The 72,089-nt window shown below is 42.0% G+C and overlaps 1 protein-coding gene across 1 annotated transcript; it reads left to right on the top strand.

Moving 5' to 3' along the window:
* The first annotated feature begins 16,438 nt into the window (after window positions 1-16,438).
* On the top strand, window positions 16,439-38,516 carry aamp (angio-associated, migratory cell protein). The gene is made up of 11 exons (XM_080720232.1): window positions 16,439-16,706; window positions 19,102-19,245; window positions 24,258-24,377; window positions 26,878-27,017; window positions 28,169-28,313; window positions 29,437-29,520; window positions 31,084-31,199; window positions 32,049-32,143; window positions 32,585-32,675; window positions 33,844-33,998; window positions 36,018-38,516. The coding sequence occupies exons 1-11, from the start codon at window positions 16,625-16,627 to the stop codon at window positions 36,091-36,093; spliced, it is 1,248 nt and encodes a 415-aa protein (XP_080576358.1). The 5' UTR covers window positions 16,439-16,624; the 3' UTR covers window positions 36,094-38,516.
* The last annotated feature ends 33,573 nt before the right edge of the window (window positions 38,517-72,089 follow it).

Raw genomic sequence — 72,089 nt, forward strand, 5'->3', positions numbered from 1 at the left:
AAAAGCCTATTCATTCTGGACTGATATTCTGGACGTACAGGACAGATAAAACCTGTTCATTCTGGACTGAAATGACCATATATGGACATGAGGTGACAGACATTTTGTTTTTGAAAAAACCTGTTTTTATTTTTGAAGCGGTGAAAGCCGCTTCCAAAATAAAAACTTTTGACCACAACAAATAGTGTAAAAGCGATAGGCTTATAGGCTCCACTCTATGCTATGAGAGCTGCTGGGTTCTGCTGGGGAAACTGGACAACAGGGGTATCTTTGCCTAATAGACCCCATGGACAGTCATTTTGGATCAATATAAGATAGAAAATGAGCCTAGAAGTGATTTAGGGCGGAGTTGTCCTTTAAGGGCGACAAGCATGTCTTGGCCATCTGGCCATTGATGTATATCGGACGAGTTACCCATATAGATACCCCTGGTACCCATATATGGAGATCCATGTACTGTATATGGAGATACCGGTATGCTGTGAGACCCCAAACATGCTTACTCAAGTTATTCGTTAGATCCCTGTCTGTCGAACCAGCCACACAGACATGGGCTGTCTTGGCCATCTGTCGTGGCCATATAATGGATTCTTCTGTTAGTGTGGTATGTGGCCGATGTGGCCTCCATAAACTGTATGGGCAGTCCCATATGGGCTTAATATTGATGACATCCGTAAAAGGCATAAAAGGGATTCTGTTAAGTGTGGTTCCCCTGACATCACAGTATGATGTCAGAGCGTAATGTCAGAGTGGCAAACCCACAGAGTGCCGCGCTGCGAGCTTGTAGATCTGCTATTTTTGAAAAATCGTGAAAATTTGAATTTTGACCCGATTCTATAAATGTCTTTTGAATCCTTCTAAGGTTTTTTGAAAAACCTATGTTACTTTCTATGTCAGCAATCTGGCCAGCCATGCATCGTCAAAGAAAAGGTCCTTTTCACTTAACTGGAGCTCAGTTAGTCTGTTCTTGAGAGACTACGATGTCAGTGGTTCTCAAACCTTTTCATGTGAAGGACCCCCAAAATGATATTTATTTGACCACAGACCCCCATCTCAAAATATTTAGTTCCAGGGACCCCCCCAGAAGCAAAATTTAAGTTACAAACGTTCGCTTTGAAAATACATATATTCAAAGATTTGCACACATTTTTATGACTTTTTCAAAAATAGCAGATCTACAAGCTCGCAGCGCTGCACTCGGTGCCACGCTGTGAGCTTGTATACCTGCTATTTTTCACTGGTTAAAGCATTCAATAATTCTTGGCCTAATGTGACGGTAGTGACATTAGAGCTAGACAATTGTGGTTGCACAAATCATATTTGAGTTTTGGGAAGTGAATTTCCATTATTTTTGGGGCTATGTTTGTTTACCAGTAAGTGCTGCATCTTGTGCATTGTAATGCATTACTGGGCTGATTTGACCTATGTGGGACCAGAGCTTGCTTTTAGTGTGTCAATGAACATAATTCCCCCATATATGAGTACAAGGGGGTAGGCCTACCCTAACAGGGCATCTACAAACCCTAACGGGGCCTAACAGGGCATCATCTGGTACTGCCCATACCGTATATCAGGGGTCAGCAACCTTTTTGAAATGAAGTGCCATGTTTATATTTTCTAGAGTGTCAGTGTGCCATGACAACATAAATCTTAATGACAAATATTTTGACATATTTTAATTGGCAGGACATTGATATAACGACAATTAGATCCACCTATCTCCCCGACTCCCTCCCCAGTCAGAGTTTTAATGAATGTCGAATTTTGTGCAAGATGAAATTTGCTATAAATTAGCTGACTTAATTTAATTGACCACATTTAAAAAATAATAATGACAAATATTTTTTACATATTTTGACTGGCAGGACATTGTTATAACGATCATTAGACTAGGAGTAATAATCCACCTATCTCGACCGACTCAGTCCCTCCCCAGTCAGAGGTCAGAGTTTTAATGAATGTAGAATTTTGTGCAAGATGTAATTTGCTACAAATTAGCTAACTTCATTTAACTGACCAAGTTTAAAAAAAATCGCACCCGTGCGAAGTGAGCGGTGCATACTAATTCCTGCGCAAATCAGTGTTGATATAGGCACGCATGGCAATATTCTTTTTGTTGTGTATGATGTCAGTCTAGAGGTCTGCTCAGACTATATAAGTCTTTATTGTCATTTCTCATCAGTTAGTTGACCAAGCTACGGATTGTAGCTTGTAAGAGTGTCACAGTGTAATGATAAGTGACCTTATTTACCTCCAGAGAGGCCTCCAGAGAGGCGAGAAGAGGCCAGAAGATGAATATTTTAGTTTTTCAAAGTCTGTTCATTTGTATTTTAAACTTGTATTAGCTGCCTATCATTTATAACCTGTAAGATTTTCCACAGTCTGTCTAAAAGTGTGGTTATTTTATCGCTTATAAGTGATATTCATCTAATATAATTTTGAAATTCAAGGTTAGCACCGCTCAATAATTTTTTATGACGTATTTTACGCGGCCTAAACGCGTTATGACGTATTTTACGCGGCCTAAACGCATTCTAAATCAGGGTGAACCAATCGAGTGCCTCTGTGACTATGACATCATGGACAGATCAACAGAATCGAAGTGTTTCATTGGTCTAGCGAACTCATGTCATCATCATTTATGACATCATACCGGTAGTTTTGGTAAAAAAGCGGTCTATAGGCACTGCTCAAAAAAGATTTCTCTCTCACACTTCTGCCAGTGTGCCGGTGATCACGCTCCCCTGTGCCAATGTTGGCACCCGTGCCTAAGGTTGCCTACCCCTGCTGTATATGGACATTTTATTTATTTCATCTGTTTATATATATCCATATACATATATGGACGTAATATTAACGTTTTCGGGGGGAATGCCCATATATGGACAATGGACATATGGGCTCATGTAGTCTTTGGGGCTGTTAAGTATGACATCATTTTGTAGGCAGAGGAGAATTTCTGCCCCCAGTTTCCGTGAATCTTTTTACAATTTTTACATTTTTCTTCTCTTTGTTGTTGAAAGGAAAGTGTTAGAATTATACTTTAGTCGTTATTTTTGTGTCGGATCTGTTGAAATAGCGAGGGACAGAAAATGCTCTGGGGGCAGAGTTCTCCTCTGCCTGCAAAATGATGTCACGGCTTAAAAGCCCCCGTCAGTCATCTCCAGATTTGGGAAAAGTTGATTTTTTAGTTAAAGTCAGTGGGGAAAATGTATTCACTAAAAAAGTAATATCAATTAAACGATACAACTTTTCTCTTAGCAAAATGCAAATTGAAAATTCCAGATGACGCCGGTCGATTTGACATAATTATGGCTCGAGTGTGCGACGCGATAACTGTGGGAGGAGTAGGCGTCAAACATTTAGTTACTCTAAAAACAGAGAATAAAGTTTCCCCAGGACTATAGTCTGTGGGCAACCACACTAATAATTGCCAGAAGATTTTATATTTAGATGTTAATACGTAAAATAAATAGGGTGTAGCCAACATTGATCCAATGGAATCCCCTTATAGCGTATATTTCCAATGCGTAAGGCGGTTAGTGCACACACATCTAGCTGGAGTCAGGGACGTGCTGGCCATTGGGAAAAGCGGGACAACTCCCGAACGGCCGCTTCATTCCTGGCCGGTCCAGGCCGGCCATTAGGAAAAAATTAAACTGTTTGCACAAAAGTAAAAATTAAACTGTTTGCACAAAAGTAGTGAAAACAGCAGATCTACAAGCACACAACGCCTCGCGGTGCGAGTGTGCTTGTAGATCGGCTGTTTTCACTAGTTTAAATCATTTTTAAAATGATAAATACAAAACAAACGGTTTTGGACATACAAGGTTTCCACCCCACAACGACGAAATATAACTCATGTAATTGGCCCACTGGCTTGTCACAGCAGCGCTATAGAGAGAGAGAGAGATCTCTCTATAGCGCGCAATGAGGGCCTCTCCAACTCTTTTTCCCGGGCTGAAACAGGGGCCCAGCACGTCCCTGGCTGGAGTGGTTCTCTGACGCAAGCTCAGTCAGATTTGAAAAAGAAGACGAAAAAGCACCATAAATCTCTGGGTTATTGCAGATTTAAAAACATTTAAATAATGTACACGGTGGAGTTTCCAGTAGTCTCCGCGTCACGAGGAGGCTGTGTTTTTCCAGATCAGGGTCGAAATGGAACACACAGGCAGGGGTGACGCACCAAATTCTGGGCCCTGGGTACAAGGATTCACTGCAGGCCCCCGCACAATTATGTTGTGCTTTAACTATTGAAATATAGCAGATATACAAACTTGTAGGTCTGCTATTTTTGAATATATCTTTGAATATTTCAAATCCTTCTAACGTTTTTTTCACAGTTACTTCCTAAAATCACGCAAACCGGTACACAGTATCTCTACACAGTCATGTCATCAAAATGCATCTGTCCCATTTAGCGCCACCATCTGGCCAATTTTTTAAAAACACATTTTTGGACACTGCTCCTACAGATTTTGCCCTAAAATCATGCAAACCGGTACATAGTATATCTACAGTCATGTCATCAAAATGCATCTGTCCCATCTAGCGCCACCATCAGGCAGATTTTTTCAAACACATTTTTGGACACTGCTTCTACGGATTTTGCCCTAAAATCACGCGAAGCGGTACACAGTATGTCTAGAGTCATGTCATCAACAAGGATCTATACCATTTAGCGCCACCATCAGGCCTATTTTTACATGCTCCCGATTAGGGAGTCTTACTGGTAGAAATGTTTCTACATGTCAGTGCATGGTGCTCAAACAATTTCATGTGAAGGACCCCCAAAATGATATTTGGCCACGGACCCCCCCATCTCAAAATATTTAGTTCCAGGGACCCCACATCAGCAAAACTTGAGTTACAAATGTTCACTTAAAAAATACATATATTCAAAGACTAGCACACATTTTCACGACTTTTCAAAAATAGCAGATCTACAAGCTAATAGCTAAAGTATAAAATAATCAAGGCCTCTCCAACTTGGGCCCTAGTAACTCAGTCCCACTCCCCCCCCTAGTGACGCCCCTGCACACAGGCAGCCAGTGAAACCTATTTGGGCATGCAGGCTGCAGCTGAGTGCCAGCACATGTACGTATAGCAAGGAGTGATGTTAAGTTAAGCCCTTAAACCAAGAACCCTGAACTACACAAATAATGGCAAGTGCTTCCAGGCCAAAGGTGCGCCCCTTGACGGAGTTCCAGGAGTGTGGACCTCTTGGGAACGCCGCCAAGGAGCATTATATGATTGATGGTTCCATTTGTACACTCACTTTTTAATGTAGATTGGGGTCCCAGCGGTGGGAAAAATTAAAGAGGCGGTGCCATAGTTTTGTACTTTTTCTGGTTTGCATCTGGCACTGCATCTTTAAATAACAATAAGAAAAAAGATTAGAATTAGACAACTTTAGAAAGTGAAGAGACTCATATTTAGATAAACGTATCAGGAATAAAACAATAAAAAAATAAAAAAAAAAATAAAAAAACAAGATGCAGATGGAACACAACATAAAAAACAACAAAAGAAAAGATTATGGAATAAAATGTAAGAAATAAGGAATAAGTAAACCAACAGGAGAAAAAAAAAAAAAGAACAGTCACCCTGCTGGCATAATTGGATTGTGTTTGTGATATGAATGAATAAAAACAATTGAACAAAAAGAAGAGAAAATGGAGAGACTGAGAGTTATTCACTCAAAATAGAATTTCTGGATGGATGGAGTTACAGGTATGATAGCCTAATCCCAGACTCCCAGTCACTCTGTGAAACTTCAACTTTTATTTTGTATTTACTTTTACCCATCAACAAAATATAGGCTTCAAGTTCAACCACAAAAGAACCACAATAAGCTTGACAACATACAGTATTGACTGAAGATAGACATTGAGAGATAAAAAAATATTCTCTGAAAACTTGAACTCGAAATTGTTTAAACGAAGCTCAGGTCCAAATGAAGATTGCATGTAACATTTCAGACCAGTGTTTCTTAAAGTGGATTCTGTGGGTTCCTTTAGGGTGTCTAAATTGACCCATACAAGTCCTGTATCTGACAGTGTACACTAGAGTTAAGGGGAAATTAAAGGAGTAGTTCACCCTCTATTGATTATTCACGGCATGGAGACTTGAGTTTGATAATATATTTATGTATTTGTCGGGTACCCAAATGGATTTGGGTCGCCATCTGGAATCAATGGGGGTAAATTTATTGTAATAATAATTTCGTTTTAGGAATGGGACAAAAAACTAAAAGTATTATTGAACTCAAGTCTCCATGGCATGAGTAATCAATAGGGGGGAAAAAAGTCATTTGGGGGGTGAACTACTCCTTTAAATTTGAAAGTTTGAGAAACACTGTTCCAGCTTTCAGAGGAATAAAATGCAAGTTGTTTCTTTCTTTACTATAGTGCCATCTGCTGGACGAAAGCCTAACTGACCCGAGAGCAGGGACGCGTGGACTCCGTTCAGTGACCTCAGACATCTCTATGCGTCCGTGTCACCATCACCATCCTTCCTCACATGTGAACAAAAATGGGAGCACCATTGTATTTATGTCTCTTCTAGTTTCTGTCTGTTAGACTTTATATCGCCATTTAGTTCCACTGACGGTGGATTTGTAATCCCGCTACCTTGGCTGAGGGCAGATAAGGTTACATAGTAATATTGTTATTCCTGTTTACATATCGGTTACTTAACTTACCATAACGTTATTATGGATCCTAATACAATCAATATGCACGGAGACGAAGAGATCATTGAAGTGATCGACCTGGACGAAACGGATCCAGGGCCTGGTATGTTGTTGTTGTTTTTAGTCCACAGTTCAACATGAATTAATTTCTGAGTATAAGTAAAGTTCAATCAACTTATAATCAAGGCTATGATAGCCTTGACTATGAATATGATAGATGTATTGTTATCGAGTCTGACATGACTCGATAAAATACATCTATTATAGTCTTGATCCAAGGCTAATCACTGCCCAATACACTGTAAATTAATGTGTGTTAACTTCCACCGTTCATGCAACTAAGAACGCTCGCTTGTCCAAGGAATATATATATATACACGTATTGAGCTTATGAGCTTCAAACAGTACTACTTACCTCCTACCCAGTTTAGGGAAGCCTCGGGCTCCAACCACTGCAGATGATTCATATTGTAATTGCGACCGTAGATCGCAAGTTTACTATGAAAACAGTCAGCTTGTCTGTGTGTATCTATCTCTGTCTGTCACGCCTGACACTGTGGTTCTATGGGTTTGTCGCTCTGACATCATGCTCTGATGTCACTGTGATGTCAGGGGAACCACTCTTAACAGAATGGGTTTGCCGTTATGACATCACGCTCTGGCTTGATGTCACTTGGGTGTCAGCCATATTGGATTGCGCAATATGGCAGTACCATGGGGCGCCCATTTTGGCACCCATCTTAAAATGATTAAGTATGGTATGGACAACATCTGTGCAGAATTTGGCGAATTTGCGAGAATCTGAACCAAAATATCCCTGGGGCCCCCGACTATAATAACTACTAATAACTTTGCTGAATTTCCCCCTTGGGATAATAAAGGTATCTAACTGACTCAGGGCGCAAATTTCTAAACTGTAGGATTTGTTATTATACAAGTTATTAAAAACATTTCCAACCTAATTGGTTCTCTACATTTGTTTGTCATCTTCCCAAGAAAAGGAGCCTTCAAAAAACAAACGTCCATTGGTCGCTTTGGATTAAAAGCGTCTGCTAAATGCCTAAACTGTAAACTGTCACTTTGCAGGACGTTTGTGCTACAGAACATTTAAGTGGCAGCGGTACTGTAGCAGCACTGCATTATTTTACAGAAGAGCATTTGATGATGAATCCGGTTTGATCTGTTTTGGTTCTGGTGTGTAAATATGTTCTGCTGGACGATCCATCTGAAAGGAATAAAGAGATGCATGCACCCTGGGGTGACAGTTGGACAGAAGGTGTACTCCTTTGTAGGTGAAGAGGACAGTGATCACATTGGTGTGCATGTCTTCAACACAGTGTCTTTGCGCTGGACAACATTGCCCCCAGTGACACCTGGAAGAGGATGTCACCTTGAGGTTCCTTCCAAGCGCATTGGACACACAGCTGTGCTAATAGATTATACGGTCTACATCTTTGGAGGAAATTGTAGAAATTATTATCATCAAGGTACAAAGAGGGACAACATTCTTTATGCATATGATGTTGACAACCACAGATGGTTCACGCCAGAGACTTACGGGACTGTTCCAAAGGGGAGGGGAGAACACTCCGCATGTGTCCTTGGGAAGGTTATGTTTATACATGGAGGATGGGCCATATCTAAATTTGGTGATGATAGTCGCACTGATGACCTCTACAAGTTGGACACCACCACGATGGTCTGGTCTCAAATTAACACCAGAGGTACTTCTGGTGCTGGTGCTACATCACTTCACTATGCCACCATCTTCGGGACAAAGATGTTTGTAGCGGGAGGCAATTGTTGTAGACACATCAGAGTGTTTGACACAGAGACCAACTGCTGGCTGAACAAACATTCTCCACAGTGTCCTCCAGAAGGATGCTATGGTCATTCAGCCTTTGTCTACAATGGAGAGCTGTACATATTTAATGCAGTGAACCCTAGATTGAACTTCAATGCTCTGTGGAAATTCAGTCCAGAGACCTCCTGGAAGAAGGTTGAACCCAAGGGGAAACACCCAGAAGGGATGACTCGTGTGCACAGTTGGTTGGTGGGAGATCGTGCCATCTTCTTTGGAGAGAACTGCCCTGATGACCTGTTTGTCTTAGACTTAAGTCCTAGCCTGAAGATGTTATGCAAGCTAGCAGTTATTCAGTACGATCTGGAGCAGTCAGAGCTCCCACACAACATCAGGTGGGAACTAACGGCCATGAGTGACAAAAGAAGATGAAACTAGACTGCACTCTGTTGAGGTGCCAACTTGCTCCTCGTGCACTCATAGTCACTTTCAAAAGAAAACGACAAGTAATCGAAGCATTGAAGTAATTTTATGAATTTTCAAAGTTAACACATGGCAGGAACCTCCATAGTCAAAATTCAATGGTGGCAGTCAATGAGTGTTAACACACTTGGTGCCAAACACAAGTTTCCAGAGTTTGGGCCGTATATGTCCCTGTGCCAAACACGAGGTTCTCGAGTTGGCCATTTCTTTCTTTCAAACATCTTTCAAACATTTTTACATTTAAAGAAAACACTATAGCCTCTATATTTTGAAAGTCTGAATGGATTTCCATTCACTGAAAACTGAAAACAGTACTTGCGCCTTGCTTCGCTGGCTGGCGCAAGTAGTAATAATATCTCAAATGTATGTGTATCTGTGCTGGGACTCCGACAGGCGAACATATGGGCAATTAGGCGGTAAGAACCACCACATTTATCCCTCAACCGCATCTTTCTGTGAAAGCGCATTATCGCAACAAGCATTCTACTCACCTCTTTTAGGCTTGCATGGGGGAGCGGAGAAACACTGAGAAACGCTGAGGAGCGGGTACCTAAACTCTGGAGACAGCGTACTCACTGGCGACCTGTGGAGAATGGAAAAGGAAAAGGAGTGGGCAGCCTTACCTATCCGGACCCGGGAAGCCAACCTGTAAAAGAAACCCATTTTGTTGAGTATTACTCACCTCCCTTTATAAATTTACTGAACGTCCAGTATCTCACTGGCCATAGGCCCCATATTCCCCTTTTTGTTTTGATTAAAAGATAGTGAGGCTATTGGACTTTATAGATGCGGCGGCCCCTTACCAAACCCCTGTAGAGAGAGAAATACCTTAACCGATTTATACTCACGTATTACCTGTTGGAAAGAAATACCTTACCTGTCACCTGTGGGAGAGAAATACCTTAACTGATTACCTGTGGGAGAGAAATACCTTACCGGTTTCCTGTGGGAGAGAAATACTTTACCTGAACTTTACTCACCTAGTACCTGTGGGAAGAAAAGCCCTAATTAACTCGCACCTACTGTACCTCTGGCCCGGCTACGGCAGCCCCCAGAACCCCAAGGTTCTTCCCCAGGGGAAGAACCTTGGTTGAACTGTTTTGACCTAAGTTGATTTATTACTGTTTTGTTGAAATTCATACTTACGTTACATTTGCCTGCCTTGCCTTGTAAACCTGCAAATTTGTTAATAAATGCCCTGAGTTGGCAACACTGACTTGGTTCTCTTGTGTCCTGGTTTGGTTCAGTCCCCACAGTATACATACAGTATAGTGCTTTTCTGAGTAACCAAAGACACTTCACATGGGGGGCAAAAGAGAACTAAGAATAAAACACCAAGACTAAGGAATAAAAATAAATTAAAATCAAACCTCGGTTCGAAGTGAAGCGGTGAATTTTTATTCTACGTGTTCTAGAGCTATGAAATCTGTGTTCTAGATCCATACATTCTGTGCTCTAGATCTATACTTTCTATGTGCTTTATTTCTATATTTTTAATGAATTCTGAATGAATGAATGATTTTATCTGGAGGGCCAAATTGTCATGTGAAGCTTGACCAATCCTCAATTCTGCATGCACTGGACATGTACGGGACAGACAAAGCCTGTTCATTCTGGACTGGAATGACCATATATGGACATGTCAAAACTATAAAAACAATGGAATGAGTTAGCAGGGGAAGTTTTGGAGGGTGGGGCATCTCTGAGGGTTTTGGGGGGTGCATTCGCATTCCACAGAGTTGGGGCAACAAAAGCAAAAGCTCTGTCGCCCCTACGGTTTGTGGTCTTGGGTGGAGGTGTGCGTCACCAGACCAGGGGGAGCAGGAGGGGACATGAGGTTTGAGGAGATCGAAGAGAAAACAAGGGGACCTATTAACTGACACCCTTGTTTGGCATTATGGGAACATAGCCGGAGTTGGTTGAAGGAATGTAAGTCTGTTGTCTGGTATTAAGGCAACACTGTAAAACCAGATTTGATTTAAAGGGATATTCCACAGCTTACAGTGGAAGGGTTTCTCTCCACATACACACCCATTGTAACTTCAAACTCCATTTTAACCATAATAGATTCATTAAAAACACCCATTAGTGTTTCTGGTGACTCATACTACCCTCCTAATACGTGAGCAGGCCGTGTTTTATCCATAACCTTTTTTCATTAATTTGTAATAATTATTTGGGAAAATGGAAAAAATTAAATACAAAGAATAATTATTAAAAATAAATGAAGAAATCGCACATGTGCGAAGTGAGCGGTGCAAAGATATTTAGGGAGTATGATATACTGTGGACTTCGATTTTCAAGCCTTTTCTTTAAATAACTAGACCAGGTCAACCTGGTTGTGCCAGACCCCCTGTCTGTCATCATCATTTATGACATCATGCCTTTTGTAGGCATGTCATCATCATGTCATCATCATATATACCCTTTATATAGAAAACCCGGACAGACATTTGCTTATGTAGGCCTACCCATTTCATGGGTCTGGCAATCATAAATGTTTTTCCCTTTTAAATTGAAGATATTAAATAATATACAAGGTTTTTCAAGGGCTGTTTATTTGTATTTTAAACTTGTATTAGCTGCCCGTCATCTATAACCTGTGAATTAGGTTATAGATCAATCGGGTGCCTCTGTGCCTATGACATCGACAGATCAACAGAATCGAAGTGTTTCATTGGTCTGCTAACTCATGTCATCATCATTAGTGACATCATAATTTTTGTAATAAAAAGCGGGGCATAGGAGCGGTTTGCACCGCTCAAAAACACATTAAAGCCTTCACAACATTAAATCAGAAGCTATGACATAGGTGTGATGTCACATCATTCACAATATAAATAATAGATACGCTTGACGGAAGTCTCATTTGGAACTGTTAATCCCACAACCCCATTCCACAGACCTTGCAGCGTGAGACTGTAAGAGAGTCCCGGATATAGTCTTTGGAGCTTCAGCACAACCAGCACCAAAGCATAGCGGAGAGGAAGAGGGCAGTGACAAAGAGGAAACATCCAGTAATGTAGACATCTCTTTTGAACCTGTTATGTCACTGCAAAGGGTAGAGACCAAGTGAGACCAAGTCTGGTGAGGAGGATGAGGAGATCCTCTTCAAAGATCGGACCAAGCTGTATCGCTGGGACCGGGACATTAATCAGTGGAAAGAGCGTGAAATTCTCTTTCACCCTGTCAAACACTTCTACCACATCCTGATGAGGCGTGAGCAGGTGCTGAAGGTGTGTGCCAAACAAACTGTACGGGCATTCCCATATGGGCTTAATATTGATGACATCAGTAAAGGGCATAAAGGGATTCTGTTAGTGTGGTTCCCCTGACATCACAGTGATGTCAGAGCGAGCGTAATGTCAGAGCGGCCGGACGGAGACATGATGTGCCGGTTCTCATACTAACAACAATCAATGCATTGCCAGACAAAATATGTGTCCATAAAGGTCAGTGCTAGTCAACCCATTTAGGCCTAGAATTATTGAATGCTTTAACCAGTGAAAAATAGCAGATATACAAGCTCACAGCGCGGCACCGAGTGCCGCACTGCGAGCTTGTAGATCTGCTATTTTTGAAAAAGTCGTGAAAATGTGTGCAAATCTTATGTATTTTTAAAGCAAACGTTTGTAACTCAAATTTTGCTTCTGGTGGTGCCTGGAACAAAATATTTTGAGATGGGGGTCCGTGGCCAAATAAATATCATTTTGGGGGTCCTTCACATGAAAAGGTTTGAGCACCACTGACATAGTAGTCTCTCAAGAACAGACTAACTGAGCTCCAGTTAAGTGAAAATGACCTTTTCTTTGACGATGGCTGGCCAGATTGCTGACATAGAAACATGGGTTTTTTCCAAAAATCTTAGAAGGATTCAAAAGACACTTATAGAATCGGGTCAAAATTCTAATTTTCACGATTTTTCAAAAATAGCAGATCTACAAGCTCGCAGCGCGGCACTCGGTGCTGCGCTGTGAGCTTGTATATCTGCTATTTTTTAATATTTAAAGCATAAAATATTGTGTCATAATGTGTTCAGGCCTAAATGGGTTAATGTGACGGTAGTGACATTGGAGCTGGAAAATTTGCAATTTGTGAAATTGCAAGTGTGGTTGCACTGTGGCTCGAATCATATTTGGTTTTGCGAAGTAAATTTCCATTATTTTGCGGGCTATGTTTGTTTACCAGTAAGTGCTGCATCTTGTGCATTGTAATGCATTACTGGGCTGATTTGACCTATGTGGGACCAGAGCCTGCTTTTAGTGTGTCAATGAACAAAGTTCCCCCATATATGAGTACAAGGGGGTACCCTAACAGGGCATCTATAAACCCTAACGGGGCCTAACAGGGCATCATCTGGTAATGCCCATACCGTATATGGACATTTTATTTATTTTATCCGTTTATATATATCCATATACCTATATGGACTTAATATTAAGGTTTTCGGGGGGAATGCCCATATATGGACATATGGTCTCATGTAGTCTATGATGTCAGTCATCTCCAGATTTGGGAAAAGTTGAATTTTTAATTAAAGTCAGCAGGGAAAATTAATTCAGTAAAAAATGTATATCAATTAAACGATGCAACTTTTCGCTTGAAAATTCCCGATGAAGCCGGTCGTTGTGACATAATTATGGCTCGAGTGTGTGACACGATAACTGGGAGGAGTAGGCGTCAAACATTTAGTTACTCTAGAAACAGGACTATAGTCTGTGGGCAACCACACTAATAATTGCCAGAAGAGTTTATATTTTAGATGTTATACGTAAAATAAATAGGGTGTAGCCAACATTGATCCCATGGAATCCCCTGCTTATAGCGTATATTTCCATTGTGTAAGGCGGTTAGTGCACACACATCTAGCCGGAGTGGTTCTCTGACGCAAGCTCAGTCAGATTTGATAAAGAAGTCGAAAAAGCACCATAAATCTCTGGGTTATTGCAGATTTAAAAACATTTAAATAATGTACACGGTGGAGTTTCCAGTAGTCTCCGCGTCACGAGGAGGCTGTGTTTTTCCAGATCAGGGTCGAAATGGAACACACAGGCAGGGGTGTCGCACCAAATTCTGGGCCCTGCCCTGGGTACAAGGATTCACTGCAGGCCCCCGCACAATTATGTTGTGCTTTAACTATTGAAATATAGCAGATATACAAGCTTGTAGGTCTGCTTTGAATATTTCAAATCCTTCTAAGGTTTTTTTCACAGTTACTTCCTAAAATCACGCAAACCGGTACACAGTATCTCTACACAGTCATGTCATCAAAATGCATCTGTCCCATCTAGCGCCACCATCTGGCCAATTTTTTAAAAACACATTTTTGGACACTGCTCCTACAGATTTTGCCCTAAAATCATGCAAAGTGGTACACAGTATGTCTAGTCATGTCATCAACAAGGATCTATACCATTTAGCGCCACCATCAGGCCTATTTTTTCCCGATTAGGAAGTCTTACTGGTAGAAATGTTTCTACATGTCAGTGCATGGTGCTCAAACTTTTTAATGTGAAGAATCCCCAAAATGATATGTATTTGGCCACGGACCCCCCCATCTCAAAATATTCAGTTCCAGCTCCAGGGACCCCACATCAGCAAAACCTGAGTTACAATTGTTCACTTAAAAAATACATACATTCAAAGACTAGCACACATTTTCACGACTTTTCAAAAATAGCAGATCTACAAGCTAATAGCTAAAGTATAAAATAACCAAGGCCTCTCCAACTTGGGCCCTATAGTAACTCAGTCCCTTTTTGAATGTAGATTGGGGTCTCAGCCAGGGGCGTCAATTGGGTATGGCAGGGGTATGCAGCTGCCATACCTTGGCTGCAGGGGGAAATAATAAAAATGTACTTTTCATCGTGCTTGTTGCTAAGGTATGGCAACATGACTGGTGGCGCGCGTGCAAGACACCAGTCATGTTGCCATACCATAGCTTTTTCTGAACTGACGCCGCTGGTCTCAGCGGTGGGAAAAATTAAAGAGGCGGTGTAGTTATGTACTTTTTCTGGTTTTCATGGCACTGGATCTTTAAACAATAAGAAGAAAAAAGTTTAGAATTAGGCCTCATTTACATAAACGTATCAGGAAGAAAAAAAGAAAAAAAAAACAAGATGCAGATGGAACAGAACATAAAAAACAACAAAAGAAAAGATTATGGAATAAAATGTAAGAAATAAGGAATAAGTATAAACCAACCCTGCTGGCATAATTGGATTGTTTTTGTGATATGAATGAATAAAACAATTGAACAAAAAGAAGAGAAAATGGAGAGAGTTATTCACTCAAAATAGAATTGCTGGATGGATGGAGTTACAGGTATGATAGCCTAGTCCCAGACTCCCAGTCACTCTGTGAAACTTTAACTTTTATTTTTCATTTACTTTTATCCATCAACAAAATATTAGCCTGGATCCAGCCTGTTTGCTCCGTTCCACATTTTGTATTGACAATACAAAATGTGGAACGGAGCAAACAGGCTGGATCCAGGCTAACAAAATATAGGCTTCAAGTTCAACCACAAAAGAACCACAATAAGCTTGACAACATACAGTATTGGCTGAAGATAGACATTGAGAGATAAAATAACTATTCTCTGAAAACTTGAACTCGGAAATTGTTTAAACAAAGCTAAGGTCCAAATGAAGATTGCATGTAACATTTCAGACCAGTGTTTCTTAAAGTGGATTCTGTGGGTTCCTTTAGGAGGTCTAAATTGACCCATACAATTCTTTAACTTGATTATTCATGCTATGGAGACTTGAGTTCGATAATATTTTTTTTGTATTTGTCGGATTCCCAGGGAAAAAAATAAATGTAGGCCTACGCCTACCCCCATTGATTCCGGATGGGTACCCAAATGGATTTGGGTCCCCATCCGGAATCAATGGGGGTATATTTATTGTAATAATTATTTCGTTTTAGGACAAAAAACTAAAAGTATTATTGAACTCAAGTCTCCATGGCATGAGTAATCAATAGGAAAAAAATCAAACCTCGGTTCGAAGTGGAGCGGTGAATCTGTGTGTGTGTGTGTGTGTGTGTGTGTGTGTGTGTGTGTGTTTGTGCCTGCACAACAGCGCCCCTCCTTTAACTTGTGTGGCCACTCAAGGTATTGCCATGCTACGGACATACCCAGCCAGCCAGCCAGCCAGCCAGCCACATAGCCAGCCAGCCACATAGCCAGCCAGCCACAGACATACCTGTCGATTGGGAGCGCTTTCACCGCTCCAAAAAAGTCATTTTGGGGGTGAACTACTCCTTTAAATGTGAAAGTTTGAGAAACACCGTTTCAGCTTTCAGAGGATTAAATGCAAGTCGGTTCTTTCTTTACTATAGTGCCATCTGCTGGATAAACGCCGAACTGACCCAAGAGCAGGGATGCGTGGACTCCGTTCAGTGACCTCATCTCTATGCGTCCGTGTCACCATCACCATCCCTCCTCACATGTGAACAAAAATGGGAGCACCATCGTATTTATGTCTCTACTAGTTTCTATCTGCAGGACTTTAGATCGCCATTTCGTTCCACTGACGGTGTATTTGTAATCCCGCTACCTCGGCTGAGGGCAGATAAGGTTACATAGTAATATTGTTATTCCTGTTTACATATCGGTTACTTAACTTACCATAACGTTATTATGGATCCTAATACAATCAATATACACGGAGACCAAGAGATCATTGAAGTGATCGACCTGGACGAAACTGATCCAGGGCCTGGTATGTTGTCGTTGTTGTTTTTAGTCCACAGTTCAACATCCTGGAAATGCTATTTTTTTCTGTTGTTGAATTCTGAGTGTAAAGTTCAATCAACTTATAATCAAGGCTATCGTAGATGTATTTTTTATCGAGTCTGACATTACTCGATACAACACATCTATTATAGTCTTGATCCAAGGTTAATCACTGCCCATACACTGTAAATTCATGTGTGTATACTGTAGACTAGAGTTACAGACTAAACTTCCACCGTTCATGCAACTATGACTAAGTACTTACCTTTACCTCCCATCCAGTGTAGGGAAGCCTCGGGCTCCAACCACTGGCACTGCAGATGATTAATTGCGACCGTCAGGTCGCAGTTTAGTATCAAAACCTCCACCGGCCGGCCGTCCGTCCGTCGGTCACACGTCACACGTCACACCTTTGCCCTGCTCATATCTCCGCATCAGTATGACATCACACTGCTGACATCAGTATGACATCACACCGTACACAAATGACCCTTATATAAGACCGGCATTATCTACCGACAGCTACTATAAGCCAACCCTGGCGATAAGGTCTGAGTCGAAGAAATGCTTCTTTCCTGGCAAGAATTGCCTCTTTATACTGTAGGGCTCGTTTGTGTATTGTATGACATCACGCCTCATCATCGGCTGAGGACTGTGTGATGTCATCATATCTCCATATATGGAGACATAAGTTGCTCATGCCCAAATATGGGCTGGTGAGGTCAGACTTAGTGTGATGCGTAGGTTATCCCCATATATGGAGATTCAACTTCGACATCAGTATGACATCACACCGTACACAAATGACCCTTATATAAGACCGGCATTATCTACCGACAGCTGCTATAAGCCAACCCTGGCGATAAGGTCTGAGTCGAAGAAATGCTTCTTTCCTGGCAAGAATTGCCCCTTTATACTGTAGGGCTCGTTTGTGTATTGTATGACATCATGCCACATCATCGGCTGAGGACTGTGTGATGTCATCATATCTCCATATATGGAGACATAAGTTGCTCATGCCCAAATATGGGCTGGTGAGGTCAGACTTAGTGTGATGCGTAGGTTATCTCCATATATGGAGATTCAACTTCAATGAGTAACCATGGCAAACTGTCAACTGCCCGTATGTCTTGATAATTGGTAAAACAAACTTTTTGTCCCGATTAGGGAGTCTTACTGGTATTGTAACTATGAAAACGGTCACAGCTTGTCTGAGTATCTCTGTCTGTCACGCCTGACACTGTGGTTCTATGGGTTTGTCGCTCTGACATCATGCTCTGATGTCACAGTGATGTCAGGGGAACCACTCTTAATTTAACAGAATGGGTTTGTCGCTCTGACATCACGCTCTGGCTTGATGTCACTTTTATGCCCATATATGGAGATCGCCGATGTCATCACGAGTCACACGAGTAATTACATCCTTATCGGTTTTATGCCCCAAAAATGGAGATCCCTGTCCCGATGTCATCAATATTAAGCGCATATCTGGGAATGCCCATATTTGGTAATGCCCATATATGGGCATGTTCTGACATCACCTTGTTGACTATCATGCAGGGGTCTGGTGCAACTGGTCGGATATACATCACTGGCCAGATGGCCATGTCGCCCTGAGGTGTCTTACCAGTAAACGTTCTCTAAACAGATTGGTTAAAATAAGCAGAGGGTTGCAGAACTTGCAGCTCAATTTATCCGAGAGAGTACAAAAGAGAACCAAATATATCTGGTAGGCTTGTAGTACCTTCCAGTTCTGACGTTTTGACATAATAAAACGTTTTGACAGAATAAAAGGGGCACAAGGGGGAGTAGGGAAACACTACTCCAGTGATGTTACTAGGTTTTCAATGTAATGGGTCCCGGGACCCACAGATGGTCATTCAAATGGGTCCTAGAAAAGTTTTATGAGTCCTCAATATAAAGTTTACGCGTGCAAAATGGCGTCGGACGTCGGTGGAATCAAAACATTGACGTTTCTATCGCCTGTTTAAGACTTTCTACGTGGATTTTATTTGTGTTAACGTAGGGTAAAGTAGGATGCTTTCACCCATGAACAATGGTGGTGTCTGTGGAATTTCTTTTTTCTTCTTTTACAGCGACGCGGTAAATTATTTTAACATGGACTCCAATGGAGGCGCATCCCCGGGACCCCAGGACCATGACATGAATGAGTCCCTGGGTGACTTGAATGAGTTTTTGATGCGGGATGCGCACGTAATGACATCACTGACTACTCAAACCTGGATGAAATAACATCCAACTGAACATTTTGTCACAAAACGACACTGTAGCGCCTAACTGTGTACTGCCATATGTATGACCGTGTTGTCACTCACTGAAAATCAACCTGTCCTCCTTGTCTCTCCGTGTGTGTCCAACAGATGATTTAGCGGACAACTTGGAGGACGTGGACATTGAAGAGGCCGGGAACGACGACGACAACAACAGCGAATGCTGGGAGACAGAAGATGAGATGGAGGAAGATGGGGAAGACCACAGCGAGTTGACCTTCTCTAAGCACACAGGTAACAGTCTCTCCAAAGCTCCTGCCCGGCCACCACCACCATGGAGACTGGGGTTCCATTCCTCCACAGTGCACACCGACTAACAGAATTTGCCATGTTTGCATGTGGGAAGGGTGTCTCTATCACTGCTGCACTAGCGGTAGGTCTGCCTGTTAAAGGACAACTTTAGTTTTTTACAACAAGGGTTCATATTTTAGATTGTAATTAAAGAATATAAAAGATGAGTGTTAAAATTATTTCATTTACTTCTCTCTATTGTTTTAGAGATCCTTATTTCAGTGGTTGGGGGCATGCGTACAAGTGGCTAAATATGTCATTTTACACAGAATAAGCCCATTCCCAAGATACAACGTAACCTTTCATGGTTGGATGTGACTTATGGGGGCTAGAAGTGTTACTGTAAATAGCAATAAAAAACTGCTGGCTTATTGTGTCTAAAAAGACATATTTAGCCACTTGTATGCATGCCCCCATGCGTACACATGCCCCACATTTTAGCATGGTAAACGTGATAAAACAATAGAACGAAGCAAATGAAAACATTTTAACACTCACTTTTTCTTTTCTCTAATTACAATCTAAAATATGAACCCTTGTTGTAAAAAAACAAAGTTGTCCTCTAACCCATTTAGGCCCATTTAGGCCTAACACATTATGACGCAATATTTTATGCTTTAAATATCAAAAAAAATAGCAGATATACAAGCTCACAGCGCGGCACTGAGTGTAGAGGTCTTCACGGGGGCCCCGATCCCGAAATTACCCGAGGACCCGAGAGACCCGTAACGGGTTCGGTCAGTGTTTTATCATAATCAAATGGACCCGGGTTGGAAACGGACGCATTTCCCTCGGAACACCTCGGAACCGGGACTGTAATCATCATGTGTATTACCCGAGTGGACCCGAGAGGACCCGTAATGATTGTACTGTTTGTATTTTATTTTTTATTTGTTGCAATTTTGCAAACTGTTAATACAGTATTCTATCATTCACTGTGTGTTTTTTTGTGTGCGGCGGCTGTGTGTGTGCGTGCGTGGCTGCGTGCGCTCCTGCAGCCAGCTGCATTCACTTCACTCAAGCCCGCCGGAGATTGGGGGAGGCGGACTGGCGGAGAAAAAGCAATTCGATTCAGGCTGACCTAGGATCAGTTAGTGCTGTAGGCTAGCGACTTTGCCTGGCTCCAGCCAATAGACCCGCCCACCCTCTGAGTGGACTGCGCTGGTCTGAAATCAGGCTAGTAGCGACTTGTCTCTATGTAGCCATGATCATGAAAAAAAAGGTCAGTTTCATTTATTCCTCCAGTCCACATCTATTTACAAAGAAAACCTTTATGCATAGGCCTACGCACGCACGCATATTAGCGCGGCTGTTGCTGCGCTAATTTGTTTATTTAGCCTGGCTGTTCTGTTGTAGTCAGACTTATTTCCTATGCGCTTTTTTGAAGGGATGTGTCTGTGTCGGGTCTCGGAATCATGGAAATAATCGGATTTCGGGACAAATTTCAACGGTACAATTAGGGTACGGGTCCTTAAAAAAAGAATACAACTCGGAACGGGTCGGAATCGGCGGTAATGGTTACGGGGCCACTCGGGTTTGGTTTTGTCAATTGATTATTATTTCGGACCCAGTCGGAATCGGTCAAAATGTGACAGTACTTTTCGATTTCGGTTCGCTTTTTTGGACCCGTGAAGACCTCTAACTGAGTGTCGCGCTGCGAGCTTGTAGATCTGCTATTTTAGAAAAATCATGAAAATTAGAATTTTGACCCGATTCTATAAGTGTCTTTTGAATCCTTCTAAGATTTTTGGAAAATACCTGTGTTTCTATGTCAGCAATCTGGCCAGCCATCGTCAAAGAAAAGGTCCTTTTCACTTAACTGGAGCTCAGTTAGTCTGTTCTTGAGAGACTATTATGTCAGTGGTTCTCAAACCTTTACATGTGAAAGACCCCCAAAATGATATTTATTTGGCCACGGACCCCCATTTCAAAATATCTAGTTCCAGGGACCACCCATGAAGCAAAATTTGAGTTACAAACGTTCGCTTTGAAAATACATAATATTCAAAGATTTGCACACATTTTCATGACTTTTTTTCAAAAATAGCATATCTACAAGCTCGCAGCGCGGCACTTGGTGCCGCGCTGTGAGCTTGTATATCTGCTGTTTTTCACTGGTTAAAGCAGTCAATAATTCTAGGCCTAAATGGGTTAAGCGGGCAGCGGAACAGGGAGTGATGCGACCTGGCGTTTCCCAGGGACCCTGAATGCAACGGTGGGGGCCCGTGGTGGGAAAGGAGGTAGGGAGCGATTCGCTGTGTTCACTTGGACCACGCGACGAAGGTGCCGAAAGTCAGGGGGACGAAGATGTACTATTCTGTCCGTCAGGGACGTGCTGACCGTTGGGAAAAGCGGGACAACTCCCGAACGGCCGGTCCAGGCCGGCCATTAGGAAGAAAATACGATATAAAACGTCGTCCTTCGTTCCATTTTGGGGGCTGGGCGGCCAACAAAGTAAATCGTCACTGTCGGGCAGAAACCTTGTATCTCCAAGTTTCAAATTTGTAAATTCTTTCGCAAAGCAAAGCTCTGCTTCATCATACAAGGCCGTCGCACAAAAGTAGTGAAAACAGCAGATCTACAAGCACACAACGAGGCGTTGTGTGCTTGTCGATACAAAACAAACATTTTTGGACATACAAGGTTTCCACCCAAAAGTGACGAAATATAACTCATGTAATTGGCCCACTGGCTTGTCACTTGTCATGATCTGAAATGGCAAATCTCTCTCTCTCTATAGCGCACAATGAGGGCCTCTACAACTCTTTTTCCCGGGCTGAATCAGGGGCCCAGCATGTCCCTGCTGTCCATAACAGCACACAACTCAGTAACGGCGCTGAGTCGGCTCATGCGACCGTCGCAACGCTCGACAAGGCGACTCGCTCAGTACCGCTCGCTTGGCGGTGTCTCACGTGGCTCATGGTCGCCTGAGACGGCGCGCCTCCGTAGTCATCAACGAAAACAAGCGCTCCTTTCCCTTGCAGCCCCCTGCGCCCCCACGGTTGCGCTTAGGGGTCATTGGGAAAAGCGTGGACGCGGGAGGGATAGCGTGTTCCTCTGCACCCTTGGCTTTGTGCCCTCACTGTCAGGTGATAAGATGCCGCTTGGTGATTCGGAGGAGACATGGTTATCAACATTCTCCCCAAGACCAAACAGTTGTGTGTTTGCAGCAGTGACCACCGATTATATACACTAGCCCTTACCCGTTCAAAGATATGAGCTCCGAAATGATGTGCAGTGTGTGGGTTATGGGATGTGCACTGTGCACACAGTATATGAGGGATGGAAAGTAACTTTAACTGGTGCTTGCATGATAATATGTAGGAGCATCAATGTAAGAAATACCCGTTTCGTTTAATGGCTACAGAGATACTGTCCGTCCGTCCGCCCGCCCGCGCGCGCGCACGCACGCACAAACGCGCACACACACACACACACACACACACACACACACACACACACACACACACACACACACACACACACACACACACACACACACACACACACACACACAGAGCTGGTTAAACATGTTGCCTCATGCTAGATGCAGAATAGATATGCCTCATGCTAGATGCAGAATAGATAGTAGATACACCATAAAAACGCTAATATACAGCATATGATTTGTGAAAGTGACAAACGGGCTTCACAGTTATGTCAGGTGTGTTCATATGCTAATGGTGATGCGATTTCAGATCAATTGCTCCAGCCACTGAGGAGAAACGCTGTTTCAGACAGACAGACAGACAGACAGACAGACAGACAGACAGACAGACAGACAGACAGACAGACAGACAGACAGACAGACAGACAGACAGACAGACAGACAGACAGACAGACAGACAGACAGACAGACAGACAGACAGACAGACACACACACTCACTCACTCACTCACTCACTCACTCACTCACTCACTCACTCACTCACTCACTCACTCAGACAGACATTCGGAAAATTATATGTTTGATGGTGGCTGGTGAAGTTGTCTGAAAAAGGATGATTTAAGACAGTTTTCCACATAGAAATAAGGGAATGTGTTTTAATTCAACACATAAATGAATACAAACTGAACTACTGGACAATCTCCGATTTGCATCTTCGGAGCTGGTTAAACATTTTTAAATAAAAGCATTTCTTACAGCTACTGTGCAGTGCCTGAGTTTGGAGTCTTCTCATCGCTCCATTATGGTTGTTATTAACTTAATGCAGGGGTCTTCAACGTTTTTAGGCCAGGGACCCCCAAACTGATGGGGAGATTGAGCAGGGACCCCCTATCTCGTAGAGTGGGGGTGTTATATCATTGTTATTTGTGCATTCAATACTATGCTATGAAAATAATAGATTCATATATTCATGCTTTTATTTTAAACATGCATGTACAAGTGGCCGTACCACTGCCATTTATAAACATACCTTATTAACTAGGAACCAATGTAAATACTATCAATCTATCACTAACAATCTGCAACAAATTGCACAATAATCATGTCTACAAGCTATTCAAAAGAGACAGAATCAAATATGTTTTTTTCTAATATTTAAAGGAGCTATAGTCAACTTTTTCATTGTAGGGCCGACACTTTGTTTACATCCTAGTCTATAGACTAGAATGTAAACAAAGTGTCGGTCTGACAATGGCCAAAATTATTATTCTATCATTATTTTACGCTTTTTGTGGTCATTTTTGAATAGAAACACATATATGAAGCTTATTCTTTTATAAAATATTTTTGAAACATTATTTTTGTTTTAGCATCCGTTATTCAAGAAAAAGTTGACTATAGCTCCTTTAAAGACATAAACAATATATATATATATATATATATATATATATATATATGTATATATATGTATATGTATTATTATTATTATTTTTCCAACATTTTCGGGGACCCCTCTAGGGGTCACGGACCCCCCTGACTTAATGTATTGGCACACCCTTCCCCTGCAGGCTCTGTGTTCTGTGTGAGCTTGGACCCGGTCACCAACACCATGGCCATCACAGGCGGCGAGGACGACAAGGCCTACGTCTGGAAAGTGAGCAATGGAGAGGTTCTGTTTGAGTGCACAGGTGAGTGTCCAACGTAGACGTAGATGTAATCATATAACATTAGCCTTTCTGCCATGTTGACGCAGCTCACTTCCTTTAGTACCTTGAATGTGTAAATACTCGATGTGAGCTTAGCAACAGAAGGATGAGTACTAGCAGCGATACGATACGCATCACGATACATCTATATATACATTTAAGAACTGCAGCCAGCGGTTTTTGTTTGGTAGGTAGGACCAAATCCAGCACTCCAATTGGCTATAACGTCCGCCCAGTCCAGGGGATCTTAACGTCCGCCCAGCCCATGGATCTGTAACCCTACACCAGCACATATAACAAGCCTGCAAGCAGCTATTGTCACGGTTACAATCCAGCACTCCAATTGGCTATAACGTCCGCCCGCGAGGAAGCTATTCGCAAGCTTGTCTATGAAGGGAGCGCTCGTTTTATGGTTAGATGTCAGTTATTGTCCACGACATTGCAAGCGGCGCGAAGGCCAGCGGACCTTGGTCCTGCTCTTCGCCCCCGAGCGCCGCAGGCTTACGAAGCCGTGGTGAATGCAATCGTTATTACGGCCTGGGCAAGCGCACGATAAACGCAATGATAATTGGGTTTTGGTGCACCTCGCGCGGTCCAAGTGACTACAACCGAGCGCTCCCTACGTCCGGTTCAGCCAATCACAGGGGGCTTGGGGGAGACCGGAACAGGGACAAGCTTGCGTTTCGGCCAGACGCCGTCCGCCCAGTCCAGGGGATACTGTTCTTAACCGGAAGTGCGTCCGGCCGTCAAATATGTCCGACCGGAAACGTGCTGTGGCACAATAGTTCCGCCACAATAGTTCCCCCCCCCCCAAAGCCATATGAGCTTTTCACGTTAACAACGAGGCGAGGGGGCGTAGATGTGAGCGGCGCGTAGTGCCGCGAACCTCTAGAGGTTAACATTACAATACATGGACGATTTTGGTTCATTCATGACGATACAATACGATTCAACGATTTAAAATCGATATAGTAACTATTTAGCAAAGAAATTAAATCTTTCTAAAACGTGTAAAAAATCTATTATTATGGAAGTAAATGCTGTGATTATCTAGCAAATATATGGACATAATATTTCAACATATATGGACAAACCTTGCCTGACTGCAAGCGTCAGACTCTTCACACTACGTTTCACTGCGTTTAGGGAAAGAGTCTGATCCTTCGAGGAGACATTCTACTTCTGGGGGGGCGGGCTAAAGCCTATTGACATCACACACACACACACACACACACACACACGCTTAGAGCCCCCGACGGCGTCGTGGCGTGACAATGCAAAAATACGTTATTTCTCATAACATATTATATGATTGCATGTTTACGTTATTGTAATGAAACTACACTATTGTATAGTACTATAGTTTATTAAAAGAATTCGAGTCGAGCGGGCGTCCGGCTGACTCCGCCATGAAAGTCTTCACGGACCAATCAGAGTCCACTAGCGACTCACGTGGGCAGAAGAGCACCAATCAGAGTCCACTAGGGACTCTCACGTGGGCAGAAGAGTTCTGAAAGGATGGGGCTGGGGGGGGGCTGGGACCGGACCAGCCTTGGGAATCCACCAGATGCCAAACCACGTGCCCCAAGCATACAACCCTGATTGGCCCATTCAATTCGCCCGCTCTTCTGGCGAGACGAAATGAAATATTTAATCTCCGGGGTCAGTCCACACTACACACCACCCACCAACGGGGTGGTAATGTGCGGACTGATTTATCAGGCTAGGACAAACCCACCTTGACATGGACACAGAGATTTACACACATCTATCGATAGACCAAGAGTAGCTATATGGAATGGAAAGGTAATTAGACCCCTCTTTTTAATTTCCCTCTTAAAATTGCCAAATACAAGGCACAAATGCTTAGTTTCCATACAATCACGATACGATACCAAGCCAAAGTGGTATTTTTGCTTTTGCAAACAATATAATAGTAGATCATTGCAAAGTTAAATTGATTTTTAGATTCAGTTACTATATCGTTACACCCCTAATAAGTACCATACAATGTCCAACTGCACTGTTCATCTCGTCTTTGAGGCTAATAATGTCTTAAGTCTAGACTGCGTTATATTAAGGGTTGTCATTGCGGCAGAACAACACGACCACACAGCCAAAATAGGCCAGTCAGAGAATAGTTAGGCCTATATCCAATTGTCTAGTCATGGTTCACTAAAGCTCAACAGTCAATGACCTCATGAAACATCGCCATGAGCTTATACTGTGGCTGGCATTTTTGATGAATTTATACAAAAATATACAGCGCCAGGTGGTGAAAAAAGCAGACTTGTACTTCCTCAACTGTAAATGTGCATAAAGTTTGGTATATTGTATACGCCAATGGCATTATTTTCCCGTAGTAGCTACTGTACTTTAACTTTTCATAAACAACTTCACAGTGTGTTCTATGTGCAACAGGTTGGTATACTTAAAAACTTCATAAGGTATGGATTTACTGTGTTTGTATGTGTATCCACAGGACACAAAGACTCAGTGACGTGTGCCTCGTTCAGCCATGACTCCTCTATGGTGGCGTCAGGTGACATGAGTGGCGAGATCAAAGTGTGGAAGGTGGAGACCAAAGTCGAGATTTGGTCCTTCGAAGTCGGAGACCTGGAGGTAAGAAGTTCTAAGAACTCTATGTGTGTCTATCACCTCTACCCCAACCACCACTGTCTATGTCAATTACATTTCCTCAGACGGGTGGCTGGTATCTCCCTTAGAGATAGGGTGAGAAGTTCAGTCCCCCGAGAGAGACTTGGAGTAGAACCGCTGCTCCTACACTGGGAAAGGAGTCAGCTTAGGTGGTTCAGGCATCTTGTACGGATGCCTCCCGAGTGTCTTCCTAGGAAGGTCTATGCACGTCCCACTGGGAGACCCCGTGGCAGACCAAAGACCAGATGGAAGGATTATATCTCCACACTGGCCTGGGAACGCCTCGGTATACTCCCGGAAGGAGTGGAGGAAGTTGCTCAGGACAGGGAACTCTGGAAATCTCAGCAAATTCTCTCACAAATTCACCAAAATGTGAATGTTAGGATTTTGACTGCTGGGTAAATTATTATTTCATGGCCTCAAGTTATGCATAGATTGTTAATTGAAACAATAATCAACCGATTAATGGATTATGAAGGGGTCTGATGGCTCAACCAGACCAAATACTCTTTGTGAGTTACAGGGATTCAAATTACCCCCACCACCAACGATATAGTAACTGAATAAAAAAAAAAAAGATCTACTATATCGATATGCACAAGCATATATCCTACAGTTTTGGCTTTGTATCATATCGGTATTGTTTAAAATGCAGATAATCGTTTTGCAATGCAAATAATTTTTTTTTTTAATTAAAAATATTTTTTAAATTAAAAAGAGGAATATCCATTCCATATAGCTACTCTTGGTCTATCGATAAATGTGTGTAATCTCTGTGTTCATGTCAAGGTGGGGGTTGGTCCATTTTTGTTGAAGTATAATGTCCATGTATTTGCTAGATAATCACAGTGTTTACTTTTTTATATCCATAATAATAGATTTTCACTTAAAAAAACTGCACTATTGAGATTACATTTCCTTGCTAAATAGTTACTATATCGATTTTAAATCAGTGAATCGAATCGTATCGTATCACCATGAATGAACCAATATCGTCCATGTATCGTATCGTCAACCATGTATCGTGATGCGTATCGTATCGTTGTTAAAAATGTATAGCTACACCCCTAATACTTTGTGTACATAATTGTTGCCCCTCATGTGCCTTGGCCCAGTGGTTGGAGTGGCATCCCTGTGCACCCGTGCTGTTAGCGGGAACCACAGACGGCAACGTGTGGATGTGGAAGATCCCGTCTGGCGACTGCAAAACCTTCCAGGGTCCTGGGTGCCAGGCCTCCAGCGGCAAGATCCTCCCCGACGGTGAGGAACCAAAGAAGACAATCGCTGTCCTGTTTAACCATCTAAACCAGGAGTGGGCAACTTTGATGATGGAGAGGGGCCACTATATTTTCACACCAGAGGGCCACAATGCATAATTATAAAGTCAAACATAGCAAAAATAAACATAGCAAAAATAGCCAATCTACAAGCTCAAAACGCATCGCGTCTGCTATTTTTGGAATCCTGAATAATTGTTTTGCTATATTTCAATTGGAAGCCTGAAAAGTAACGTTTGTATTTAATTGCAAATGCATTTATAAGGATTGACTAAGGTCAAGTACAGGTCATGTTCTACTTGCCCAAAGGTCATGCCCCACCAAAAGTAAATAGTCCATTATAAAATGATGATAGGTAAAAATGTAATTACTGCTCAATTTAACACTTATTTCTTTACTTGAACCCTCGCATCCCTATTCTGAGGAGAACTTAAACCAAAAATAGCAGATCTACAACTGCGAGGCGTTGAGATCGGCTATTTTCGGCAAATAGGTTTGGTGTAGAGGGGAAAAAGAGCAGACCAAGTACAGAGTGAAAGGTCAAGACCCCTGGTTTAAGTGGTTAAGCATTTTAAATGTCACAGTTAACGCTTTCAATGCCACCTTTTCACCACTAGAGGGCGCCCAATGGCCATAGAAAACACCACCCACAACCGTTTTTAAAAGCCGAACTAGTTCGGGATAGGCACCCAAGTTTTTTAAAACCTAAAAAACAAATGCTAACTAGTAGCTTCATGTATGGTCATTGATTTTTCTGTAGTGCTAAGGGTTTAGGTGGAGTCTGAAAAGGTGAGTCTTCAGTCCACGGCGAAAGCTAGCGAGTGAGTCCGTTGTGAGTCCGTTGTTCTAAGTGCGAAGTTTACATCCTAGTCTATTCTTTTATATGGATTGATAGGATGTAAACAAAGTGTCAGCCTGACAATGGCCAAAATTATTATTTTATCATTATTTTACGCTTTTTGTGGAAATTTTTGAACAGAAACATATATATGAAGCATATTTTTTCATAAAATATTTTTGATTAAAAAAAAAAAAAAAATAGCATCCGTTTTACAAGAAAAAGTTGACTATAGCTCCTTTAACATGGCCGTCGTGCTTGTCACCAGGTAAAAGAGCTGTAGTGGGTTATGAAGACGGGTCGATACGACTGTGGGACCTCAAACAGGGCAACGCTATCCACGTCATCAAGGGTGAGTTGAAAACCAATGTATGACACTGCATGGTTATTAACCCATTTAGGCCTAGAATTATTGAATACATTAACTATCGAAAACATAGTAGATATACAAGCTCACCGAGTGCCACGCTGCGAGCTTGTAGATCTACTATTTTTTTTTTTTTAAGTTGTGAAAATCTTTGAATATGTATTTTTAAAGCAAGCGTTTGTAACTCAAATGTTGCTTCTGGGTGGTCCCTCCCTGGAACTAAATATTTTGAGATGGGGGTCCGTGGCCAAATACATATAATTTTGGGGGTCCTTCACTTGAAAAGGTTTGAGAACCACTGACTTAGTAGTCTCTCAAGAACAGACTAACTGAGCTCCATTTAACTGAAAAGGACCTTTTCTTTGACGATGGCTGGCCAGATTGCTGACATAGAAGCATAGGTTTTTCAAAAAAACTTAGAAGGATTCAAGAGACACTTATAGAATTGGGTCAAAAATCGGGTCAGAATTCGAATGTTCACGATTTTTCAAAAATAGCAGATCTACAAGCTTGTAGAGCTGCTATTTTTTTCAATAGTTAAAGCATAACATAATATGTGCCAAAGGGGAGTTCATTGCAGAAAGGAGTGCACAGAGCTGCAACGTCTGCCATATCTTTAGATTGTGTCTTCTCAGGTACAGTGATAATCGTCATTCCAAACACAATGGACTGATCGAGAACAAACTGCTGATAGTAAGCAAGCCGAGCTCACAAGGGATGTGCAATGAAAGAAAATATCCCACAAGCACGCTATATAACAAACTCCTCTGTCACTGTGTTCTGTCCAGACTAAAGAGAGCAGGAGATGTTGAATTTGAAGATAATAAATTGTTCTCCTCTGCTAAGCACTTCTCATTGTTACCTTTATTGCTAAAAATGATTGTAGCGGAAAGATAATTTACTGCTTCACAGTTCACACATGATTTAAAGAAGTAGTTCACCCTCCAAAATATATTTTTTTCCTAATGATTACTCCATGGAGACTTGAGTTCAATAATATTTTTTGGTATTTGTCGCATTCTTAATTAAGACAGAGATTTGATTATAGTAAATTTACCCCCATTGATTCTGAATGGGGACCCAAATACAAGGCTCTGGATGGGGACTGGGTCAGAATCAAGGGGGGTAAATGTATTGAACTCAAGTCTCCACAGCATGACTTAAATAATAGAAAAATTTCATTTGGGGGAGAACTACTCCTTTATTGCCATATTAAAATTCAAGCTTTTGTTGTTTATTCATTATTATTGTTTTAGATTTTTTAGGGTATTTTCTGCCTTTATTGGATAGTACAGTGTCTGTAGAGTGACAGGGAATGGAGAGAGACGGGGAATGATATGCAGCAAAGGTCGCTGGATTCGGGAATCGAACATAGTCACAGTCAGGCTGCATTAGAGCCTATTATGTGGTATGCGCCTCAACCACTAGGCCATTGTCCCCCCAAGATGATTTTCTTTTTTGTTCACCAAAGTATCTCTACCAAATCTCTCATTTGATACACAAACACCCACCCCTAATAGCGTGCCACAAATACATCTCCTGCAACAGGTCAGGATGGCCACAAGGGGGTGCTGACGTGCATGGCATGCAACAAGGACGGCTCTCTGGTGATGACGGGCTCAGTGGATGGCTCAGCGAAGCTCATCAACACCGTCACAGGAAAGGTAAGGCAGCGGCTTGCCTTTACAAACAATGGAGAGGAAATGGGGTTCGCACAGGTGATGGAGATCCTTGAGAGTACGTAGCCGACATCTACAAAATCACTGTTAGGAAGATAAGTGCCTGGTGTTTGGCTGGAAATGCTTTCATGTACTTGTATTTTGAAAACCTTGCACAAACAACTTAAGGGTGTTTTTTTGTTTTGTGGGATATAGGTTAACATGGTTGCTCAATTTTGAACGTATTGACAATAAGGTAAAGTTGCATAGTAAAATATATTCTTCAAATGTTGCAGTGTTTAAAATTGTGTCTGTGTACGCTAGGGCATTCACAAATAGTGATTTTTAGCATTCTAATTATTCAACCTCAAAGTATTCGAATAGTCGAATATTCAACAGGACTGGCCAAACTGTCAAATATTAAGTAAGCAAGAGGCGATGCGAACATTGTGAAAATAGCCGATCTACATGCGTAGATTGGCTATTTTCACAATATTTATCTGCGGAACCGAGTCACATTAAATGTAAAACCTACAATTCCAAGTGCTTGTCAGGGTGGGGGTCCCCAGTTCAAATATGTTTATTTTGGGGGTCACAGCCTAAAAAAGTTTGAGAACAAATTCATCCACCAGTGGCATTGACAACTCATTCTTATGACTTCCTATCTAGCCAAGCTTTATAAACTATATATAAGAGAAAACCATAAAAAAATAAAAATAAGCGAATATTCGACTTCGGTGAACAACGTCGAATAGTGACTTTGATATTTGAATATTCTAATATTCAAGTATTTGGTGAATGCCCTAGTGTACGCATGCACTTACCGATATCTTTATTTTGTTTATTCTTTTCAAGGTTCTTGGAACCTTCTCAGTGGAAGGAGGAAAAGCCAAGTCCTCTAAAGACGAGGAACAAACCAATTCTGTGGAATCAGTGGGGTTCTGCAGCGTGTGAGTACTACAGAGAGGCTTTTATTTGTATTTACTATATTTAACAATCATCTTTGGTGCAAAGCATATTATGTGATGTTGAATGCACTCAAGTACATTTGTCATATCGTCACTGTCTGGCCAAAAAATCTTTTTTTTTTTTGCATAAATCAGGGCTATTGAACACCCTTTACATCTGAGTGTTGGTTAAAATAATATTGAACCAATGGAAAGTAGTAAAAAGTCCGTCGGTCAAAACCTAACTCTACTTGAGCTCATTTTCCTGAAAATGAACATTTTGTAGTTAGGAGGTTTCGACCCGACAGCAGAGACATCTAGTATATCACTACTTGCATAGCTTCAACATGCTGTTGCTTCCTGCATTTGGGTGTGTGGATATTCAGTCATGTTCAATATTTAATGGATTGAACCTCATCTGTCTTCGTCCCCTCTCTCGAGCAGCTTCCCCCTGGTCGCTGTGGCCTTCTTGGATGGGACCCTGGCTGTGTACGACCTCTCCACACAGACCCTGAGAAACAAGTGCCAACACACGGTAAGAAACAACCCTAGTGCAAAGCTGCAATCCTGGACTTATTTTAAAGAATGTTATTTTAACCACTCTGTATGGTAGAGTATGTTTAATACAACATAAACTAGCACATCCATGCACAGATGTAGACTCTGGTGTTGGGTTAGCTCTCGTCCATGGCGTTAGTGGAGTTCTCCCTAACGCTATGTTCGTCTACCTCCACACCTCCTTGGCAAAACCGGGAAACACAGCCGTCTGGTCCGAAAATAGCCAAAAATGTTTCGCCCCTCACCAAACCAAAGGTATCAGTGGACAGTTGAAAGCTTACTCTACTTAGTAGACGCAGTCTGGGCCCCCACACGCTTAAAATACATTTCTAGGGCGAAATGAAAAATATTCCACCAAATGGAGACTCCATTTCACTGCTGCCGCGCAGGTCAGAGGACGCATTAACGGAGCATTTGTCTCATTGGGTGTTATTCAGCTCTGATTTTGGAAGCGCTGTTTCGTAAAAACAGTCTTCAACCAGGAAGAGTATCTCCGTCAGGTGGATTCTTTTTCATTTCGCCCTAGAAATGTATTTTAAGCGTATGGGGGCCCAGACTCTGTCCACTAAGTATAGTAAGCTTTCAACTGTCCACTGATAACAGTTTTTGTTATTTTCCGACCAAACAAGCGGGTTTTCCGGTTTTGCCAAGGAGGTGCGGAGGTAGACGAACATTAGCCTTGCAACAGCCAGACTCTCCCAGGAGAGAATCTGGGAGTTCTCCATAGACAACGCATTACGATGACGTAGTTACTCACTTTGACTGACAGGTCCAGTCCGTAGTCATCAGCGCATCAAAACATCGTCGGCAGAACAGCAAATTTTCTTCTGGGGGTCCCTGGAACTAAATATTTTGAGATGGGGGTCCGTGGCCAAATACATATCATTTTGCTGCTGAAAAGGTTTGAGCACCACTGACATAGAAACATAGGTTTTTCAAAAAACCTTAGAAGGATTTGAAACATTCAAAGACTTGCACAAATGTTCATGATTTAAAAAAAAATAGCAGATCTACAAACTCGCAGCGCGGCACCCCTGGCCACATCAGTTGTGTATATGTGTTTGACGTGCATATTTCCATGTGCGTAGGCTATTCTAACTGCTCTGTGTACGTGTTCATTTGTCTGTCTGTCTTGTCTGGTCCAGGCTCCCATCGTGCGCATGCAGTGGGAGGAGTCTTCCTCTGTGGTGGCCACCTGCAGTCTGGACGGAGCACTGCGCCTGTGGGACGCACGCTCAGGCAACATGGTGTCCGAGTTTCACGGCCACACGGCTGAGATCCTAGACTTCACCCTCAACAGGTACACAGCCTTAGATCCTAGACTTCACCCTCAACAGGTACACGGCCTTAGCCGCTACACTTTGGCTGCACTGCGGTAGCCATTAATTTAACCCATTAAGACCGGGAATCCATTATTACGCAATATTAATTTAACCGTTCTTTTATTTTACTTTAAGTCAGGGGTCTTCAACAGGGGGTCCAGGACCCCTAGGGGGTCCTCAGAGTTACTACAGGGGGCCACATAATATTTGTGATAGGATCATTCTTTTAAATTAACAACTGAACCTTCGCATCCCTATTCTGAGGAGAACTTTAGCCAAACATAGTAGCAGATCTACTCGCAGCGCGAGGCGTTGAGAGCTTGTAGATCGGCTATTTTTGGCAAATAGGTTTGGTGTAGATCATGTAGGTCAAGTTAACTAAAAACACGAATCCAACATAGACTGATGACAGTGCTGTCAAACAAGTATATGAATCTAACTATGAAATCAATGAGAATCTCCATCACACATTTATACAATATGTAGAGGGGGTCCCTGCTTCAATGCGGCACGAGTGCCGCGCTGTGAGCTTGTAGATCTGCCATTTTTGAAAAATCATGCAAATCTTTGCAAGTCTTTAAATATTTTTGACCTGATTCTAAAATGTGTTTTTTAATCCTCCTTCTGAATCAGTGGTTCTCAAACTTTTATATGTCAAGGGCCCCCAAAATTACATGTATTTGGCCGCAGACCCCTATCTCAAAATATGTTGTTCCAGGGACCACCCAGAAGCAAATATTTGAGTTACAGATGTTCGCTTTTAAAAAGATACAGTTTATTAAAAAAAGCATAAAATAATGGTTAAAGTGGTTCCAGGTCTTAATAGGGGTAATGGTTTTCCATTCCGACACACCAGGTTAGCATTCACCAGCATCGACAGGTTAGCATTTCACCAGGTTATCATTCACCAGCGTCGGCAGGTTAGCATTTCACCAGGTTAGCATTCACCAGCGTCGGCAGGTTAGCATTTCACCAGGTTAGCATTAGGGCTGACCCAAACAAATGGAATATTCAAAGTTGCCGGGGACCCACAAGCCCAAAAGCTCAAGGAATATACAAATGTCCATAACTTTTTTAAAACAGGTGTGTTTTAAAACTAGACCAGGTCACCTGGTTGTGCCAGACCCGCAATGAAAACTAGTATGGCACTGAACTAACACATGAACACACAGGATTTTATAGTCTCAGCAACAAAGCGTAGTGAGCTTGTAGATCGGCTGTTTTCACTAGTATGGCACTGAACTAACACATGAACACACAGGATTTTATAGTCTCAGCAACAAAGCGTAGTGAGCTTGTAGATCGGCTGTTTTGACTAGTATGGCACTGAACTAACACATGAACACACAGGATTTTATAGGCTGAGCAGCTGGAAATGTTTGTGAGCTTGTAGATGGGCTGTTTTCACTAGTATGGCTGTGGGGCAAATGTTTTGCAGCACTGAACTAACACATGAACACACAGGAATTTATAGTCTCAGCAGCTCGTCAGCCAACTCAACTCAGCTGGTCCCGTACAGGTGACGGCACTCAAGGCAATCAGCCGAGCAAGGGAAGGGAGGGGCAGATGAGCAGTCAGAGGCAAACACAGGCACACTGAGGAAAAGAGGGACCGACCGACAGACAGACCGACAGACCGACAAAGCCTTATGTAGGCCGACCCCCTGGGTCTGGCAAAAAGGTTAGGTTTAGGTGGTCGGAATGGTGATATGTCAGAGTGCTGACATATAACTCTTTTACCGCTTCGGACGTTCCCGTTCGCCCCAATTTTCAACCCAGCTCGTTGCCAATACGAACGCTTGTTCTTTTACCTTGTCTCCCACTTCCTGGCTGTTCTCTGTGGACCTGATCTAGATTATGCTTTTCTATGCTCTGAACGATGGCAAGTGGAGCGGCCCAATTCACATCTATTCTGTCAAGAATTTCACCCATGTATTTGGTATTGGTTTTGTGAAAGTCAAATCAAAATGTTGAATCATGTCTCACATGGATCCGCAGGGAAGCGTCGATGGCCGTCACCGCCTCCGGAGACAACCAGGCCAAAGTCTTCCTCCTCCAGAGGCCTGACCGCTAGCAGCTGCACACAAGTCTTTAGAGACATGCCACGAAGACGGACTGAATCACTCTCTACCTTCCCCAGGCCACAAACATCATCAGTCAGGAGGAGGAGGTGTCAAGAGTTTGTTGTCCTAAAAGCTCTGTAAGGCAGGGGTTCTCAACCTGTGGGTCGGGACCCCCAGGTCCCTCAAACTGTTTTGGTGGGTCCCCAGATGATTAGCTTAACATTGTTTTCTCACTCCACAGTAAACAAACGAACATACAGTTTAAACATATAGAGGGTATCTGCACATTTCTAAACTGACAATTTAAAGACTTTAAAAAAATGTTGAAAATGTAACATTGGTCAAATATTAGAGGCAGAAATTGTGAAAATAGCTGATCTACATGCTTACAACGCCTCGCAACGCCAGGCGTTGTGAGCATGTAGCTCTGCTATTTCCACAATAGAACCGTGTTAATATAAACCGAGGAGAGTTTCACATTTTGGACAGTGGTTCTCAAAACGTTTTGATATCAAGAACCCCCATAAACTATTTGAGAGTTCCATTTGTACACCTCTCACTTTCAAGGAACCCAGATTGATTGATTGAATACGAGGTACTGTAAGACATTAAAGCTAAAAGGATAACACAAAAAAAGGAAAAAATAAAAAAAAGTATTCAATTCAGAATGGAACCCACTTTGGGAACCACTGTTCTACAACATAATCTATGCCCAATAATAATCACAACCGTGGACTTTGAAGCCGTTCTGTGTATATTATTGTGTGTTGTTAGAAAGATCCTAAGAAGATTGGTGATTCTCGAGATGATCTTGTTTAGCAAAATGTGTGAATATCATGAACCCTTTGTTCACTTTTTCTTTTAATTTATTCAAACCCTAATGACAAATTCCACTGTAAATCTGTAGTGGGAACTCATGGTGGACCTGAATAACGCGTTGGCCTTCAAAAGCGTGCAAACACTTAACACTATTCTCACCAATTCAGGAAATGGCTTTTACCATCTCCGATGCTTTTTAGAGGAGTATAGTGGGTGACAATAGAGCAGTGAAGTCTGACATCATTTACCCATCCTACCTGGTTCACGTCCCCCCCCCCCCCCCTTCTGAATTCCCATAGACTTTTTTTCATATCGCGTCATACAAGAACTGTGTTCCAAACATAAATGATCTCAGCGGTTTGACTCATATGGATATGAAGAATCAACTGATGGTGAGAAAACGCTAATGTTACTGTCGCCGAATTAGTTACATTTTTCTCTAGAAACAGGCTTTTATCAAATATGAGTGAATGACAAACCGTTTGTTTATTTTTGGACCACAATGCTTATATGAGACGATTTTAAGATGACCCAATGTTATTCTCCATAGAGAAATTACTTCCATGAACCGGGGGATGAGCGAGTCACGTCATGACTTCACTGCTCTATGAAACATGTCTTTAGTGTGTTTAGTGCTATATCAGCTGTGTCTGATGGAGCTTGGCACGCATGTTCACAGGCTTTTGCCATTTAGAGGATTGGTTTTCTTGTAGAAGGTTGTGTGTATTGCTGTTCTAGTCCGTTGAGAGTCCTGGAAAAGCCTAATTCCCATTTTCCAGAACACGCTTGAGGAAATATATACAGTATATATACCTGTATATATATTTTTTTGTGAGTAAAATGTACTTCCTTGTGTGCAATTGTATTTTCTTTTTTTTAATCCTTACATGACTTAAACAGGGAAATTCCAAAAACGATTTCATTGTTACACCTGGTATGGTTGCCACTTGTCATGTAATAAAAGGAATCCTTGCTGATTTCTAATCTGAATCACTGATTTTCACTCATTTTTATCCCACGATTTTGGAACCCATTTTTTCACCCAGTGCCAATTACCTAAGCTATAATCCTGGGCTCTGCTCTTCCTCTGCCACGCCTGGGGAGACAACGGACTGACCTCATGCTTCCTTCTATGCATGAGGAGTCCAAGTTGCTTCTTTTCACCTGACGGGGGGGATTTCCCTGGTTGGGACGTAGCGCGTGGAAGGAACACGTTATTCCAACCAGTTCTTTTATTTTCTCCCCCAGCGCCCACAGCGTCCCCTGGCGGGAATCGAACCCGAGACCTTCTAGCTGTGAGGCGACAGCGCATGAAACCAAAGTTTTGAAGCGGTGAAAGCCACTTCCAAGGAGTGGCTTTGTCTGTCCCGTACAGTCTGTCCCATAGTCTTCCAAGGAGTCCCGTGTCCGTGTCATGTCCCGTACGTCCAGAATTGAGGATTGGTCAAGCTTCACATGACAATTTGGCCCTCCAGACAAAATCAGTCATTCATTTAGAATTCATAAAAAAATCTCACCCGTGCGAAGTGAGCGGTGCAAACTAATTCCTGTAAGGGCGCCTGCGCGAATCAGTGTTGATAGGCATGCATGGCAATATTCTTTGTGTTGTGTATGATGTCAGTCTAGAGGTCTGCTCAGACTATATAAGGTTTTCGTGTGTCCTGACCTTTACACGATACAGAGGACGGAACCATCTCTGGACAGAACCAGCTCTGCCACCAGAGCCTGATGACTCTGGTGGTCGTCAGTTAGGCAACCAGGGACCTTATTTGCCTCTAGATTTTTGTTTATGACCCTATACTAATTATTTCGGCAAAGCCGAAGTATTTGAATTTCATACCACGATTATTTTGACCAAAGAATCATCCTTCCTGGGGCGGAACATTTGCTCTAGTTAACTCATGTTACCCTCATTAGTGACAGCATAATCTTTTTTTCCAAAAGCTGTTTATTTGTATTTTAAATTTTTTGGACCATAAGGACCATAAGCTGGATTTTGCCATGTCTACATACCGGTACCTAAAGATTAGAATACATGAGGATAGTGCATTCTAATGACCCTGAAAGGTCATGTTCAGATACTTTGAAGACAAAGTCATTCGAAAAGACAAGTCTGGCATGTGGCAGAGTGTTATTTCTGTTGGGACGATATTTGATGTCTTCTTGCAAAATGATGGCTGAGAAGCCCAAGACCAAAGAGCATGAAGAGCAGCTGGAATGTCATGCACAGTTTCTATTGCTTTACTTGACAATGACAAAAGGATCTGTAGAGTTGCAGACAAATACTGGACTTGTTTGGTCGAGACTTTCCCACATCTGCTGTGGAGTGGTTCTAGACATTCTAGACATCTTGCAAACATTCTCTCTGTCACTCAGTGCTGACATCCGCAAGGATCTGCCAAACATGACATTATTATAGGTATCACCTTCATGATCACTGTCCCAGTTTAGCCAGAAGGCCGGCAAGATGAGAGACCGATTGTACAAAATTCAACAGTAGTTGCAGATCCAAAGAGGAGAAGGAGGTTCTACTGTATTTTCGCTCCCATGAAGTGTCCAGGATATGGGGTTGGTTAGGCGTGGTAAAGCTCGTACTTCGATCTACATGATAATCATAAGCTGTTTATTTATATTCTTTGAATTTCAAAATTGTCTTGAGCTGGATATCTCTATAATACATGAAAACAAACCACACTTTTAGACAGGGCCCTGTGATTAAAGCGCTCTGTCTAAAAGTGTGGTTTGTTTTCATGTATTATAGATAATAAATACATGACTCATACAATTGAGAAATTCAAAGAACGTCCTGACCTGACTCCTGTCCTGTCCTGATCTAATACAATTTTGAAATTCAAGGTTAGCACCGCTCAATAATTCTTTATGACGTATTTAGGCGGCCTAAACGCGTTCTAAATCAGAGTTAACCAATCGGGTGCCTATGTGACTGACATCATGGACAGATCAACAGAATCTAAGTGTTTCATTGGTCTAGCGGACTCATGTCATCATTTGTGACATCATGGTTTTGGTAAAAAAGCGGTCTATAGGAGCGGTTAGCACCGTTCAAAAAAATATAGAACTTAAGCACATAGAAAGTATAGATCTAGAACACAGAATGTATAGATCTAGAACACAGATTTCACAGCTCTAGAACACATAGAATAAAAATTCTCCGCTTCACTTCGAACCGAGGTTTGACTTTTAATTTTAAGTAGGCTGGTGAAGATTTTATTGCGCCTCTGAGAATGAGTTGTCCTTTAACATCACTTTGTACTATATCCCAGATAGATTGCAGTTTTCTGATGCCCAGACTAAACATTCAGTCTGGAAATGTCCATTTTTGGAGCTGTGTGAAGCACAGGCTCCCTATACGTGGCCGTGTGGGTCTGTGTGTGTGTGTGTCTGTATGTAGCCTGAACTTCCTAAACTTCGGCACGCTACTAGTCCCACAGTTTTGCCACCACACACTCGCGCCATATGTCAAATCGACCGGCTTACTCGGGAATCGTGGGCTAGTAACTTGCTAAGAGAAAGGTTCAATAGTTTAATTGATATTAATTTATTAGTGAATTAATTTTCCCCATTGACTTATAATGGGAATCGCAAAAACTCACATTCAATTATTTGTCTCTCGCAAACCATAGGGGCTAGAGTTTCAAGACTTGGAGAGGAGGTTCATAATGATTTCAAGGATTAAATAAAAAATAATTGTGTCATTTGGCCGCATGGTGGCGCCATAACACCCCACTTTACGTTTTGGCCTGTAACTCTTGAACCGTAGGTCGGAAAATTAAAAATATTTTTTCCCTGGATTCCTTGGGTCATGACGCATCTCCCCATATAGGCCACGCCCATTTGCGCCATGATAGATTTTCCGCCATCTTGAATTTTCTCCAAAACACACTTTTTGCTCCTTTTCCTACATATTTTCTTCAAATGTCACAAAAATCGGTACACATGATCCACACACACACACACACACACACACACACACACACACACACACACAGCTCCACTTCACACGGGTGTGCTTTTTTTTTAAATTCATTTTCAACTGAATGGACGTATCAGTTCCACTCATCCACAACAAAACCCCACTACTTAACATTACCGTCGTCGGTACAAAGGAAATACAGGGTTCCCACGGCCATGAAATTCCTGGAAATATTTTGAAATGAGAAAAAATATGTTTTCCAGTACTGGAAAAGTTTTGGAATTGATCAAGGGTCCTGGAAGGTCCTGGAAAAAAATAGCTATGCATTGTCTTTGGTTATTGATTTTGTTAATGACAAATTAAACATTGGCCAAATTGTCAAATATTAGAGGCAGAAATTGTGTAAATAGCAGATCTACATGCTGAGCATGTAGATCTGCTATTTTCACAATAACACTGTGTTATACAAACTTCCTCAACTCCTAGTGCTCGTCAGGATGGAGGGGTCCCCAGTTCAAATATGATTATTTCGGGCTAGTCCCAGTTGGGCGGTGCAGCGATAAGGCGGTGGGGGAGCCTTTCCAACAGACTGTAAAGCAAGCGATCTGCATCCCATTCATGCGTTTATCGTGCTCTTGCCCAGGCCTTACGGCCTGGTTTGTTCTCACGTTATTTGGTCATTGTTAAGCATAATTAGATTAAGGATAAGCATGCATTACTCGAGATTTTTTTTATGTTGAAAGATTTTAGATAAGATGTCATTGTCTTATCCTTTGAGATGAAAAGGATAATTTGATTGGTAATGATGAGATTTGGAAGGTTGGGAGGAGTGGGAGCCAAAAACCTGGCCTGACATTTTGTATGTCTAAGTGGCCTCTTGTTTTGTTTAGACTTTGTCTTTGATTAAGCTTTTAACGTCTGTCTGTCACACGCCACACGTCACACTTTTTCCCTGCTCATATCTCCGCAACCCTTGACCCATCAATTCACACATGACCCTCTTCTAGCGCCACCATGAGGCCAATTCTTGCAAAACACATTTTTGGACACAGCTACAATTTTTGCCCTAAAATCACGCAAATCGGTACACAGTATGTCTACACTCATGTCATCAACATGGATCTGTCTCATATAGCGCCACCTTCAGGCCGATTTTTTAAAACACATTTTTGGAGTCTGCTCCTACACATTTTTCCCTAACATCACGCAAATCGGTACACAGTATGTCTACACTCATGTCATCAACATGGATCTGTCCCATATAGCGCCACCTTCAGGCCGATTTTTTTCAAACACATTTTTGGACACAACTCCTACACATTTTGCCCTAAAATCACCCTGCGACCTGACGGTCGCTTATCTCCCGATTAGGGAGTCTTACTGGTTCTTCTCAGTACTTTTGTGGCTCATTCATTTAGTTTTGCCAAGATTCCCTCTAGTCTTAAGTGCTTTCAGCATTGGATTTCTAAAAGCCCTGAGGTTCCAAGCTCCTAACATGTAATGGCGGCAGATGAATAATTCAGCGCTAGCCTACATAGTGGACAGTGGTTTTTATGAGGTCACTACATAGTGGACAGTGGTTTTATGAGGTCACCATCTCAAAGGTAGCCATTCTAGAGCTGGGATTTATGGCTCTTTGAAGTGAGCCGGATCTCTGACTATGGGATCCGTTCCTTTCAAAGAGCCGTTCAAAAGACTCATTTTAGTTACTTGTCACTTTGTAGATTTTGATTATAACTAGAAAATATTGTTCCTTCGAAACAATTGTGGGCTCGCTTCAAGCCAGAAAACAATGGCTATAAATGTACAAAATGTCAAGATCGCAGGCAGTGCTCTCTTTGACGTTACTGACGTCAAAGATTGGTCCATTTTGTTCCAAAAATGTGTTGTGCAAAAGTTGACCCGCTGGTGGCGCTATAACAGGCCAATGTAAGAAGGGTGGTATCTGCTCCTTGACCTATTGGGAATGTGCTTGCAAGATTTCACGCACATTGCAGGCTGTGTTCATGATTTGAGGTGTTTTTGGCTTTGGCCACTTTATCGCTGCTTGCAGCTATATTTATTATTTTATTTTTTTGTGTGTGTGCACTTCATAGGCATATTACATAAAGGTCCTTAGATTGTGTGTAGAATGTTTCATGCAAATTGCTAAAAAAAAAATCCTAACGGGTTTAAGCGTTTCACAAACTGCTCAAAATGATATAGTGCCCCCCTTTGGCCAATTGGAGTAAGATTGGTTTTAATGATATTTGGACTAACACTCTACATCTTTGCCAAATGCCATGAACATGTTACTTTGCATGTATGATTTAGAGGCAGAAGAATAATTTGCATAAAACTGCAATATTCATTGAATTATTAAAAAAAGCATGTTTAAATTTTTTTTTAATCCGATCTGACAGATCTTTAGATATTGGTCCAAAGTTCATGTAAAAAAATGTTTTGTGGACGTGACGCGAAAATTCCAGAATAAAAGCGGGTTTAAGCGTTTTACAAACTGCTCAAAATGGCGGAAAATCTAAGGGCGGAGCTTACTTAACAAAGACACAGATGTCTTCCGCTCGAGTCAAAGCACGCGTGTAAGCAAGTTGCATGTCTTAAAACGAAACGAGTCATGACTTATGCCCGTTTGAAGTTTGAATTTTCGAACGCTTCGTATAGCGCCCCCCTTTGGCCGATTGAAATAAAATTGGTTTCAGTGATACTTTGACTAACCCTCTACATCTTTGCCAAATGCCATGAACGTGTAACTTTGCATGTATGATTTAGAGGCCGAAGAATAATTTGCATAAAACCGCAATATTGATTGAATTATTAAAAAATTATATTTCACTTTAAAAAAAATCTGGTTGATCAATCTGACCGTATTGGTCCAAAGTTTATGTGAAAAAAGTTTTGTGCGCGTAACGAAAAAAACCCAGGAGGAGATAGATTTTTACTGTTTTTCATATAATTCCAAATTGTGGGAGATCTAAAGGTCAAAGGTCAAAAGTCAGAGCGTAAAAGTTGTTCGGCATGAGGAGACGCATACGTGTATACAGGTTTCATGGCTGGACCTCAAACACAGCATGAGCTATACCTGTTCAAAGTTTGCACTTTCGAAGGCTTCCTACAGCGCCACCATTTGGCCGATTGCTGTAAAAAGTAATAGCACACTTCGCCACTGTAAACTGAACACATTGATGTTTTTATTTTCATTTTCTCACTAAGTATGTAGGAGTAGAAAGGAACCGAAGTTCCCGTCTACTGATAGATAAATAAACAAACTAGAAAATGTGCAATTTGGGAAATTGCGAGTGTGGTTGCCCGCCCCGCCCCAGTTTCACAAGGCGATTATATTGTCACGTCGCTCCCGAGATCGTTTGTGTTTTGTTTTGAGAGGGTTGTTCCCCCTGAAAAACGCGTTTTGGCCTGAAACGGTTACGTTTTGCGCATTTGTGGCGCCCCCTAAGGGTCGAAGTGGAAATGTTTCTGGGGATTTGTTGAATATCCCACCCGCAACTTGTGGTTAAAATTTGGTGTTGACTGGATGTTTCGTTTGTGATTTATGGCTATTTTTGGCGAAACTGGCCCCTCTCGCTAACTTCGTAAGCCTGTTCCGGACGAACGGTATGGACTATCGGAATATCGCTTGAATATGTTTATCGCATGGGTCCATAGATCATGTGTACCGATTTTTGTGACATTTGGAGAAAATATGTAGGAAAAGGAGCAAAAAGTGTGTTTTGAAGAAAATTCAAAATGGCGGAAAATCTATCCTGACGCAAATGGGCGTGGCCTATATGGGGAGATGCGTCATGACCCAAGGAATCCAGGGAAAAAATAATTTTAATTTTCCGACCTACGGTTCGAGAGTTACAGGCCAAAACGTAAAGTGGGCTGTTATAGCGCCACCATGAGGCCGAGTGATGTATTTCTTTTTTGATTAATTCTTGCAATAATTATGAATCTCCTCTCCAAGTTTTGAAACTGTAGCTCCTATGGTTTGCGAGAGAAAATTATTTGAATGTGAGTTTTTACATACGATACAACTTTTCTCTTAGCAAAATGATAGCACACGATTCCCGATGAAGCCGGTCGATTTGACATATGGCGCGTGTGTGTGGCGCAAAAACTGTGGGCGGTGAAACGCGCCGAAAAAAAGTTTATCTATAAATAAAAAATAAAATAAATAAATAAAGTTTCCCTAGAACTATAGTGTGTTGCCCTGTTAGGGCAACCACACTAATAATGACGATATCTAAAGTGTGCTCGCCTTTATAGGCGAGCCCACAATGACAATATCTAAAGTGTGCTCGCCTTATAGTCGAGCCCACAATTACAAATCATTTCGGCCATATATACATATAAGCTCACAATGCGTCGCATTGTGAGCATGTAGCTGCTATAATTATATATATATATCTATCTATCATATAATTAGTGAAGTCAGTAAAGGTCAGTCAGTCAGTCAGTCAGTCACACAATGCATAATCTATTCACTCGCTTCAGCGACTGATCCCAAATGTAACATGGCATTGGCCATTAGCATTATACACACGCTGACAGAGCCCGAATTTATTTTTTCCCAAATTCAAGCTATTTATTAGCGTTTTTATACCACTTCTGTTCAACTCAACTTCAGCCTGTTGTCAGGGCAATGGTCCGTTCCTCCAGGCCATGGGATCTGTAGCCCCACACACCCACCCACCAATCTCACAGTTAGGAATGTTGCAGTCTCTCTCTCTCTCTCTCTCTCTCTCTCTCTCTCTCTCTCTCTGTTGCTGTGACATGTGGTTTGCCTGCATGCACGGGTCACTCATGCACCGGGTGCATTTGATGTGTGTCTTATCTTCCGACGGGTATGGCAAAATTATGTAGAGCAAGCGAATACATCCCCATACTTCTATTCACCTAATTTAGCTGTTAAATTATTTGTATCCATCAAAAAATATACACTCCTCCATGGGTTGCTCCTTACATTATGATGCTCCCACATATTCTCACGCACGCACCAGTTACAGTTACTTTTTCCATAACAAATATTGGAGCACATATCTTCAAACGGGTAAGGTCTAGTATATATTATTCATTGAAATATGGGACATTTTGCATAATGAGTACTTTCTACTATTGGTACTTTAAGTGCATTTTGATACCAATACTTTTGTACTTTTAATCAAGTACATTTTAATTCCAAACTTCTACTTGCGGCAGAGTATTTCTACATTGCAGTATTGATACTTTTACATAAGTAAAGAATGTTGTACTGTTTCCACAACTATTCATAATGAACTGCTCCCTACTGCGAACCGGATCGTTCATTTCAAAGAGCCGTTCAAAAGACCAGTCTGGCACCAAAGTCATCCAGACTAAACCAGGCCATTATTTCAGAATGAGTGCTTTAAGTTTCAAATGTCTCATACTTAGCCTATGTTTGCTGCCAGGGAGTCCAGCTCTGAAAAGCTTTCATCACATGTTTCATTTAAAGTTATGGAGAGAGACTAAGGGGGTCTTTATACGAGTTCGCTTGGAAATGCTGCCGGTCTCGATTTGGATTTATTACCCAAAAAACGTCGCGTTTACACCTCGTTGTTGGTTCGTTTTTCTGTGTTTAAACGACAAGTTGACAACGCATGAATTCAAGCAAAATGTGTCATGTTCCCAGCCTACATAGGCCTATACTGTGTAGACCTATTTACCCTTCAACTATAAAATATATATTGTTTTTAATGAGACATGCTTTGTAATTAGGCTATGCTCCCAAATCCATATTATCGTCTGTTCGCATATTCAATGAGTAGGCCTACCGCAAAAGGAGGTTTTTAGCGAGTTAAGTGAAACACCAACAAAAGCCACTTGGAAGATGAAGGTCGGAACATTTATAGCCTATGGAGCATATTTCTGGACATTATCCACAGGGATGGGCAATATAAAGTGAGTTCTGTCTTCTATCTGCAACACAGAAGTACAACGCACCATGCGAGGCAGCGAACGGAGTAGCCTACAGAGGCACATATGGGTATGGTAGTCTACCATACCTTGATTACAAGGGAAAATAATAAAATGTAATTCTTAAAATAAATTCATCATGCTTGTTGCTAAGTATTGGCAACATGACTGGTGTATTGCATGCGTGCCTTCACACGTGCAAGACAACAGCCATGTTGCCATACCTTTGCATTTGCAGAACTGACGCTGCTGGCAGGATCGCGGCGAGCAGCCGAGGAGGAGGAGGTTTTTTTTTTTGTTTTTTTTTTTGACATTATGTGCCTCTTGTTTCAACCTCCTGAGTTGGAGTCCAGATTTTCCTCTCACCCCCTTACCTTTATGCACTTTTATAACAAAGCAGAGCAGAAATGCCTTGAAAATAAGTTTGCCAGGGGGCACGGTGGCGCCTGCTGTAACTTCTGTGTCGAGGTCGGCCCGCCAATCGCGGTCCCTGTTTTTTTTTTTTCTTTTCTTTCTTTGCTTCCTATGCACGATTTGGACACATGTATTATGGACACAGCAGCGGATCAACCCAACATTTCATTATAATCCAAAATAGTGGCATTTGACATCATATTTAAATCATTATATTCAAACAAAAAGATTAATAGCCTATGCACTAAATACAAAGTGCATAATGGACATTCAACTGCACATATCTTCCCCCCAATCCCAATACATTCTAAAATATAAACAACTTTAAACGAGAATAAAACGTAATCCTTTTTTTAAGATTCGATTAAATCAATGCATAATGCATTCTGAGACTGTCTCAGATTTGCCCACACTGTTTTATCAAGTACAGAGTCAACACAGCCATCTATCCGAAAGTTTTGGAGCACTTTGTGCTTGACAAGCTTTATGGAGATGATAATTTCTTTAGCCAGAAGCTCTACCTGCATGCCCACAGAGCCAAAACTACTAGTAACTGGTGTATTGACCATGGTATTACTGGGCTTAACTGACCAGCAAACTGGCCTGACCTGAACCCCACAGAGAATCTGTGTCGTGTTGTCAAGAGGAAGATGAGACATCAGACTCAACAACACGGATGAGCTTAAGGCCTCTATCTAAGCAAACCTGGGCTTCCATAACACCTCAGCAGTACCACAGGCTGACCACCTCCATGCCACGCCCCATTGATGAAGACATTTTGTTCAAAAGTATTCCATACCAAGTAACATAATCTTTCAGAAGTTTGACATTTTTGTAATGTAAAGGAATCCTTCTTTTGAGTGGTCGTGTGGAACATTCTAATATTTTGAGATATGGATTTTTGATTTTCATGAGCTGTAGGCCTATGCCATAAAAATCAAAATGTCACTGCATGCACAATGAATCTACAATATTGAAATACTGGAAAGTGGTCAGAGATGTCTGAATAAAAGACACTCTGAATCACATGATCCAAGGAGTTAGTAAAAATGTTATCAATTAAAGTAGCCGAAGTACTGTAGTTGTTACTCTAGTAGGCATATAGATTAAAGGATAAAAACAATTGGAATACATAGTATGAAAAAAATGTCCTGTTTGAGTGTGCTTCTCATTCATTAATAAATTCAATAAAATCACCATGCAGTTGTCATGATGCTGAATCCATTGCAAGCATTTGTTTTGCACAAAAAACATTCCTTGGGCTACAAATAGCCCCAGAATACACCCACAAAACTGATTAGTGATGAAAAGTGATGAGTCATCACTTTTCATCACTGAACCATCGTTTTCCGAGGCCATTTGTAGCCCAAGGAATGTTTTTTGTGCAAAACAAATGCTTGTGTGGCATGGCGGTATTTATTTAACAGTTGCCAACAACGCCACCTAGGGAATTGCACCCTAGGAAATAGTTTTGAGGAACCTAAATCTAAAGTAAACCACCTGTGACCACATGATTACTCCCCACAAGGTTCGTTGTACAACATAAGAATTATAGGCAGAGGCATGGTTGTAACAAAAGTACAATATGTTTTAATTACTATAATTTACTAATTGTCAGCAATAAGATTCATCCAAAAGGTTAAAAATCACACCTTGTTGTGAACTGAGTGGTGGTCAAATAAAAAGAGTCAAATAAAAAGAGTCAAATACATGGATTGCAAGGTTGCTCATTCTCAACAGTGGCGGGAGACAGACGGACGCATTGTGATCTTAAATCCAACTATTTCCAACTATTATTTGTTTATTATTATTTTGACCTGCTTTAAGAAACTCAGCTAATGATGGACGGGTGGACGCATTGTGAGCTTGTAGATTAGAGCTGGGATCGGGCCCATTTTTTCTGTCCGTTCCGAACCCGTGGGCCGTGTCCGACAGTTTTTTGTCCGACCCGAATCGACGTCCGAGCATTAATCATTAAAATGCGTCCGACCCGCGCCGAGGCCCGAACCTTATATTTCCGACGCTTTTTCCCCTCTTTTCTTTGTCTTTGAGGAATCCACTGATTTACACTCAAAAGCAAACTTGTTCTAATGTGCAGTGCATGCAGCGTGCCTGCTTGTTACCCTTAATGTGAATATTAAGCCACAATGTGGCTTGTGAAAGTATTTAAATAGTAGGCTATGTTAGATTATTAAATAATACAAATAATAACGTGCGCTGCGCTGCAAGTTTCTGCGCCTGGAAAATAGCAGATCTACAAGCTCACAACGCGTCGCGGATGCGAGGCGTTGTGAGCTTGTAGATCAGCCACATTTTGTCACGGAACACGCCGTCATGAAGAAGTATAAGCGAGGCCCGAAACTTATATTTCCGACGCTTTTTCCCTCTTTTCTTTGTCTTTGAGGAATCCACTCAGTCGCGGACATTTGTGTGTGTGTGTGTGTGTGTGTGTGTGTGTGTCTGCGCGCGCGCGTGCCCTCCGCGCGCGCGTGCCCTCCGCGCGCGCGTGCCCTCCTTGCTACGTGTGTGTCTACAGTGTGTGTGTGTGTGTGTGTGTGAGAGAGAGAGAGAGTGTTGAGTCTGCCTGCTCAATAGCGCCCCTCCTTTAACGTGTGTGTGTGTTTGTGGTCTGTGTGTGTGGTCAGGAGAGGTATGGCAGATTGGCAGGCGACAGACATACACGGCCAGCCAGCCAGTAACATCGTGAAAGCGAATCACAGGAGTGGTGTGACCACCACTCAAAAAGGTAACAGTGAGTTTCTACAGGACATTGTACATAAACAGGCCAGTACTGGGGGAAAGAGGATGGGGGCAGGCCAACCGACCCAGGGTAGTGGCTCCCCAACACACAGCAACTCAAAAGCAACACTACACAACAGCAAAGAGGGGGTGTTACCACTACCACTGGGCAGCCGTCTGAATCCATTGCAGGCATTTGTTTTGCACAAAAAAAATTCAGTGGGCTAGAAATGGCCTCAGAAAACAATACACGTATGGGTGAGTATTCATGTTAGTCGGAGGCCTTAGGGTTTTTTTTTTTTCTCGTGCTAATCAGTCTAAAAGTTCAACATTTGGCACAGATGTAGCCCAGGGCTTGCTCTAATGATTTAGCTAAGGCGCCCGAGTCTGCAACCTTCGGGGTCGCCAACAACGGCCAAATCAAGTTGGGCTCCCATCGACTTTAGTGATGAAAAGTGATGAGTCATCACTTTTCAGAGTTTTGTTGGTGCTGTGGTGACCCCGAAGGTCGCCGACTTGGGCGCCCTAGCTAAATCATTAGAGCATGCCCTGAGCTACATCTGTGCAAAATTTTGAACTTTTAGACTGATTAGCACGAGAAAAAAAACCCTAAGGCCTCCGACTAACATGAATACTCACCCATACGTGTATTGTTTTCTGAGGCAATTTCTAGCCCACTGAATGTTTTTTGTGCAAAACAAATGCCTGCAATGGATTCAGCATCATGACAAACCCCTAGTTAGACCCCTCAGATCCTCCTTAAATACCCAGAAAAAAAGAATAATTCTGGGTATTTTCCTCCTGTATAGAAAGTCAATGGGAGCCCAACTTGATTTGGCCGCTGTGGCGACCCCGAAGGTCGCAGACTTGACCTAGCTAAATCATTAGAGCAATGTAACCAAAGATGGTTACATCTGTGCAAAATTTCGCGCTTTAAGTCAAAATTGCACGAAATTAGCATTTGCTCCCCTTAATCCCCACACTAAACAGCATGAAATCAGGTTGATGAATCCAAGGCCAAGGCTGTTGGTCATGGGTATTATAACTCCAGGCAAAGCAGCAGCGTTTGTTACTCCTCAGGCCTGGGAATATACAAGTGGCCGTGTTAGCCTAGCATAAATTAATAGTAATAAATAATAACACAAGAGACAAATCTAACCTACCACTCACTCCAGGGCAACACACAGTTGGTGTCTTGACACCCTTTGTGTGTTCCAGTCAGCCGCATACACTGGGGTAGAGAAGTGGGCTTGTGGAAGGATAGACAGCTACACACAGGGACTAACACAAGAAAGAACGGGTCAAGTTCATGACCATAACCAATATACAATGCAGGCACTCGCTCGCTAAACAAGACATACCTGCATAGCAGGATACACAGCACACACAGGGGAAGAGTGTGGCAAGCTGCAGCCCAACGGGCCAGCTTTGGTGACAAGACCTCCAGTCTCTGAGGACACGGACACCCAAATGAGAGAGAAAGAGAATCTAACACAGGCAGTGAGTATGCCGTTTAAGTAGTGTGATGTAGTGATACGCGGAAGCGGGGATTGAACCCGGGACTCCCACTCGCCAGTCCAACACACAACCAGTCGTGCTAATAGAGCTGAGCCCGATTAGCAGGGCTGTTGTCGCTGGTTCATGGCTGATACTAACTGTGGGGTGCTACATTCACCCCCCAGGTCTTTTGGAGCGCGCCCTCGCGCTTCACACATCACGCCGCGGATCGCCGCACACGACGTGGCACTGTTCCTCCTCACGAGGGCATCACGCTCCTCACCCTGCCGACAACGCCAGATGTAGTGATACGCGGAAGCGGGGATTGAACCCGGGACTCCCACTCGCCAGTCCAACGCACAACCAGTTGTGCTAATAGGGCTGAGCCCGATTAGCAGGGCTGTTGTCGCTGGTTCATGGCTGGTACTAACTGTGGGGTGCTACATAGTCAATCAGCACGCTGACGAGTGGGAGGAGGATGGGCCATGGGCAAAATGGAAGCCAACGCCCATTCTGCTACAATCGTAATGGATTCAGCATCATGACAACCCCCTAGTTAGACCCCTCACATCCTACTTAAATACCCAGAAAAAAAAAAGTTTTTCTGGGTATTTTCCTCCTGTAAAGAAAGTCGATGGGAGCCCAACTTGATTTGACCGCTGTGGCGACCCCGAAGGTCGCAAACTCGGGCGCCCTAGCTGAATCATTAGAGCATGCCCTGGGCTACATCTGTGCAAAATGTTCCGCTTTAAGACAATTTTGCACGAAATTAGCATTCGCTCCCTTAAGGCCCCACGCTATTTGACATCTTGGTTCGGCGGGTCCTAATCCTACAAACCAGTCCCTTAGGAGTAGCAATTTATATATATATATATATATGGTTAAAGAATATTACCTATATGGTTAAAGAATATTTTCGTAAACAATGTATGGGAATTATGTATTATTATCAATATTACTTTAAATAGGCATGTGCAGGTGGTATGTGTGTGAATGTGTGTGAATGTGAATGTCTTTATGTATTTTATGAAAGAAAAAAAACGAAAAGAAATATATAAAATTAAAAAGCTTTTGGAAAAGCAACAGGCCTACTGCTGAGCGGAGTGTCTATCAGCCAATAGAGTTCAGCCAATGGAGTTCAGCCAATAGAGTTCAGCTAATAGAGTTCAGCCAATAGCCAAGAGCAGAGCAGTATAATCAGAGAGTGGTGTCACCGCGGGGTCAGAAACAGCGCTGGTCACGTGGTTCATTGTCACTTTACACCTCATAGACTTCAATGCATTTTGTAAACTTCCGGTTGGCCGTTTGTCACTATACGCCAATAGATGTGTGCGTAGAAGACCTGGCCCCATGAAGTGAACGGGAGTGACGCAACTCTCCATTCTAGGGCTCTGGCCAAGAGCCAAGAGAGTTCAGCCAATTAGTAGCTTCCGTGGGCGTGAGCCATGATTTGCAATATATTGCCAAGAACCCTGCAGAGCGCAAACATGGCGGAAGCACCGGCAGGTGGAGACCTGGGTGGAGAGGCCGCGTCTTCTTTAATCAGACAATTAATAACTAACCCACGAGTATTAACGGCCATCATGTCGGTCCTGTCGGTGCACTCGGTTGTGGATTCAAGCCAAGCAGTTCTGGATGAAGAAACCAAACTGAGACGTTGGTTTCCATTTCCGACTGTGGGATCATCTGGCAGCACAGCGTCCGCCGCCATGCAATGCTGCAACAGCAACCGACCACGTCGAGGGGAGCGCGGCCACATGTTTGCAACACGTCGGCACAGTCGACCACGCGACAAAACTACGGGTCTTGGAGATAAAAAAAAGGCAAAGGTGAGTATTATAAACGTCTCCATGTTAACTTTAGTCTTTTTGAAAAAGGCCAATCTACAAGCTCACGATGCATTGCTTGTTGGTAGCACACAGTGCCAGATGCCCACCAAAAAGAAAAAAAAATCACGTTTGCCAATGTAATGGGTCTACATATTTCTTTTGCACTTTACCCTTTATTATCTCTCTTCCCATGGCTCTCAAGGCCCTTAGATGCTGCCTTGAAAGGGGTGGTGAAGGTTTTGGCACAACTCGACAATTATTGTCTAGGCAATCGTGACTTTCTGCTTGGTGGGAACCTCACCCTGGCAGATATTGCAGTAGCCTGTTCCATGCTCTCACTCTACAAACAGGTAGGCATGACCGCTCATAAATTAACGCTAGAGATGCATCGGTTGCAATAATGTTTATCCTCCCATGTGTAATATGTAAGGGAATTTCTTTGCTATTGGTGTGAAACCATGAAACGCTTTCAATGTTTTCAACCCAGCTTTTTATTGCCTTGATCCAGCCCCTGTTTCTTCTCATTCAGGTCCTGACTCAAGTCCTGATTTGCTTGAGTCATAGAAACATGTGACGAATTGGTTTGGGAGATGCTTCAAACATGAAGTGTTCAGACATGTCCTTGGGGACGTCAAGCATGTGTCTCTGCCTGTGGCGAGTGGTGAGTTTAACACGATATGAAAAACATTCCTTGGTCTAAATTTCAGCCCCCCAAAATTGTGAAGTGATGAGTCATCAAGAAATCATCACTTTTCACAGTTTTGGGGGACCAAAATGTTGCCCTAGGAATGTTTTGCATGCATGGTTCGACCTTCCATGTCTGTTACGCACACAGAAGAATTCCAAGCCTGTCAATCAAAAATGCCCACCAAGGTGAGACCACAGATATAAAAAGCTAGATACCTCCCCCGCCGCTGCAGTTCATTGGCGCGCCTGGTCAAGGAGTCCTGGCAGAAATGTGTGGAGTGTGGAAGACAGACTGTCACTCAAAAAAACTGCTGGCCAATCACAGAGCGTCTTTTCTGGGACTTTTCCCATTCAATTCAAAGGAGCTTTATTGGCACGTTTATATGGCCAAAGCAAGTGTCAATACCAGACATGGAGTTGGATCCAGGATTTGGTCACATTCCCGTCTACATTCATAGACAGATTAATGAATCATGTTACTTACCTGTGGAAAGTGATTCCCAGCTTTCTATTTTCCAATGTGCATCTGTTTGTACAACCCGGAGCTGTACATGAAACGACCATGTTTCTCTCTGGGAACTTATTTCACAAATCTCTGAGTGTTTGGTGACAGCTCCAGTTTTGTTTTCATCCAGTTCCTGATGTTGCGCGGCTCAGCGTTGCGTATGAGAAAACCCGCCCCATCTGCCTCTGATTGGCCGAATTTCCGCTTCTGTGACGCACAGGGAAGAATTCCGTAATTCTTTTTATTTCTTTTTGCCAGGAGTCTTGGACCAGCACCCCCCAGCCGGAAGAGGCGTCTACCTTTCTATGTCTGTGGGCGAGACGGGTACCAGAGAGCCGGAAGAGGCGTCTACCTTTTTATGTCTGTGATCTGATACGTCTGATATTTCCGGTTTAGAGGCACTGGTGTACGATGAAGTGTAAATCCGGTTTAATCAATACTTTGGTGAATCTCCAACAAATCTCCAACTTCAAGTTCATTGACGAGTTGATCTGTGTTTAATTTGGGTTCAATTATTTATTTCACAAAAGGATAGAGACCGCACACTGAACTAGGTACAGAAACATCTCCATGTGACTGGTCATTTTGGTACCTACTTTGGTGAACTAAAGCCTCTTTAGCTCAACACCCTCTATAATCATTGTTGCCTATTCCCCATACAAGCTCCTGCAAATAAAAGTTACAAAAGATAATCATGACAATTAAAATGGGGGAAATGTGAAATAACAAAACAATCGGTTTGTATACTAATTAAATACATTTCAATAAATAAACAAATGATCTCAATCTCTTGTGCAAGTAACAGCAGATGAAATATGTACGAAGAAGAGTCAACATTTGGTATTCTTAATTAACTTAAAAACAGCATTTTAACACATGCTTACAGGGGCTGGTTACTGTTGAATTAATGTAGGTCTAACTTTACTGTGTGAAATATAAATCACAGGTGCTTGTTGAGTGTGTTGTAGGCTACTAACTGTCTCCATCTGCTGGACAAAACATAGAATTGTCCTCAGATAACTTTCTTCTGTTCTATCATAGTAGACTAGTTAATAAAAGTCAAATGCATCACAGACCTTGAAGAAGCAGACACTATTTTGTTCTAGGGTAATTTCTTGTGTGTTTGTTCTTATATATTTTCTTACACATAGGCCTACACTATATTTGATTGTAAAGTTGCAATCATATTTCACACTTGCTTTGATCATGTAAACACATGTTTTCCATTATACCAATAAAGCCCATTTAAATTTAATTTAATTGACAGTTGACACTAGCCTCTTAAGCCAGAGTCCTGCCTTCATACAGAGGATGGGAGGAGTCAAGTTTACTAGGCTAGTTGCCTGCCTGGTACCATGTCATTTGGGTTATTAGCATATATCAGGCTCCAAGTGTCATCATTAAACATAGGGTTTTTATGACCACTAAAAGCACAAGATAACGATAAAATAATCATTTTGACCATTGTCAGCTGACTTTGTTTATATCCTTCTTCTCTGTATTGATAAAGGATGTAAACAAAGCCAGCCTGACAATGGCCAAAATGATTATTTTACCATTATTTTATGCAATTTGTGGTCATTTTTTAATAGAAACACATGTACTGTATGAAGCTTAATCATTTTTATGAAATATTTTTGAAACATTATCTTTTATTTTATTGTATTTTTACAAGAAAAATATGACTATAGCTCCTTTAATAACATTTTAATACCTCAAAGTCTAACATGACTAATTAAAATCAGCTTTAAGTAGCATGCATGTGAGGGGTCAAACTAGGGGTTTTTCATGATCCCGAATCCAATGCAAGCATTTGTTTTGCACAAAAAACATGCCTTCGGCTAAAAACGGACCCCACACAACTGAAAAAAGTGATAACTCATCAATAAACCATACTTTTGTTTTGTGGAGACTTTTTTTTAGGTCCAGAGGAAACTTTGTGCGAAATTTGGTGCTTGTATCACAAAGTGAACGATTGTTTCACTAATTTCCCGGGCTATTAGATATTGTAAACAACCACTCGGATATTTACATTTCACGTTCTGTCTGTCTCTAATTCCAAGCCATTTCAGATGCAATTCCAAAATGCCCTTTGTTGGCAACGGGTGCTGTCTTTGGGCTAAAATTGTTACGATACAGAGAAGATTAGCATGGTACCACGATGAGAACCATGTAGAGTCAATCCATTCAAGCCAATTTTAGTACCACTTTACCTCATGGTTCCACCTTATATAATAGTCCCAATATAATATAAATATAGCCTCCCAAAAAGTACCGCCCCTTCTCGAGGGGGCCCAAAAGGAAATGAGACCCTTTGTGACATAAACAAGGGCCTGATTTCAAAAGAGTACCGTTCAGACACGCCCATTCAGAAAATCACTGAAATGAAAGGCAAGGCTTAGAGTTAATGAATTGGTTTTTTTTGGGTGGCTGGAAGAGACACTGGGAAGACCAAAAAAACAAGAAAACAATGAAAATGTTGAAATTCATTGTGGGACCCCTTTAATAAGAAAACTGCACTAGAACTAATAGTGTGTTGCCCTAGGCAACCACACTAATAATATTGCGGGGACCAACGGTGCACGTCCTCCCCCTACGTCTGCATTCCCGAAGTCCTCAACATAGCGTCACTGCTTTTCTAGTTGATTATAACTAGTAAGACACCTCAGCTCGCCCTAAAGGGTGAGGTCGCACCAATTCTTGTCCATCTGGCCAGTGATGTATATGGAGTAAGTCCCCTGCATGATAGTCAACAATGTTATGTCGAAACATGCCCATATATGGGCATTACCAAATATGGGCATTCCCAGATATGTCCTTAACAATATTGATAACATAATATCCTTAATATTAATAATATAGGAATCTCCATATGTGGGCATATAACGTATGTTAATTAGTAAAGCCAAGCAGGGCCTTGGCTAGTTAGGGCCTGGATTTGATGCCCTGTGATCTCCATTAATGGGCATAAAGGGGTACCCTAACAGGGCATCATCTGTTAACGTTTTCAGCCTGGGATTGATGACATCAGAAATCTCCATATATGGGCATAAAAGGGATATTGTTTCTGGGAATGACCATAATATGGACTTTTTATTTCATTTTATCCTTTATTAATAATATGTATCCATAGATACAAAATATTTTATGCCCATACATGGAGATCCCTATGATGTCACAGTGACAGTATGGATATCCAGGGTTTTGACACCAACTGTGCATCATTTTTCTTTTCTTTGTTATTCCCTTCCTGAATCAGCAGCGATGATCTTTTGATGAGGTGATGTCACGTGACATCACTTCCTGTACGGACTGAAGGAAGGAAGGACGGACAAGCTACGACATTTCTCATGGTATACTGCGACCCTCGGTTGCAATAACGCTGGCCTGTGCAAATCGACATTGTTTGTTGTGTGATGTCACACCACAGCTCTCTGGTCGGCCTATACAAGGTGGTGCAGATGCTGATTGCTGACAGAGGTCAAAGGTTCTCCATACATACTGTATTTATATAAGAACATCTAAAACAGGCAGCCAGGAAGGTAGATTGTCAGACAGACAGACAGACAGACAGACAGACAGACAGACAGACAGACAGACAGACAGACAGACAGACAGGCAGGCAGGCAGGCAGGCAGGCAGGCAGGCAGGCAGGCAGGCAGATTGACCCTCACTCACACACAAAACACACACACACACACACACACACACACACACACACACACGCACGGAGTGATGTTCTGCTGGACAGTGTTTCAGAACAATGGACCGGAGCCAGAGGGTCCCTATCACACTACTTCTGTGGCAGTGCAAGACAACATGTACACCTTTAACTCCTTTACAGGGCACAATCAGATTAAGGTGTACATTTTCAACACAGTGGCTTTGCGTTGGACGACGTTGCCAACTGGAAGAGAAGATCCTCATGAGGTTCCTTCATTGAGCTATGGCTATACAGCTGTGTTCATAGAAGATACAATCTACATCTGGGGGGGAGGGGATGAAAAGGGACTATGCAACATTCTTCATGCCCTTGATGTTGACACCCAAAGATGGTTCAAACCCAAGGTTTCTGGTACTGAACCAGAGGCAAGGACTAACCACTCTGCCTGTGTTTTGGGGAAGTGCATGTATATCTGTGGAGGATGCAACAAGTTCACCGCATTACCTGATGAAATCTACAAGTTGGACACAGCCACAATGGTCTGGTCTTTCATTAACACTAGGGGAAATCCTGGCTTAACAAATGCACGAAAATACTATGCCACCATCATCGGGACAAAGATGTTCGTACATTATGGCCGATTTAAAGATAGCATCAACATCAGGGTATTTGATACAGAGACCAGCTGCTGGCTGAACACCCCTTCTGCGAAGCAAGCACGAATGTGCAGTACTCATTCAGCCTTTGCCTATAATGGAGAACTGTACATAATTGGTGTATTCAATTGTTATGGGGATATTGATCTTCTGAAATTCAATCCTGAGACCTTCTGCTGGAAGAATGTTGAGATCAAGGGGATAAGAAAACGACAATGTTGGCCACAGATTAGTGAGTCGGTGACGGTGGATTGGGTATGCATAGTGGGAGAGTGTGTCATCGTCTGTGTAAAAGGAGTGGGCACAAAGTATGGAGAAAGGACGGTTAGGTTGAGAATCTTAGACTTAACAACTAGTCTGAAGACATTAAGTAAGTTAAAGGTTATTCGATACGGTCTGAAGCAGGACGACCTCCCACATGACATCAGGTGGGAACTAGAAACAATGACTACCTACAGAAATGGCTACAGGAAAATAGTAAACACGTTATCCCCACCAGTGATAAGTAGTCCCACCTTTCCATATCTGGGGAGTTGCCTGGATTAGCGATGAAGATTTCCCGGAAGAGAAAGACCCATGATCGGCCGCTAGTTGTGCTGTTTTCCCCACGCCAGGTACCCAAAAGACATTTTCTCCATTGGACCCCATTAATTTTCCACTTTGATTTTCTAACTGTAATAAACATTGCAGCAAGAGCCGTTGGCCGCCGCGTCCACGTCCATGGACGCGTCCACGGACGCGTCCATGGACGCAGCCGCGAAAAAAACGGCCGTGGACGCAAGGTCGCGTCCGCGGACGCAAACGGCCGGCCGGCCCGGCCGTGGACGCGGCCGTGGACGCAGACGGCCGGGGACGCGGCCGTGGACGAGGCCGTGGACGAGGCCACGGCCGTGGACGCAAACGGCCGGCCGTGGACGCGTCCATGGACGAGGCCGCGAAAAAAAGGCTGCGAAAAAAAAAAAAGGTGTCTATTGTATGTATTTTTTGATGGAGAATTCAAATATGACCTTCTTTTTTGCATAGGACAACTCTAACCTGCATCAATTGCTATTTTATAATTGCCAATTGTACCCTATCCATCTAAAAAACAAATTGGATGTCTATTGTATGTATTTTTTGATGGAGAATTCAAATATTACCTTCCTTTTGGGATAGGACAACTCTAACCTGCATCAATTGGTATTTTATAATTGCCAATTGTACCCTATCCATCTCAAAAACAAATTGGATGTCTATTGTATGTATTTTTGATGGGGAATTCAAATGTTACCTTCTTTTTTAGATAGGACAACTCTAACCTGCATCAATTGGTGCATCAACCTACTATCTATCTATCTATCTATCTATCTATCTATCTATCTATCTATCTATCTATCTATCTATTTATTTATACTTCACCTTTAGTCCAGAAGAGAGTTCAGCCTCAGGAACTTGCACACATGGAACTGTGTCATGACTGTGTCATGGAGCTAAACAGGGCTATGTTAAATACTCACAATGAGTCTGATGGACCAATCAGAGTGGTGGTGGGGGGAGGGATCAACAATAGACAGAAACTGGATAATGCTTTGTTAACTGTCCCACCTAAGTCCATGCTAGTCTGAACAAACATCACCTTCCCTCTCATAACACTACTACTACTACATTTATATAAAGCTGCTCTTGCATTTGAATTCAAGTCTGACACAAGTTAAGGTTAACTTAGGTAGTATTTAATTTTGCTGGCTTTTAGGGTCTGTGTGTGAGTGTGTAGGCTCACAAATTATTATAATTGTCATTAAGTGACTATATCTATCTATCTATCTATCTATCTATCTATCTATCTATCTATCCATCAATCTATCCATCTATTTATTTATACTTACTGTTTACATTTTCTATAAATATTTATTTCTATATAAAACTCAGTTGTGTGGAGTTATTGTGTGCCTTTTCTTGTAGCTAAAGAGTCCATTTGTTCACTAGACATTAAGTCAAGGTTACTATTTTGAGTTGAAGCTAAGTGTTTTATTGCTTTGTGGTTTAACATGATTTAAAAGGCAAATTCATTGTTATGGTTACTTTAGAAGACTGCTTTTGCATTCATGAGTTAAAAAGAGAGCCAAGCTAATTCAAAGAGTTAAGTTAAAGGAACACAAAACATGACCTAACTCACAGCTGCCATTGGACAGACAGTTACAACATACTCTTATCTTTCACAGAACAGACAATTATCATTTGTTTTATCTATTTGAGACTATGTAGCTTCTCTATGGGAAATAGAGCATTATATCAGCCTATTCAATTGATAATGACCAATGGGTGCCAGTTTCTAAGTAGTTAAGTATATTAACATAACAATATATGTGGCCTAGACATGGATATTGCCCAATCAACTCGTAATCTACAGAAATGTCCACCACATCACACAGTATAAAACTTAGTGGGCTTAGTGGATTCACCTATGTTAAATCATGCCAGGTTAGTTTGGTTCAAGGTTCAAGTATAATAATTTATGAGACAAAAATGTAAACAGCACAAATGTACAATCACATCTCGGCTAGAATGATAACAAAGTCCTGACTACTCCTTGTTATTGTGGTCCTAAATACTACAATGATTAGTTTGGATGCATTGCTTCTATCATGTCCAATTAAAAATAAATACATTACATACATACAGAAATCTGCCTTCTCCTGTATTGTATTAGTGACATTCATTATAAATAGTAAAATAACAGGACAGAGCAAAAAAGGCGTCTGTTGTGTCTTTATCTGATCACATGCAATCAGACACTCACACTGCACAGCAATACTTTATTACAGACTCAAGGCCCACAGGGTAAGAAGACAATACATTACAAAGATAATAATTAAAAAAACAACAACAGAGAGTACATTCACCAAGTCCCACCGGAGCTAAAGAGGCACTCATGCCAGTGTCCTCTAACGGTAGACGTGTACCTGACAGAGCTTTCCCCACATTGGTTACAGATATAAGGTTTCTCTCCGGTGTGAATTTGTTGGTGTATTTTGATATGTTCCAGTCTAGGAAAGCTCTTTCCACACTGGTCACAGCAATAAGGTTTCTTTCCAGTGTGATTTTTCTGGTGTGCTTTGAGATGATGCATATCACTGAACCTTTTCTCACACTGGACACAGCAGTATGGCTTCTCACCAGTGTGGATTTTCAGGTGTCTTTTCAGAGCCGTCTTCAGAGTGAACCTTTTCCCACATTGGTGACAGAAGTAAGGTCTCTCTCAAGTGTGAATCTTCTTGTGTTGTACGAGGCTAGATTTTACAGTGAAACGTTTGCCACAGTGTTCACAGCAGTAAGGCTTTTCTTCGGTGTGAAATCTCTGGTGTACTTTCAGAGCAGCCATTAAACTGAACTTTTCCCCACATTGGACACAGCTGTATGGTTTCTCTCCTGTGTGAATTCGTTCATGTATTTTGAGATAAGACAATCGAGTAAAGCTTTTCCCACACTGGTCACAGCAATAGGGCTTCTCTCTAGTGTGAATTCTCTGATGTTCTTTTAAAATCCCCTTTTGAACAAATATTTTCCCACACTGGTCACAACAATAAGGTTTCTCTCCAGTATGTGAACGCTTATGATCTTTTAATTGTCCAGACCGAGCAAAATACTTCCTACATTGTTCACAGCTGAATGGCTTCACTCCGGTATGAATTCTCTGGTCTACTTTGAGATAATAAATTGAGCTGAAGGCTTTTTTCCACATTGGTCACAACAGCACTGTTTTGGTTTAACTGAGGACAGCACAGGACAGGGAGAGAAAACACACACCTGATAAGAGCCAGATTCACACATTGATCAGCATTTAAGTAACATCATCATTGTTATTGTTGAGTCTGAAAAGAACAATACAATGTGATAGATCTTTACACATCTGACCCATAACATTATTAGCAATTCAGATGGTTACTATAATAGGTGAGTCTTCTAGCTTTTTAAAAATGTAATATTTAATTAATTCTTTCTCTTACTAAGTGGAACATCCCACTTCTTAATTGTATATTATTTGGAAAGGGTTGAGTAGCAAAATATTTGCCATAAATTCAATGCTGAGTTGCATTTGTTTTCCTACATTTTCCCCTTCAATGTATTATTACAATGTATTTACTATTTCTTACTTAGGTCTACTTAACTTTGTATTTTTACATTATGATATTGATCAACATTAACACATAGTGTGTGTTAGGTTAGGTTAGTTGCAGAGTGTCCACAACTCCAGACTTCAAGTGAAGATGAAATCTCTAGACGGCACCAGCGGCAATTCTGATGAACAGGTGGAACCCAAAGACCATCAAGATCTCTGTAAGTCACAGATTGAGTAAGTCTCCAGATAAACTCACACACATCAAACTGTTTAAACATTACTTTTATCATTCATGACATAATATCATGTTACTGTTACCTACATGCCTTTATATGGGGAGAACCAAGCAACAACTTTGACCCGGTGATGATTTTGCTTTTAATAGAAAGGAATCCCTTACATTGTTGTATGTTAAATTACTTTCTGATCTGTTTGTGTTCATTATAACAGCCACAGGAAAGATACATTGTTTCAGATTGTTCCAGAGACTGATGACAGACCCTGGATGTAGCTCTGTCAGGTACACGTCTACCGTTAGTGGACACTGGCATGAGTGGCATGAGTGCCTCTTTAGCTCCGGTGGGGCTCGGTGAATGTACTCTCTGTTGTTGTTTTTTTTAATTATTATCTTTGTAATGTATTGTCTTCTTACCCTGTGGGCCTTGAGCCTGTAATAAAGTTTATATATTGCTGTGCAGTGTGAGTGTCTGATTGCATGTGATCAGATAAAGACACAACAGAGGCCTTTTTTGCTCTGTCCTGTTATTTTACTATATTTATAATGAATGTCACTAATACAATACAGGAGAAGGCAGATTTCTGTATGTATGTAATGTATTTATTTTTAATTGGACATGATAGAAGCAATGCATCCAAACTAATCATTGTAGTATTTAGGACCACAATAACAAGGAGTAGTCAGGGCTTTATGTTATCATTCTAGATGTGATTGTACATTTGTGCTGTTTACATTTTTGTCTCATAAATTATTATACCTCCTTGAACCAAACTAACCTGACATGATTTAACATAGGTTAATCCACTAAGCCTACTAGGTTTTATACTGTGTGATGTGGTGGACATTTCTGTAGATTACGAGTTGATTGGGCAATATCCATGTCTAGGCCACATATATTGTTATGTTAATATACTTAACTACTTAGAAACTGGCACCCATTGGTCATTATCAATTGAATAGGCTGATATAATGCTCTATTTCCCCTAGAGCAGCTACATAGTCTCAAATAGATAAAATAAATGATAATTGTCTGTTCTGTGAAAGATAAGAGTATGTTGTAACTGTCTGTCCAATGGCAGCTGTGAGTTAGGTCATGTTTTGTGTTCCTTTAACTTAACTCTTTGAATTAGCTTGGCTCTCTTTTTAACTCATGAATGCAAAAGCAGTCTTCTAAAGTAACCATAACAATGAATTTGCCTTTTAAATCATGTTAAACCACAAAGCAATAAAACACTTAGCTTCAACTCAAAATAGTAACCTTGACTTAATGTCTAGTGAACAAATGGACTCTTTAGCTACAAGAAAAGGCACACAATAACTCCACACAACTGAGTTTTATATAGAAATACATATTTATAGAAAATATAAACAGTAAGTATAAATAAATAGATGGATAGATTGATTGATGGATATATAGATATATAGATAGATAGATAGATAGATAGATAGAGTCACTTAATGACAATTATAATAATTTGTGAGCCTACACACTCACACACAGACCCTAAAAGCCAGCAAAATTAAATACTACCTAAGTTAACCTTAACTTGTGTCAGACTTGAATTCAAATGCAAGAGCAGCTTTATATAAATGTAGTAGTAGTAGTGTTATGAGAGGGAAGGTGATGTTTGTTCAGACTAGCAGGGACTTAGGTGGGACAGTTAACAAAGCATTATCCAGTTTCTGTCTATTGTTGATCCCTCCCCCCACCACCACTCTGATTGGTCCATCAGACTCATTGTGAGTATTTAACATAGCCCTGTTTAGCTCCATGACACAGTCATGACACAGTTCCATGTGTGCAAGTTCCTGAGGCTGAACTCTCTTCTGGACTAAAGGTGAAGTATAGATAGATAGATAGATAGATAGTAGGTTGATGCACCAATTGATGCAGGTTAGAGTTGTCCTATCTAAAAAAGAAGGTAACATTTGAATTCCCCATCAAAAAATACATACAATAGACATCCAATTTGTTTTTGAGATGGATAGGGTACAATTGGCAATTATAAAATACCAATTGATGCAGGTTAGAGTTGTCCTATCCCAAAAAGAAGGTAATATTTGAATTCTCCATAAAAAAATACATACAATAGACATCCAATTTGTTTTTTAGATGGATAGGGTACAATTGGCAATTATAAAATACCAATTGATGCAGGTTAGAGTTGTCCTATGCAAAAAAGAAGGTCATATTTGAATTCTCCATCAAAAAATACATACAATAGACACCTTTTTTTTTTTTTTTGCAGCCTTTTTTTCGCGGCTTCGTCCATGGACGCGTCCACGGCCGGCCGTTTGCGTCCACGGCCGCGGCCTCGTCCACGGCCTCGTCCACGGCCGCGTCCCCGGCCGTCTGCGTCCACGACCGCGTCCACGGCCGCGTCCACGGCCGGGCCGGCCGGCCGTTTGCGTCCGCGGACGCGACCTTGCGTCCACGTCCGTTTTTTTCGCGGCTGCGTCCATGGACGCGTCCGTGGACGCGTCCATGGACGTGGACGCGGCGGCCAGCGGCTGTCTCTCAAACATTGTCATAAATACTTTAAGGTTCCTGTCTGTCGCTAGTAAAAACTGAACCAACTAAACTGATACCAGCCTGCTGGTATCATGTGGTGCCCAACACCACATTCTCCCAGTATCCCTGCGGTTGCATGTGACTTTTGGCAGCCAATAGCATTCGAGATGGTACCGTTTATACCAATGAACGTTGATTTCCACAATGATGGTGGCGCCCATACAAGGACCCAAAATACTTAATTTTAGCTCCATAGAAAACAGTGTCTTCCCAGTGGTTCCCACAGTCCATATTTGTTTACAGTCTATGTTCCATATACATGTGAGCATTACTTCTAGCAACAAGAACTTGCAAGAAAAATGTCCATTCCTGTCTGATTATACAGTCCAAGATATTCGGCCTCACAACCCGGATACATCAAGTTTACAAAATGCAGGTTCACTTTACTGGCAAAAAGAGCTCTGAGCTCTTGGGTTTATACAAGTAACTTTTTCTCTCTCTTTTGGTTTCTACTACAGTAGTTCTACCGAGTGGAGACCCACCCTCACTGCCATTGCAGGCTTCAAAACAGGCTTCAAAACAACAAGTAGAAACCAACGGCGTAACTTAAGTGGACAGGACGTAGAAAGGACGTTGGAATGCACCATCAGAGTGTCTACAGTTGTTTTGATACTCTAGGAACGGGGAGGCAGAGGGATTGATTCAAATTTAAATCAGACTGGGGTAATGAGGATGAAGTTAAGTGTGGAATTGAAATAGTAAAAGGAGACTTATTAATTCAGAAAGTGACCAAGAGCAAGAAGAGAATTTTTGAGCGGTGCAAACCGCTCCTATACTGTAAGTGGCTGTGCGTGTGTCCGTAGCCTTTTTCCTGATAGTAAAACGTGTGTGCGTAGCATCATGTTTGTCTAGTGATGTCAAATGCCGTATGTCTGTAGCCTTTTTCCTCAGCGTTTTGCCATAGCAAAACGTGTGTGTGTAGCAGGTAAACCGCTCCATAGAGTGGCTGTGTGTGTGTCCGTAGCCGTTTTCCTCAGCGTTTTGCCATAGTAAAATGTGTGTACGTAGCATCATGTTTGTCTAGTGATGTCATATGGCATGTGTCTGTAGCCTTTTTCCTCAGCGTTTTGCCATAGCAAAATGTGTGTGTGTAGCAGGTAAACCGCTCCATAGAGTGTGTGTGACCGTAGCCTTTTGCCATAGTAAAATGTATGTGCGTAGCATCATGTTTGTCTAGTGATGTCATATGTCGTATGTCTGTAGCCTTTTTTCCTCAGCGTTTTTCCATAGCAAAACGTGTGTGTGTAGCTTAGCCTGTACATCCTAGACACAAATCCTAGTCTGATGACGTTATGCAAGCACGGCCACCGCTCACTTCACATTGGGTGTGATTTTTTTTGTTGGGATGAGAGTGGAGAAACAATTTGATGGCATCTCCAGTGATCCACAGGTTGTGGGAAAGTGTGTTGAGAGGAAAAAGGGGGTCCACCCATAATTCTGATGGACGTTGGTGTGACCAGGTTAACATTCACCAGGTTAGCATTGACCAGTGTCGGCAGGTTAGCATTTCACTGGGTTACTGTAGCATTCACCAGTGTTAGTTTTAAAGAGGTTAGGGTTAGGTTTAGTTGGTCGGAGCTAGCCTGGCGTTGCTCATACTAATTCCTCACTGCGTGTCGGATATTAGTCTGGACTTTCATTTCCAAGGGGTGGTTTAAAAAATGTTAAGTTGACTTGGTCTTAATTGCTCCCTCTGAACTTCAAAGGGCTTGTGAGCTGCTGTAATTGATTGAGCCATACAAGTGTCAATAACTCGTTAGTCACTGAAAGCATCAAAGACTACAATCTGTGTGATGTCTGTAATAAGAGTGGAGAAAGGAATGTGTTTGAATACATACAGACTCGCCTGATTGGCTGAATGGTTTTGAACCAGGCCACCACCCACCACGTGCCCCAAGCCTACAGCCCTGATTGGCTCGCCCTTTCTGAGGGGATGGTGGAAAAAGCTTGTTTAATGTGAAGGGCCAGACTACACAACACCACCACTACCAACAGGGGGTGGTGTTGTGCAGTCTGGTTTATTAACCAAACTAGGTCGGAGCGGGAGTGGGTCGATATTGCGACATAGCATCTGTTCGAAAGTCTATTCTTTCAACAAGGGTGAATGTTAACCTGGTGAAAAGCTAACCTGCCGACGCGGGTGAATGTTAACCTCTATGCTTAACCCTAACCCAAACCCTAACCTCAGTAACCGTGACACGGGTGAGTAGCTAACCTGCCGACGTTGGTTGTCGAAAGAATGACACATCGAAAGAGTTGGAACACCGGCCCGTCGGCATATTTGACGTGGACCAGGAAAAAAGGGGTTAAACCTCTGCCTCAGGTTGTGGAAGGATACTATGGGAGCAGCGTAACAGACGGCTGCTCAAATGTTTGTATTAATGAATGGATCACGGACGGACGGTCAAGGAAGGACAGCCAAACGAACGTTGGAACAAACACACTTGCAACTTTAGCGCCTAGCTAATATTTTTGGGCGGTGGTAAACCGCTCCTATACGTGGCTCCTAGGAGCGGCTATACGTGGCTGTGCGTGTGTCTGTAGCCTTTTTCCTCAGAGTTTTGCCATAGCAAAATGTGTGTACGTAGCATCATGTTTGTCTAGTGATGTCATATGTCGTATGTCTGTAGCTTTTTGCCATAGCAAAACGTATGTGTGTAGCATAGCCTGTACATCCTAGACTCAAATCTGAAGACGTTAGGCAAGCATGACCACCGCTCACTTCACATCGGGTGTGATTTTTTTGTTACTGTTCGGGGGTATCAGTGAACTTATTTGTTTTTTATTTCCTAATTTCAATAATCATTTTTTGTAACCCTTTTATCACACCCATGTCAATTTCTAATCCTGGGGGCTACAATCCCTCTGCCAACCTGGGGTGAGCAATGGACTGACCTCATGCTTCCTTATATGCATCTTCTGTCATCTATAGTTCTCAGATGACACCGTGGTGGTCAGTCATAGACGTCTCCAGTTGAGCAAGATGGTGTGGTGAGGGACTTGCAGTAGAGCGAGGCCAACAAACCTTTAAAGGGATAAGAAACCCCGCGTCTTTATTTGTTTTATCAGATTTGATCAAATTTAAAATAACCAACTAAAACAATTGAAAATATAGCTGCAAGCAGCGATAAAGTGGCCAAGGCAGAAAAAGCAGGAAAGCAAAAAAGCATCAAGGGAAAGCAAAGAACAAATCAAAGAAAAACTGGAAGCAGTGTTCTTCTGAACAGGTCTCCGGCAGGTCAGGTGTTTTTCCTTTTTCTTTTTTTTTTTTTGGCCTAGTGGTGACTATAATAGGCCAAAGTGAAAAGGGTACCACGTGTTCTTGGGCATTTCACCGCAATCGGACGCTGCATGCGGGATTTGAGACATGTTGTTCCAAAAATGTGTTTTGCAAAAATGTACCCGCTGGTGGTGCTATAACAGGCCAATGTGAGAAGGGTGGCATCTGTTCTTTGGCCTAGTGGGAATGTGTGTGCAAAATCTCACACTAAGTTTGAGACATTTTGTTCAAAAAGGAGCAATCCTGCAAACCTTGGAATTCAATGTTAGCCAATTAGATAGAATATGATATCTGACAAATCCGTCATGATCACATCACTGTAGAGATACTGTGTATACTGATTTGTGTGATTTTCGGATAAAATCTGAAGGAGTAATATCGAAGAATGTGTTTTACATACTGTAACACTGGTGGCGCTATAAATGGCAGATGTGAAAAATGCAGGGAACAGGTTTTTCCTTGGCCTCTGGGAAGTGTGCATACAAAGTTTTACACTAATCGGTGGTTATAGGTAAAAAGCACAAATTGGCCTCTACACAACGTATGCAAAAGACTGTAGGCCTATATGCAACAGACATAAAAAACTGTGATACTATGCACCTGGACAGTTTGATGATGTACATAGTAAGCCTTGCTGAGCTTTGAAGTGAAGACCATATGAATCGGCCGGGCCATGAATCTCATAGGGCAGGAGCCTATACACCCCCTGGACATGACGCTAGTATGTCGCAGGGAGTTACCCCCAATCCAACCCTTGATGCTGAGTTTCAAGCAGGGAGGCACTGGGTCACATTTTTTAGAATCTTTGGTATGACGCGACCCGGGTTGTAGATCGGCTATTTCCACTATTTTTGAAAATGTTTGAAAATATGAAAATGTTTCAACATGAAAACGATTATGACCAAATAATTGTGATTATGTCAAATAATGGCGATTAGATTATTATGTAATAATTGTGACAGCCCTACTTTCACCCACCCCAACCATCTCCAGTCACTTTCAACTCCACCCGCCTTCACCAAGCCCCCAGAACCCAGGGCTAGATTTGAAGCAACACCGATGGTGGCCAAAGTTGGAACTGCAGCCTAAACGTGACGTCATGGCCCCGCCCCCTCCACTCCAGCCAATCCCTTCCTCTGAGCGGAGAGCAGCGTGACGTCATGGCCCCACTAGGTAGTGGGGCCAATCCCCAGAATGCACCTGGATTAGCTACATGCTAGCACGTAGCACGTTGCTTCAAAACGCCACTGAGCACTTGCATTGAAATGATAGTGGGGGCGGGGCTCGTCCGCTCTCTATTTTATATATACTCTATGGCCTTCACCCACATTCCTCCACCTTCCCTCGATCATCTCCACCCACTTCCATCCATTTATATCAGGTAGCACTTGTTAATGGTGATGTCACCAAGAATGCTGGTCCCTCATTGGCTGTTGATGGTGACGTCCCAAGGAATGCGGGTCCCTGATTGGCTACAGGCATAAACACAAACAGATACATGACAAAACACAATACTTAGGCTATCTGTACAAGCTTGTGAGCTTGTAGATCTGCCATTCATAAAATGTTTTTATACATAACTTGCTAAATGGGACACTCTGCATAATGAGCACTTTTAGTGCTTTAAGTAGCCTATATTTAGATGCCAATACTTTTGTATTTTTACTCAAGTAGATTTTGATTACCACTTCTACAATAAAAGATGTAGTGCATATTTGCAGTATTGATACTTTTACTTATTTGAGTACTTTTCCCACCTGTGAGACAGAGAATATGATGTCATCCAATAGAGAGTTACGATGGCGGCATGGCGCCACCTGTCCACTGAAATGTGGGGTCGGGGACCCCCAAGGGTCCTTGAGGGGGTTCCAGGGAGATCCCCAGCTAAGTATATTGATAGTTGATCTTCACCATTATTACTTGTACAGTTAAATTCAACTAGAGAAACACAAATAGCTAGTTTGATCAGTTTCACTGTTTTATCAATATACGGGTACTTGCCATACAAACAAGAGCCTAAAGAATTCTGGACCAATTGACACGCAGACCATATCAGACCAAATCATGGGAGTGTGACGATATCGCGACTAAATTTGTTCGACGTGGGTGAATGTTAACCTGCCAAGGCCCAAGGACCCCCAAATTGACACTTAATAGCCCGCAGACCCCCATTTGAAAAGATGCCAGGGACCCCCATAAGTGTTTTTTTTTTTTTTTGGTCCCTAGCAGTTTATTCGCAACCATTTTAATTTCAAGGAACCCCCAGTTTGACATGCTTTAAGGTAACAGACCCCCATTTTATGGCATTTCTATCTCTGAGGCCCCAATATATTGTAAAATCAATGTTCATTTAACAGTGAGAACATACAAATTGAACCAAATGGACCCATTTAGGGTCCAATCTGGGAACCCATCGTCAAAGGAAAGGGAAAAACAGCCCCCTCTGTTTTGTTCCTTTCCGTTCTTAAGAGATTAGGCTCCATTTGGTTTCTTTGCAGGCTACACTCAGAGTTACAGAACCATGGGTCCATCCATTTGGTTCCTTACTATCATTTAGTGGGGAGCCCCTGGAACTCTGGGGGTCCCCGGACCCCACTTTGAGAACCACTGGTCTAGCCTACTTTAATAAAGAAATCCAATAAAACTGTCCACTTGTCATTGAAAGCATGTAGGTCTTAGTACTTGCACTACACCTTTAGAGGGCAGTGTTGGCTACACTTCCAAGACAGCATAGTGCCATGGGAGATGACGGGTAACCAAGCCTTGCTACTACAGCCAACATAGAAAATGTAGTTTAGCTCTATTCAATCATTAAAATGTCATTAGGACAACCAAAGTCACAAATAAGAGCATATATGTTTATACATTAATTTAGCATTCAAATTGTTAATTAAATCGTTAATTTAAATGTATCCTCAAGTACAGTATGGATAGATTGTGAGCAGAGATAACAGCACCAAGGGATTTGGTGTACAGGGAGAAAAGCAAACCTTAACCCTAACCTCAGTAAAACTAACACTGGTGAATGCTACAGTAACCCAGTGAAATGCTAACCTGCCGACACTGGTCAATGCTAACCTGGTGAATGTTAAAACTCATTTAGTGCCACCCTTTCACCACTAGAGGGTGCCCAGAGTGCCATA

Source organism: Nannobrachium achirus (genome assembly GCF_963921795.1).
Source record: "Nannobrachium achirus genome assembly, chromosome: 24".
Lineage (NCBI taxonomy): Eukaryota > Metazoa > Chordata > Actinopteri > Myctophiformes > Myctophidae > Nannobrachium > Nannobrachium achirus.

Bases quoted from the DNA above. Each gene is read 5' to 3' on its own strand.
- aamp (XM_080720232.1), top strand. From the start codon at position 16,625: ATGGATCCTAATACAATCAATATACACGGAGACCAAGAGATCATTGAA. The intron at 16,707-19,101 runs GTATGTTGTCGT...TGTGTCCAACAG, and splicing joins CGAAACTGATCCAGGGCCTG to ATGATTTAGCGGACAACTTG. The intron at 29,521-31,083 runs GTGAGTTGAAAA...CTCCTGCAACAG, and splicing joins CGCTATCCACGTCATCAAGG to GTCAGGATGGCCACAAGGGG.